At 42.0% G+C, this 71,938-nt stretch overlaps 3 protein-coding genes across 6 annotated transcripts; 2 read left to right on the top strand and 1 right to left on the bottom strand.

Annotated features, from left to right (window-relative positions):
- The first annotated feature begins 3,898 nt into the window (after nucleotides 1-3,898).
- samsn1a (SAM domain, SH3 domain and nuclear localisation signals 1a) lies at nucleotides 3,899-12,342 on the top strand. Of its 2 annotated transcripts, XM_029255241.1 has the most exons (9): nucleotides 3,899-4,051; nucleotides 6,356-6,436; nucleotides 6,995-7,132; nucleotides 8,402-8,516; nucleotides 8,827-8,978; nucleotides 9,186-9,392; nucleotides 9,619-9,769; nucleotides 10,853-11,060; nucleotides 11,225-12,342. In XM_029255241.1, exons 1-8 carry the CDS (start codon nucleotides 3,995-3,997, stop codon nucleotides 11,029-11,031), a joined length of 1,080 nt encoding a protein of 359 aa, XP_029111074.1. In that variant the 5' UTR covers nucleotides 3,899-3,994; the 3' UTR covers nucleotides 11,032-11,060; nucleotides 11,225-12,342. The 2 variants fall into 2 exon arrangements, with proteins under 2 accessions (XP_029111074.1, XP_029111073.1); XM_029255240.1 differs by having other exon boundaries at nucleotides 10,853-12,342.
- A 2,597-nt stretch (nucleotides 12,343-14,939) lies between these two features.
- hspa13 (heat shock protein 70 family, member 13) lies at nucleotides 14,940-18,999 on the top strand. The gene is made up of 5 exons (XM_018748320.2): nucleotides 14,940-15,091; nucleotides 15,314-15,654; nucleotides 16,251-16,464; nucleotides 16,543-16,710; nucleotides 17,022-18,999. Exons 1-5 carry the CDS (start codon nucleotides 15,067-15,069, stop codon nucleotides 17,585-17,587), a joined length of 1,314 nt encoding a protein of 437 aa, XP_018603836.1. The 5' UTR covers nucleotides 14,940-15,066; the 3' UTR covers nucleotides 17,588-18,999.
- A 1,104-nt stretch (nucleotides 19,000-20,103) lies between these two features.
- On the bottom strand, nucleotides 20,104-64,758 carry gdpd5b (glycerophosphodiester phosphodiesterase domain containing 5b). Of its 3 annotated transcripts, none has more exons than XM_018748901.2 (17): nucleotides 64,454-64,758; nucleotides 46,247-46,421; nucleotides 35,739-35,842; nucleotides 34,785-34,878; nucleotides 34,447-34,506; nucleotides 34,067-34,165; nucleotides 33,743-33,836; nucleotides 32,514-32,659; nucleotides 29,803-29,885; nucleotides 28,903-29,053; nucleotides 28,330-28,551; nucleotides 27,823-27,980; nucleotides 27,366-27,513; nucleotides 26,342-26,424; nucleotides 24,521-24,535; nucleotides 22,728-22,840; nucleotides 20,104-21,804 (listed from the first exon to the last, which is right to left on the bottom strand). In XM_018748901.2, exons 2-17 carry the CDS (start codon nucleotides 46,361-46,363, stop codon nucleotides 21,713-21,715), a joined length of 1,779 nt encoding a protein of 592 aa, XP_018604417.1. In that variant the 5' UTR covers nucleotides 46,364-46,421; nucleotides 64,454-64,758; the 3' UTR covers nucleotides 20,104-21,712. The 3 variants fall into 3 exon arrangements, 2 of the variants coding, with proteins under 2 accessions (XP_018604417.1, XP_018604418.1); XR_001965999.2 differs by lacking the exon at nucleotides 24,521-24,535 and adding an exon at nucleotides 22,315-22,556 and having other exon boundaries at nucleotides 21,730-21,804; XM_018748902.2 differs by lacking the exon at nucleotides 24,521-24,535.
- Between the last annotated feature and the right edge of the window lie 7,180 nt (nucleotides 64,759-71,938).

The following is a 71,938-nucleotide window of genomic DNA, read 5'->3' as shown; positions in this document are numbered from 1 at the left end:
CTGAAAATATATGGGGTCGTGTGGAACAACAAATACGTTGGTAGAAAAGATCTTAGCAAAATAATAATTTGAATACATTATAATATTTGTGCGGGTATTTAAATATTTTGCTTACTCTGGTGACAAAATCCAAAGATTACAAATCCATTCATGAACTCCCCTTGGTTTAGGTGACACTCCTGCCTGCAAGTCGCCGGGCGAACATGCGGCGGTGTCTTGCATCAGCTTAGCAAAGAGATCAGAGAAGCAGCCGTGTCGGCCCCTTCCCTCTCAGCCACAGGAGACTACCGTCCTGGCTGTGGACCTGCGGTGGAGCAGTGGGGCACCCCGCTGCCAGCAACGCTGGAGCAGCCCGCCCTGGGGAACCGCCAACCACGCTTGCCGTCGGCCGTTAACCGAGTACCGGGTGTACACCTGCGACCTCACCTTCCCGCGCAACAGGGACTGGGAATGTCGGGATCAACCTGCCCCGCGCATCATAAGATCCATCACTGACCTCGACCTGTGTGACTCCGGAGTGAGTGGAAGGGGGCGGGGGGGGGTTTAAAACCTGTTACCTATCGCTAGCCCATATCTTTGCGGTTTTTGGCCAAATACTTTGTAACGATCTCCTGGTGACTGGAACTGTTTCCATCGTTTTTTCCATCAGTTGTGCCCAACTTTGTTTGCACAAAGTTAGGTTTATATCAGGGAATTTGCAGTTGTGACCAAAAATATTGGCACTCATGCACTTTTCCCAAATTGCTTAAATTTTTTTTTCAATTTTTCATTTTTTTTTAAAGAAAAATTGACCAACATTGACCACATTTATTTCACTGTTAATACCAGAGAACCTCTGTTTATTATTTGGAACTTAAATAGCCCTTTAAATAAAAAGAAATGGCATTTACAAAATTATTGACACCCCAGACCCCAGTATTGGGTCGTAAAGCCTTTTGTCAAAATTACTGCAATCAGGTGCTTCCTAAAGCCATTGACGAGATTTTGTGCACTCCTTTACTGGCAGTTTGGCTCACACTTCTTGTGCAAACCGCTCCGGTCCCTCTCAGATTTGAAGGGTATCTTTTTCCAACTGCCATTTGGATGTCTTACACAGGTTTTCAATTGCATTTAGGTCTAGACTCATTGCTTGCCACTTCAGAGTAGTCCAGAATTTCGTCTTCAATCATTCCTGCTTTTTGTAGAGCGTTTCTAATGTGGGGTAATTGTTTTGCTGGAAGACCCATGACCTTTCATGGGCACATGGCTTTCTGACACTGGGAGTGAAATTGCACTCCAAAATGCGATGGTATTCTTCTAATTTTATGATATCATGCTCATGTTCACAACACTCAGTGTGAGTCAGCAAAGTAACCCCAAATCTGAATCTCCTCCATGCTTCCCTGTGGGGAAGGTGTTTTTTTCCCCATTGTGAGTTAGGAGACCAAGGACGATGCCACTGCTGAGAGAGACTTAATGAATTCCGACTGCAATTTGAGCGCAATTAGCCAAAACACACCTGAGCGTGCCAAAATCTTTCTCTGAGAATGTCTCATGGACAGATGAGGCCAAATTAGAGCTTTTTTTCATAAAGGACACCATCTCTACATCTAGAGAAAACAGAAGCCTTCAAGGAAGTGAAATCAAGAATTCAGTTTCAATTTACACACACACACACATTTTCAGAACCGCTTGTTCCATACGGGGTCACGGGGAACCGGAGCCAACCCGGTAACACAGGGCGTAAGGCCGGAGGGGGAGGGGACACACCCAGGACGGGACGCCAGTCCGTCGCAAGGCACCCCAAGCGGGACTCGAACCCTAGACCCACCGGAGAGCACGACTGTGGTCCAACCCACTGCGCCACTGCACCCCCCTAGTTTCAATTTATATCTGAGAAAATTATTTGCAAGAAGGATTCTTGTATTTTTGGCCACAGCTGTAACTGTTTGCAAGGGAAATCAATTTGACTTTGTGTAATTACAATCTGTGCTGAATTCGACGGGATTCAAGTAAAGCGCCTTGAAGCGCCTTGGAGCTTAAATCAATAATCTTCCGGGTACAAGTTCATGTCTTTAAATTCTGCTACCTGTAAGATGCAGAGATTTCAGTTCTACCGTAGTAAAAGAATTATGTCACTTATTGACTTTTTTCATTAAACTGACAATTTTCTCTAAAGCAACTTACAATGTCAAACTACCTACAACTATTGACCCCCTTTACACAACTGAACAATTTAGGGTATGTACTATGCTCAACAGCACTACACCTGTAGGTGGGATCCAAACATGTGGGTTCAAAGACAACAGTTCTAACCCCTACATCACCACTACCCTATGGTACATTATGGTATATGGCATAATGTACAAAGTGAAAAGAGATATGAAAGGAAGCAACAAAGAGGTAAAAAAAGAATATGTGGAAGTTTTTTTTTTTTTAGGTTCTGCATCATCTTAAGAAATTCATTACATGAAGACTGATTTTTATCTTGCATCACTGCACACCTCACAGACTTGCAAGTGTTCAGTTCCGTCTCTGTGATGAGCGATTGACACAATCCCAGCTCTCTGAATAGACAAGGAATTATTTTATAAATAAATCCCTTCCAGGAGGTCTCAGGAGACAATGCCCAGTTTTACCTGGATCTGGTCAAGGACCACTGGACATGATTTAAGATGGTTTAAATGTGCCCAAATCCTTCAATATGTAGAGATGCATTTTGAGCCAGAACTAAAACTCTAAAATTGTAGAAAAAATTAACACCTTTAATATGTCATTACAAATCTTCGGCCTATAATGTGCGATAAAAAATCAGAATTACTATAAAACAAAACTGAAATCTGTATTCTGCACAGTTGAGACAGTGTCGCAGTGGGTAGTGCTGCTATCTCTCAGGATCTGGCATTTTTAGGTGAAGGTCTGGATTTGGCCCAGTCTGTGTGCGGTTTGCACGTTCTCCTCCTCTCGTGTTTACGCAGGCCTCCAACATATACTCCAGTTTCCTCCAACATTCCAAAGACATATGCTTGAGCCCACTATGGAGCAGGAAGAAATATACTCATTAGATTTATCTGAGATGCCAAGAATTCAACCTATAGCAGCATGTAAAAACATCCCTACTGTTACAACAAATATAAAAAACCTGGAAGAGTTAGTTCTGTACTGTACTGTAGTATCATACTATAGTATATACATCATTTGTATATACTAATAATGTGTACACATGAGAACAATACATACGAACTGTACTACACATTATTAGTATACACAAATGATGAGCTACTGACAGTTAAGGCAGTGAATCTATACCGACAGTATCCGTGTTTGTAATTCCATTTAAAAAGTGGAATCAGATGGCGACTTGAAATAAGGGGTAACTTGCAACACCGAGTTTCATCAGTTCTTCCTGCATGTGGCGTTCATGGCTCAGGACTTCCTGAAACTGATCTCTGCTTTTGAAAGATGAGGGGAGAAAGCAGAGAGAGTTCCACTTAGCCCAGTACTGTACCTGAGCGGCAAGGCTCGTCCCAGTTTTCTTCACTGAAACATTTCACAACGAACGAGATGTGAAAGTCGCCAACTTTTTCCAGTAAATTGCGCGTACGAGACATCGTGGTGAGGGCATTAATGAAAAGGAAACACGACGATGGCATGTCAGTACACTTGGCTCACCTCTTTGACTCTTTTGACTCTTTGAGTACTTGGTGTACGGTTTTGGGCCGGTGCTGAAACAAAGCCCCCCGTGGGTAGGATTGCATAGGCGTCCAGGTCGACAGCGTGCAGTAGCCAAGTGGCAAACCACATGTTGACTTCAGCAATTATACCGTGTTTTCCCCCCCTCTGAATCTGACAGCTCAGAGATAGATCGAGAACTTTGCTCACATCCTGTCCGTTCTGAGGAAGTTGCAAAAAAGTGTCTCTCGGCGAATCCACCGCAGTTCAGCACTCGACGGTGGGTGAGCTGTGTCGGATACCACGCGGGGCTCGGTTTCCTTTCGTGACGCTGGACTGAAAGATGCTTCAAAGGAAACCTTCGAATGTTTCAGACAAACCAAAAATCAACAAGCCCAAGGTAGGAAAGGTCAAGGATTACTCATGCGCCCTTTGTCTAAGCGTCTAAGCTTGACATTTTAGTAACGCTGTCCTTTTAATTACTGCTTATAAGTGCTGCTGTAAAAATCATTTACTCTGAGAGAATTACATTACAAAAAAAAAAAGTTGTGCTTAATTGTAGTATTTCAGTGCACATGGCAACACAAATCAGTTAAGTTTTGTCAAAGCCTTCCTCGGAAGTGCTGTCTTATTACGTTTTCGAGTAATTTTTTTGCACTTTTACTGCCAAGGAGACACCACTTTTGTATCAAAGTCTACAGCGCACTGATCACTAAAATGTAAACTTTTTTAATGTGAGTAAGCTTCATTACATTTCTATGTTCAGTGCATCGGAAACCTTACAGGGATTCTTAATCAGAACAGCCATCGTCACAAACAGGAGCAGAAAGCCAACAGACCATAGCGCACACACACACAGTCTGAAACTGCTCGTCCCAAGTGGGGTCGTGGCGAACCGGAGCCTAACCCAGCAACACAGGGCACAAGGCTGGAGGGGGAGGGGACACACCCAGAACGGCACGGCAGTCCGTTGCAGGGCACCCCAAGCGGGACTTGAACCCCAGACCCACCAAAGAGCAGGACCCAGCCAAACCTGCTGTGCCATCACATCCCTAACCAGAGTACAGTATGATCCTAATAAAATAACACACTGTACACAAAAAAATCAAAGAAATTAAGAATGCCTACAGGACAGCTGGTAGTGTAGTGATTCGTACTACTGCATTTAGATCTAAAGGTTGCAGGTTTGATCCCCACCTCTGGCTGTAGTACCTTTGAGCAAGGTACTTACCTTAAATTGCTCTAGTAATTACCCAGCTGTATAAAAAGGTCAATAACACTGTAAGCTGCTTTGGAGAAAAGTGTCAGATAAATGAAATGACTAGTGAGAGAAGCACTGTACATACTAAGGAACTATTATTGCACATAGTATTTTGACATTTAAGGTGTGCACAATAAGGAACAGTGATTGCACACGCACAGTGTTTTTAAGAGGTGGTCATTGTGGGTGTAGAGATATTCAGGGTTTCTTTGTTCAGCTGGTCTGCATGTCTTTGGCAATCTGTGCCGGGGAAAAAGCAATTCATAAGCCTGCTGCTTTGGGTCATGATGCTCTCAGGGCTGCGACACCGATGGTTGTATTTGGGAGTTTGCCAGACGAACAGACTGTGGCCAGGATGGTGCAGGTTCTACTGGTGGAAGTTCTCTTTCAGTAATGCGTTTGGCTGTTCTAACCGCTCTCTGGAGGGCGTCTTTGTCCTTTTGGGTGCCATTGACAAACCATACCATGATGCCTCCAGTCAGAACGCTGTCAATGCCACCCTGGTAGAAACTGGTCAGCTCTTTTTTTGTGGATGCCACTTGTTCACGCAGATGGGATCACCATATACTGAACTACAACAGAAATTCACTGCCGGACAGTTGGCATGAGGAAGTGAGCCGAGAGACTGTGACAGATGTATCTGCACACATGTGTCAAGTTCAACGGGGTCATGTCAGATTAATCAATAAAAAAGAACTGCGTCATTGCTTTCTGTAAGCTCAGCCATAGTATCTAAGCATGATTATGGGGATTATTGCATTATATAATTATTTTGGTGTACGTGTTTGGTTGGAGTCAACAGGTTTACTTTGGATTAAAGCTCTTTTATGTTTATGACTATTTTTAAACATTCATTCACAATAGCAGAAAGTGTCTGACAGCATTGCGCAGTTGATGCATTTAGCAGTTGTTTATATGGTCACAGTACTGGTGTGCCTTTGGGAAAGGTGTATTACCTGGAAAGGTGTATTACCTGAGTCAAATGAGTAACTGTATATGAGTAAAGCATACAGATGTACATAAGTTACCTAAGTCAGCAGAGGGTAGGTTTTTTTTTTTTTTTTTGCTACTGCTTCCTTTTGAAATATCGTTGAGATTAAATTACTATGACTGATTGTCAATTTAGCAATATAGGAGAAATACATAGTGGGACTATTGACCATTTCATCAAAGGATTGCTGATAACTGGAAACAATATCTCCTGAATATGAAATCTTAAAAGAGACCTGCAAGGATTTAAGAAGAATAGTGTTTCGCTGAGCGGCGAAGGTCCAGAAAACGCCAATCGCAGGCTTTAATAGAAATTTTCACAAAGAGATGTCAGAATGTGAAGTAACGTTGAGTACATGTGTAAGCCTTACGCAATAGCCACATTTACGCAAAACACAGGCATTCCGCTGTCACGCCAGTGAGGCTGTGCTCACCTCTGGCCTTTTTTCACAGCGCTCCACGAGCTTTGGAAAATTCGATGTCTTCAGACACCAGTCATCGCCGAGCAAGCCTGAGGAAAACGGCGACATGGTGGTATGCTCATCATTTATCCCTCTTCAGCAGTGACCTGCTTTCCTCTTTACACGTGAAGCAATTAATTTGCAAGAACACAAGAGGCTCTCAGGAAACAGTAGGAAAGGGTAACGCGCTGCACTGCACATGATCGCCCAACTATGGCATTTTACAAAATTAGAAATGATGCTTCCTTTTGAAATATCGTTGAGATTAAATTACTATGATTGATCGTCAATGTAGCAATTACTATGATTGTCAACGTAACAAAAGATAACAGGATGCAAAGCTAACGGACTTGTGAAATCTTGCTCATTCGTAGACGAAACGATCTTTTTGAATGTTTGCACAAAACGTTGGCGATCGAGGCCATGCGGCAGAAAAAGTGACGCAATTCCAGAGAGAAATGTCTCTCAAGCATATCCATGGGCTTCATAACAGCACCCCGGACACAGCAGTTCTAAAAATAACTTAAGCTGTGAGGATGGTGAAGAAAATTTTGTTGCTGCAACATTTCATTATAATGTTTATTTTTGTAACGTACTTATCTTTTGTTTTTGCTTGTATGCGCTTCTGTAGCATGCTGATGAAGAATCGGGGCCTGAGAGTTATGAACACATAAAATCAGGAAGTCTTGGAATGAAAATGAGGGCTATCTCAATGACCATGCGCAAGAAGATGGGCAAGAAGTATGCCAAGGCCACCTATGATGAGATGGTGAGGGGGAGATAAAAGGTTGCGGGTTCTAACTTGAAGCTCGACTTCTCAAAATTCAGGATGTCAACATCCAGTCTTTCATCAGACCCATGACTAACACAAATAAAGCAAAAAAAGGAAAAAAAAAAAAAAAAAACATTACAGAACAGAAATTTCATATCAACGTCTGTCTGGATGCAATAATCAATCAATCAAAGGTTTATTTGTCAAATGCACAACAATTCGGCGTACAGCACTGGTTGCTGGCAATGAAATGTCTATTTCCGGAAGCTCATAGGAGGGTGATAAAAAAACATAAGAACATACATTAAGATTACAAATAAGTTAAAAACATTTGCAAAAAACAACTTCAATCTGAAACTGAAACTTCACTGCTCAGTCCTTTAAATCTTGTTGCACGTTATTCAAAGGCTGTCAGAGGGGGGAAACTAGATACTAACAACTCAGATTTGTTTTTTTTTTACAAGCTATTTTGATACACAGAGGCTCCTCAAGTTAGAAACGGAAAAGGGACTGGAAATGTGTTCGTAACTCAAATTGTTTGTAAGCTACACTGATCACTAAGCCAGAGTCAATGAAAGCTACATAATACAAGCATCCCTCCATTTATTCACGGATTAGGGTCCGAAAAATCCTTAGATACAGCTGTAAATGAAAAAAAATAGTCTATAACACTTCCAACCATCTATTCATCCATCCATCTGGTCAGCAAACCATTGTCAGGTGCAATCATGGAGTATTACCGATTACTGCTCAACGTAACTCACCACTTTCTGGTTTCCTTATCATTAAATAATGAAGAAAAGAATAACACCACAGATGTACTACAAATATTTGGTGTCTCGCTGTGCATAAATTTAAACAGAATTACAGTACAGTTCTTACATCACCAGAGTCCAAAATGAGTTTTCTTGTTACGTTCTCTTTCTCTCTGTGTAAAAATGTTTATATCTACGAAAAGTTTAACTCAAAAGTTTGCAGCATAAGGAGCCAGCGCAAGTTCTCGCTGACATACAACAGCGCTTTATCAAATCTGAAAGCCTGCTGAGAACTGTTAACCACAGATGTGGGTTGGTTATGAGCTCAGTACTAGTTATAGTTATGAACCACAAGAAAGCTCTACGGTATTTATCCTTTACAGCCGGGATGTTGGCCAAGTGTATGACACACGAAATAAATTTAGGAGCAGCTATGCGCAGTGACTGGAACAGAAACAGCATTTTGCTGCATCTTTCTGGAACTTTGATTTGATCCAGCCTTTCTGTCCAGGGTGATACGACCGAGCAAGACCACGAGGGAGAGGTAGATAGCAGTCATCACACAGAGAAAGACCATCTGAAGACAAACTCTGTGGAGAGTCTCTGCAGCGGTCAGAGTTCTTCCAGTGAGTAAAACACATTGGGATCAAGTACTATTACTCCTGTCTGCATTTAGCTGATGCCTTTGTTCAAGGTGACTGCAAACAACTTATTCACATACACACACACACACACACATACACACTACGAGCAGTTTGGAGAGACAAATTCACCTGGAAAACATGTGTTTGGGCTGTGGGAGGAAACCAGAGCACCTGGAGGAAGCCAAGCAAACATGAGGACACCATGCAAATTCCTGACAGACTGAACCACGTATAGTGGACACATGATGAGAAAACCCTGGTCAGACCTCTGTGTGTATTTGTTCGAGCTTAGGTGGTGTTACCAGCAGCTCTGATGGTTCCAGTAACAGAGACAGCCTGAGGCTGGAAGATGACATTCCCTACACGGGTCAGTTCTGCGGAAGAGCCAGAGTCCACACAGATTTTGTCCCAAGCCCGTACGACACGGACTCCCTTAAGCTCAAGGTATGCAGACCATTTTGGCCCCAGCTGCCTGCATTTCCTTCAAATCTTAGTCAAAATTAAGGTGTGTGTTCTTGTCGTCGTAGGCAAAGTGTGAAAATCAGCGAGAAATTATTCATAACGATAGAAGTCTTTGGGTCTCCTAACATAAGTAAGATAGGAGTCACTTTACAACAGTGTGAAATCTGAAGTTTTACTCCATTTTAACAGGTGGGTGATGTAATCGACATCATCAGCAAACCCCCGATGGGAATATGGACAGGGATGCTGCACAACAGAGTGGGCAACTTCAAGTTCATCTACGTGGACCTTCTCGAGGAGAAAGGTGCCCAGCCACCGAAGATCAGGCCCCATCGGCGGAGCAAGAGGCCTCGACCCAAGACTCTACAGGAGCTGTTGGAACGCCTCAACTTAGAGGTGAGCATACAGCACCCTTGTGCTTATAGGCCCGCTGATCACACTAACTGCCAGCCAAATGAGTGAAATTGAACATTTTCCCTACATGACAGGGCCAGTCAACAACACCCCGTACATCCTCCTATGCTGACGCAACGTCCTTGAACATCAGCCACCCACGTTCTTCTATGTGATGTTAATTATAGTAAATAAAACCACAGATTATTTCCTGCCTTGAAACATGCAGGAGTACGCTTCTACACTGCTCCTCAACGGCTACCAGACGGTGGATGATCTCAAGGACTTGCAGGAGAAGCACCTGATAGAGCTGAACATGACGGACCCGGATCACCGGCAGCGGCTTCTGGCCGCCACAGAAAACCTGCAGGACACAGAGAGTGAGTAGGGTGGCGTCTTCTTCAACTCAAACGCACTGAGCTCTTGTGCTTGGCAACCGATATCATCGGAAACCACAGACATGAGGGAACAGTCACTTCCTTCAGATCTCAGCAAAGCCAGAGTCACCCAGCAGCAGAAAAACAGAGCCCCCCCCCCCCCCCCCCATAGTGAGCAGCAAGTCTTCAGATTTTATCCCCTATATAACATTACCAGAAATCATTCACAGAACAACCATGCTGAACTTGTTTAAACTGTGAACTTAAGTTGGTTACCGTCTGCTAAGCATCCTTAGCTGTTAAAGAAAACGTAAATTTGTGCACCTGTTGAAGGTTTTACCAAGATTAAAAGGGAAGAAGTATCACCGTGTGCTGCGGGTGGAAGTTAGTTTATTTCTGTGCAATGAGACTTTGTTTACATTCATGTCTGAAGCATTAATAACGCAACATTTAGAGAGTGTTGCCATTACCTGTGTATGAAGGCCAGCAGGTAGCACAGTGGTTAGAGCTGCTGCCTTCCACTGAAAGTGCCCAGATTTGAACCCCACCTCCTGCTGTCATAAGGTAAACTGCAAGGGTAGAAGTACCCTGCTGCACAAATGCATAAAAATCAATTAAAGCACCTTTCAAGGAAGCATCAGCTAAGTAAATGTTTATTATTAACTTTTTGAGTAGCTGACTATCTTATCCAAAGCAATTTACAGTATTTCACCCTTTTATAAAGTGGTATTTTTACTGGCGCAATTTAAGGTAGGTGCTGGGCTCAAGGTTGTTACCCCGGTAAAAGAAGCGTGGTGTGAACCTGCAGTTTTCGGAATCAGAGTTCATGTCACCTTGGTGAATAAGGTGTGTGGGATGATAATGCTACATAGAGTTCAGTGGAAGTCGCTTTGGAGAAAAGCATCTGCTAAATAAATAAATGCAAATTTTATGGTCTTAACCACTACATCACCTGACCCTCCTGCTCAGGAGCTCAGTTTAACCGTGTCATTACCTGCTTTACCGTAGCCTAAGTATATATAGTTTATACTTAATATAATATAGTTTACATACTTTATGCACTTAATTGCCTTGATCTTGCTGCAGACAACGAGCACGTGGAGAACGACGGTGCCCAAGACCCCCTATCTGGGAGCCTGAAGGTGGAGCCTATCGAATACCCGCGTGATTCTGGCTGCTACTTATCGTCAGAGAGCTCAGACAACGGCAAAGAGGATGCAGAGAGCCAACAGGAGCCCTCTCAGAAACCTGCCGTTGAAACTTAAACTGTGGGATTGTACAGAACTCATCTTCTGTAAATAAGTACAATTTTCTTAAGACCTCGTGTTCGCATCCGTTTCCCATGTGCAGCCCACTTGTCTTAAGTACTTATCTTAATTTGTTTGATATGATATATCTGTAAATTATGCTTCACATGTCTTTTATCATTTACTTTCTTTTTCTCTCGTTTGTCTTTAGGGTCATTCAGTGTCAGATTCTGGGTCATTCATTTGTTGAGTGAGAAGGCAGTGGCACCATCCTTCACACACCTGCACCAGAGTGTACACAGTGATGTCAGAACGGTGTTTTTTTTACAGATATTGAAGGGTTGCGAAGAAAAAAATCTATTTAGGCAAAGTACGATTTTACATTGAAAATTCCTGTTTAGTGTGTTGAAGAGGCCAATTTGCCTTTTTTCAAGTAGACCTGCAAAACAGCGCCATCTACTGGATGAATCAGACTTTGCAATAAAAGAAACATCTGTAAAAAAGAAAAAATTATTATTATTATTATTAGTTATTCCTCAATCTGCAGAGGATAGTTATTACATTGATAACATTGTTAAAATTGTGGGGTTCAGAGACTTTATCAATGCCTTTTGGTTGGTTTTATGGAACATCCTTTATTATTTATTATTAGTATACCAGCTCTGGTCCAAATCAGATGTAAAGTTTTACCAACATCAGGACTTATGACTTTTGTTCTAACACCATTGCTGACATCATTATGCACCATCTGCTGCAGCTGTGGCTCCTAGTATGTTGTAAAGGGTGCTGTAAAGTCCAAGTGACATAACATGTAAACATCTTGCTGTCCTATGATTGACTTCCTTATATTTCCAATAGCAGCAACCTGTGAACCTCTGATCGGCCAGTGGTCAGATGTAATACACCTCTAGAATTGTGTGCCATACAGGCATGTCGTGCTGCAATGTTTGTTCTAGTGTTGTGTATTCATATATATTGTTCAAGCACGTTTCTTATGTTATTCCAATTTTTTCGGAAACCTGTAAATATGTAATGTAATTTAAACAATACTACAGCTCATCATGAAGCAGTAGCAACTTCTTGCCAAAAACAGAATACAAGGGAAAGAATACTAAGAGGTCAACTGATTCTTTTCAACTGATAAATGGGTAGTGCAGAATAAATGGTGTATTTTTCTTTTACATATACTTTTCCTGTGCTAAAATGTGTTTGTGCTGTAGGGCTCCAATTGGAGGTTTTTTGTGACATTGTCATTGTAAAAGCAAACAATATGACTATGCTCAATTGTGTTCATCTTAGATCAGTGTTTCCATTAAAACTGTATGTATTTTTTCCCAATAAAAAACATAAATTTTAATACATCATTAGTAATGCTTTGTATAATTTGCTGAAAAATTTTCAATTTGTCTATCTAGGCACAACAACAAATTTCAGTGCAACCGTGTTTTCATTCTTCCAGGTAGTTTAAAAGCACCATCACTCAGGAAACATCTGCTAAGTTATATGGATAAATTACAGAAGCACAATGAAATTCAGATTACCTTTGCTGGAAGTTGAGATTCAGTGGTAATTTGTTTTGTTTTTGAAAATAAGTGGTACTGAGTTTACTGTGAGATGCTGAGATAACACTTCCCGATGATGATTTGTGGGTTTTAACAGGGATTTTTCTAATATTTTCATGCAATATTTCTATAGATATTATTACATATCACTGGATTTGTTATGTCCAAGCCAAAATTTTCTTCAAAATATTATTTTATACAGTCTGATTTCAGAATTTTTTTTTTTTTTTACTGACCAGACAGTTGTTTTCTGTAATCTGTATTTTGCCTCCTACAGAGCAATCTACAGACACAGGTTACAGAGTTTACTGTGTATGGCACTGTCAGGCCACCTTAAGCAGGTTGTAAGTATGACTTTAAACTGTACATTTATGATTGTTATGTCAGATACTTCTATGAAACCAGAAAATACAAACAGCTCATTTTAAAGTAAAATTTAAAAAAAAAAAAGATCCTATGGAAAATGAAGGCCTAGGCCCATGAATTTCTGCACCTTTACTGGAACCTTCAGTGCACTTTCTTCAGCTGCTCTGGGCAACAGGAAGAAGAATGGTTAAGAAAACCGTCTTTCGCACATAAAGAACAATGTTCTATAAAGCATACTGCCTTCTTTTCTAAACGCATCCTTTAGTTCAGAGGAGGTCTGGGACACAAAGAGCCAGGTCCTGGTGGCTTTCTCATGGAATTCTATAACAATTACAGCCTATACCGATGTCAGTAATTGACAACATACTTTAAAAGGGCCATATCCCTCACTCTCGGCAAAGGGCTTCAATTAGTCTAATTTTCCCACGACAAAGATCCATTAGAATGCTTTTCCTTTCGACCCATCACTTTGTTGAATTTGGATTTTAAAATAGTAGCCTTTGTTAATTGTAACATACTTGGTAAAGGAATATATTTTAATGTTGAAATATGTTTTTATGTATAGTTTAACATTATTGAAATATATTATATTGTATAGGGGGACATGGTGGCACAGCAGATTTGGCCTGTTCCTACTGTGTGGTGGATCTGGGGTTCAAGCTCCGCTTGGGATGCCTTGCAACGAACTGGTGCCTTGTCTAGGATGTATTGCCTCCCACTTTGGGCTTGAACCCTGTGTTGCCAGTAGGCTCCAACTCACCGTGACCCACTTGGAACAAGCAGCTGTAGATGTTATAATATATAACAAATATATTTGTTGTGGTCTGTAAATATGTGGATCACTCAAGTTGCCAAATTTCTTCCACTTGGAAAAATTACATTCGATTCAAATGACAACAACGCTAAGGAACTTTGGAATGTCTGGACACCCTTCCGAAATTTTCTAGAAAATACTACGTGACCATACCTGCGATACAGCGTAACCCTTTTGATCCTGAGCCCTAGCGCTATGTGCGTGGACATATTTGTACCTGTATGATCTGTGACCCTATGCTCTTTATAAAACTTACTTTTAAAAAAAAAAAGGATCCTATCACCCAGGTCCAACCCGAGATGCTCCAGATTAACCACCATCTCAACATGTGTACCAAAAAAGGAATGACGTCACATATCAAGGGTTGAGTCCCTTCCGACACCACATTCTGAAGGTGGCTCACACCTCGGATTCAAAACTTATTTTTTTGTTATATGGCGGGTTGTCAAGTGGGACTCAAACCCACATACTTAGGAAACCATAGTCTGCGCAGTTTAGCCGAGAAAATTAAGAAAAAAAGCAAGCACAAGAGCTGCTCATCGTGTCATCACTTCAGGGTTGTTACACATTGGCCTTAACTCTCAAGTATCTCCCGCAACACCAGAGTAGAGAAGAGTATGTTATCATAACGGGATATCCTAGTCCTACTACGTAATTTATTCCGCAGAACTGTACAAGTCACGCTGTAGTAATATGGGTTCAAGGAGGATGTTGTTACATCTGGCAGAACGAAACACTTGGATTCTTTGCAATTTTCTTTCGGACGAAACTCCGAAAAAAGCTACACAACTTTCGTTTCGCAATTCGGCAAATTGGCTGCACAGGAAGTGACTGTGCTGAAGAAACATATCTCATGTTCATTAGAAAAGTTCAAAGTGAACAGCCAACAACAAGTCAGTAACAATATCAAAACTACGGGTTGCTTTTCGCAAAAAGTAAATTTTTCGTCTTTGTGACAAACGCAGTAACGAAACTATGCAAACACGCAAAACGTCAGACAACAGCAAACGACCCCGGCGGCTTCGTACCGTTTCCTGGTTCAAGAATTGCACGTCTGGAATCAAGGGATTATGGGAAATCGTGTTTCAAAGAGAGGGTTCTTCCGCCATGTCTACAAAAAAGAAAACGAAAAAGAACTACATAGCCCACATGCACCCAGGAGCACTGGAAAGTTGACGTGTAGCTTACATTTCTAGCATCGCTGTATGTTACCGGTAACTGTTCTTTAAGCGCCACCTGTGTGAGCGGCTTCGGCGGGATCAGTACGGATTGGATCACATCGCATGTTTCGGAGGTTCACGGCTGTTCGTGATGGCAGGAGAAATGTCCATACTGGGTAAGAGATGAGTTAAATATGTTTTTATACGAATTCAGCAGCTGAGCATGCCATGATGGCATGGGTCTAGACTAGTTTTCGATCATCATGAGAATCAGAATCAGTCAATGCCATGATCCGATTGGTTGTGGGTTCTGGACTAAAAATGTCATTTTTTTTTTTAATAACTCCAGACCGAGACATGATGTGTTTCTGAATTTCGTGTTCTTGGACTCCCTCCAGGCTCCACTATACTGGCCCTCTTCCTGGCCGGTTACCTGGGACAGCAGTACCTGCCGCCCCCCAAGCCCCGCGTGGTGGGTCTCGACCTGGGGACCACCTTCTGCTCCGTGGCGGTTTTCCACCCGGGAATCGGGGAGGTGGAGGTGATCGGGGACGAGCAGGGCAGGAAGAGCATCCCCAGCGTGGTGTCGTTCACCTCCAAGGGCATCCACGTGGGCTACGAGGGGCAGGATCTGTCCCACAGCAACCCCCTGAGCACCATCTATGATGCCAAGAGGTTCATCGGCAAGGTTTTCGACCCCGAGGTCCTGGAGCAAGAAGCGGCCCGTTACCAGTTCAAGGTGACGCGGAAATTGTGGTTTTGATTCTGCTGATTTCACTTTCACACTGAAAGAGCAGGTGGTCTGTTAGTCGAGGACAAACAAAGTCTTGTCGTCGGAAGGTTGTTGGTTCCGGCCCCACTTCAGCTCCAGCTGTAGTGCTTTCGGGCAAGTCCTCTGATATGAATACCCAGGGTCAATGCTATGAAGTCGGTTTGGATAAAAGCATCAGTTAAGCAACAGATTAAATGCAACATGTAGTGTAGTGGATAGAACTTCTGCTTTCACATCCAAGGGTGATAGGTTTGAATCCCTCAATCTGTTATTCTCCTGCACAAGGTACTCGCCCTAAATTGCTCCAGTAGCTGTATAGATGGCTAAATCAGTGTAAGTAGCTAAATGCTGCAAGTTGCTTCGGAGAAGAGTGTCAGCTAAATGTGTCGTAATGATCACGATGCCTCCCATGAATCCTTGTTTCGTAATTAAGGTGCAAAGATCATGTGAAACGACAAATACCTGGAAATGTTTTGATGCCGTGTTAACTTTATTGTGCACCTAACAGCCCCATTCTTTGGCCCTCCTTTACATAAACGCTTTGCGCATGTGACGTTTCCCAGGTTCTGTCCAACAACGGCAGCGCAGAGTTTTTGGTCGCCACCAATCACACGTTCACCGTGAGCCCCGAGTTCATCGGTTCCCGCCTGCTGCTCAAAATGAAGGAGATGGCGGAGCGGCACCTGGGTGTGCCCATCGAGAAGGCCGTTATCTCCGTGCCCGCAGAATTTGACGAGCGCCAGAGGAGCTACACCATCAGGGCGGCCAACTTGGCTGGTCAGTGTGACCGGCCGCTTTGCTCATCTGGTCAGCGTTTGCAGAGGTGAGCGACTTACCTTCCTTTCGGTCCCTCAGGGCTGCACATCCTGCGTGTGATCAACGAGCCGACCGCCGCTGCCATGGCCTACGGGCTGCACAAGGTGGATGTGTCCAACGTGCTGGTGGTGGACCTGGGTGGCGGCACTCTGGACGTGTCCCTGCTGAACAAGCAGGGGGGCATGTTTCTCACCAGGGCCATGGCAGGTAGGTGCCCGAGTCTCCAGATTTCCATTTAAGTGAGCGCTACATTTGCGCGTAGAATCGCAGAAACGTTTTTGAACAGCGGGTGGCGCAATAGTTAGAACTGCAGGTTCTGGATTTGGAGGTCGCGGGTTCAAATCCCACCTCCTGCTGCTCTACCCTTAATCAAGGAACTTACCCTGAATTGCTCCAGTAAAAATTACCCAGCTGTATACATGGGGAAATCACCGTAGGCAGCTTGATAAAAGTAACATAGAAAAATGCATGCGCCATATGACTGAATGTAAGAGTTACACCTTATTCCTGTTTCCCAGGGAACAGTAAGCTGGGTGGACAGGATTTCAGCCAGAGGCTGCTGCAGCACGTCATAGAGCGGATCCGCCAGCAGTACGGGGTACCGCCCACCCACAAGGAGGACGTCCACTTGCTGAGACAAACCGTAGAGGCGGCCAAGCTCAACCTCACCACCCAGCGCAGTGTCATCCTGAGGACCCCCCTGCACCTGGAGACAGGGGACGCCCTGCATCCAGCCAGGCCAGTAGTGTTCGAGGCCCTCCTCACCAGGGAGCTTTTCGAGGAGCTGAACCACGACCTCTTCCAGAAGATCCTCGTTCCCGTGGAGACCGTGTTGGCAGAAGGCGGGCTCAGCCGGGAGGAAGTGGATGAGATCGTCCTGGTGGGGGGCTCCACGCGCATCCCGCGCATCCGACAGATCATCAGCGACTACTTTGGCAAGGACCCCAACACCTCCGTAGACCCAGACCTGGCGGTGGTGACGGGCGTGGCCATCCAGGCAGGCATCATGGGAGGTTCCTGGCCTCTGCAGGTCAGTGCCATTGAGATACCAAACAGGCACCTCCGCAAAACGAACTTCAGCTGAGGGCTCGGCGTGGGGTGCCCGGGGCTCGTGCCCATCCCCTCATGGTGCCAAGCCATGTGGCTGAACTGTATGCGAGTGTCCATGTCCTCGCTCATCTCATCAACGTCACGAAACTGGGATGAAGACAAGCAGAAGACTTCACAGCTATGATGGTTATTAAAACATTTAAACTAAAATCTGATATACTGTTTCCCACTTACAACAAATTCCACGTCTTTTAGTGAATAACAGCACAACACTGGTATGGGGACACAGTGGAATTGTGCATATATTTATATTTGCATGTATGTGTAAAATGCTTGGTGCACTCTAAGTTCTAAGACTGACTGCTGAGCTGCATGTGCCTTTTTCTTGGAATCACAGCAGCACCACACAGGGTGCAGTGTTAGTACTTACTGACTGTACCAAGTATACATGGATCAGTGTGAGTGGCCAAGTCACTGCATGTACTGTTGAAGTCATCAGCAGTTTATTAACTGTGTGGACAGTTAAGGTGCAGTCCTGCTCTGATCTGAACAGTGGAACATGCAGCATCAGCCATCAGTCACCAGGACTGTGACCAGCATATCCGTGAAGAGCTATTTATTTATTTCTAAGCGAGAGCGTGTGTACAATGTGCCAGTGTTTGTTTGTTTTTTTTTTCCCCTTCCACTCCTTTTCTGTATATTTTTTAAATTAAGGATGTGCTTGTGCCTTTTCAGAAAGCTGCTGTTGTAAAGCTCCTGCTGTGCTGTTTAGACCTTCGGGACATACAGCTAATGATGGTGCCATTTGTTTTTTTTTTTTTCTTCTTAAAATGGCAAAGTGATTTGCAACAACTGGCACCTACAGTGTTCATAAACACTGGAAGTGGGACCATACCAGCAAAGCATAGCAAAAACTGTGAAACACTGGATTTTTCATTCCTGCTGGAAATTACATCCCCAAAAGGACCAAAGTAGATTGCTTTCAAGGACTGTGTTGTGCTGTTTTATATGAGACTATGAAGGACAGTGTGTTGCTGACATCTTGTCAGCTCATGTACCTTGTGAGTAGTATGTCCCAAATGCAGATTCAAAGCTCACAAAGTATTTCTCCGTAGGCGTTTAGGAGCAGTTTTACGTTCCATGTGGTTAAATCTTTTTCATGCATGAATGGTGTGACAATAGAAATGATATATATTCCAAGTTCTCTGTAATTTTGATGGAATTGATCCATCTAAGGCATACAATGCAATTAAAATGTTAAACAATTATTTACCATGTGTTTACCTTTAAGTTCTGTCACTTTCTTTGCTCTTAGCCTTTCCCACTCAGTCACTATAAGGTCATATCTTTCAGTTCTAATTGCTTTCATATCTTATTACTTGTGTGTAAATTTAAGTTGCATACATTGTTTAAAAGACCCAAGATATTCTGATACAGAAAATTAAAGTCTGCTTACCACATGGCTGTTTTTTCCAGTTTGTTATTCCCTAGTTGAGCATTTTTTTTTTCCTTAAATTTAACAAACATTTCCTACCATATGTGTACCTTGTACATTATCTGATCACACAAATATGGTATTTTTCATGTGTGTGTACCACAGTTGCTGTTAATCTTCTTACTGGAATTGACTTGATTTCCAACATGCTTGTGGTGGGAAGTGCAGTGTTCCTCAAGCACAGTGGCCACACAACCACAGAGAAACAGCTGCACTCTCAAAACTGAGAACAGTTTATTGCACACATGAAACATGAAACAAACCAAAAACCACAGAAGTCAATGAGAAGATTTAAACGTTTAAAAATTATCTGAGGAAGCAGAGTTCACCTTGCCAGAGAACTGAACATACAATATTCTGGTGCATTATACTGCTGTTATCAACTAAAACTAACTGGCTGTGTTTGTTTTTAAGATACTATTCAACAGCCATTTCATTTTCCACTTTACTGCTCAAGTACATATGCAGCAAAAAATAACCTGTAAGCATTAACATCTTTCCTCTGAATCTAAACTTCTTTGAGCATGATCTGTGTCTCACAACATGCAAGAATCTTTTTTTTGCACTTTTATTTGGGCAAAAGAAAGGTGAAAAAAAATTGACAGAACTACACACAGTTATATTAAAACAAATCCAGATGAGGCCAGTATGGAGTACCATGTTGCAAATACTACTGTGTATTTTCTGTAATTGTCCTGTTTCTAAAGACATATGTATTTATAATTACTTTTAGTTCCTAACAAGAAGAGAATACAAATATAAAAAGTCACCTTAAAAATATCATGGTAATTATAAATTGTAAGGATCTGTGTCAAATACAATAAAAACAAAACATTTTATATTTCTTTAATGAGAAAAGAAAAATCAGTAGTTAAGATTAAAAACCTAAATGTGTTAGGATCACATAGAACAAAATTTATTGAATTCACATACATACAAAGAACACTGGTATTATACTTCCTCTCTTTGTGGGTCAAAGATACATATATAAATTTTACCTTTATTACAATTGCATAACAAAACAAAGAAAAAAAAAAAACAATACAGCATTTGAATCAATTTAGATAAGATGTTTCCGGCACATCTATAGTATTAAATAGTAAAAATTATATAACCATTTATTTTCAGGCTTCCAGTTCTCAAGAGATTCAACAGCTTGTCAGGAGATTTGGTTATACAGTGTACGAGTAAGCAATGGGATTGTCAGTCACTAAAAAACTAGCCTTTTTTAGATAGTGGTCTGTTAAATAAATATGGGATTTATTCCCTCTCCCTGGAACAGTGACCACTGTTAAATTATCAGATGAGTTACAATATAGCAACTGCAGGGTTGCAAGGTGCAGCTTTCCATTCTGAAAGTCACTTGAGAGGGATAATGCCCATGTCTGGATGAATTAAAAAAAAAAAAAAAAAAAAAAAAGAGGAGAAAATAAAATAGCTTTGGTGCCAAAATTATGTTTAATGATGAACTCCTGGGCTGTATCAATACCCAAAGGAGAGCAAATGAAGCCTATTTGTTGTAATCAATACTTCCCTCGCCTTGCAGTTCCAGCTCATTCATATATCCTCAGCAAATTCTCAATGACAAAACGGCATCACCATTATTCATGTGAAAATGTCAATAGAAGTCTGACTGCAGAGGACATCGTGAGAGAAACGAATACACCTTCATCAACACTTAACACAATGGTACTGTATGCAGGTAGACTGATTCTGGTAGAATACTAAGCCCATCACATTGTCTATAGGATATACAACAGAACAATGAAAACTGAACAGCACACTAAGGTCGAGATCCTGCACAATTTTGTCAGTTACATATATCAGTACACATCATCACAAAGCACACACGGTCACCACTTCCAGGTCGACGCAGGCGCTTTTTCAAGAACAGCGATACATGAGGAGGGTCTGCCTAGCTGGCCATGTTTCCACATTTACCATGCACCACCATTTATAAGGTCAAAAACGAAAAACCTAAATGCATGTTCTCACACACTAACGCTACGCAACCCTCACTTTGAGGAATGGCATAAACTCCGATTACAATATCAATATTATGTTCCTATTTATAAGCATGCTGAATTCAGGGGCGGGGAAACAAGGTAGAACGGCACAAGTCCATTTCAGACTAAAATAATCCAAGGATATGAACAAATAATGCACCTACGCCTGTCTTTTAAAGGCAAAGTAGCAAAAGAAATAAGTATCAATAGAAAAAGAACTATACAAATCCATCATCTGGATACCTGGCCTCACTAAAGGTGAAACATTTTAGTCTTCTGCAAACACTGTTAGTAGAAAGGCAACTTGGCCACAGACTTGGAAAAAATATATATTTTTTTTTTTTTTTTTTAAAAAGTGCATGTTGCAACACTATACGCAATCCTACCAGAAAACAAGCAAAAAATAAAACTGCAAAAGAAAAACAATCAAAAGGAGTCATATTTACAGCATGTATTCACTTTTTATTGGGCTTGGGCAGACTCTGTACTGCAACAGTCTTTCTATCAGTAGCTTAGAAGACGAGGAAAACCCCATTGATCAATATTATTTCCTCCATTCAACTGAGCAGATCCAAAAAAAGGCCGGTTCCTTGCAGTGTTTCTTCACTTTTTCTTACTGTGCTCCTTTCTTTTCTTACATTTTCCTCTGTACAGCAGCTTAGTGCGCCACGCCCTCGTTGGTGTATCCGTCGTACCCGTTCCCCGTGTATACGGACAGCTCCTCAGCACTGCCCACACCGTTGCTCACCTCTACAGAGTCCGGGGAGGGGGGTGGGGGTCGGGGTGGGGTTGGGTGCAGCGTCACAGGACCAAAGCAAATTAACATAACAGAACATAGCAAGCAGTCCAAAGCATCGGTCAGGGACAAGCAGTTATATAGATGAGGAAAAAGTTCCACAGCATAACATACACACACACAAAAATTACATTAATCTTTTGCAAAATGCAAGCTATTGTTTATCCAGTCATGGTAAGAACCTTCTCATCTTGTTACTCATCTATATAGAACACCCCAAACACAGATCTATATACAACACATCAGAAAAATAGAGTGAGACAAACCACTTCTCCAGTATGAGCTCTTTCTTTGCAATATGTCTCTACCACTGAGCAAAAAAGAAATCATACTGGTGCTATAAAAAGTACACTGAGGGCAGATAAACACAGAGTGAAAAGGCTTAACTGAAAAGAATGGCATCTCCAAGGCTTTGGAGACCATTTTTTGCCCACAGAGGCCTTTGGCAGGTTTTTTTTACTCACCTCTTGCTGGCAGCCATTAGTGGTGGACAAACCAAAAGTGTGAGTTCTCTATGAGGTGCCATGCAAGTCTCCAGGAGATTTTGGGAGGGGAAGCAGTGGGGTGATGGGCTATGTGGGGGAGGGGTGAGGGGCAGCAGGCAGTTAGAGGCTGGGGGGATGAGTCGGATTGGAGGGGCACTGGGCAGCAGTGAGGAGACAAGGAGCAGGGCTGTCCCACCGTGGAGGCTGCCACTGCTGGGGACCTTCAGGAGATGCACAGACACTCAGGAGGCGTGCATGGGAAGTGGCATGATGCACATACACACACAGGCAAACAAGAAGAAACAAACTCTTTGAAGACACACAAATGTGATGAAAAGCAGGAGATACGTTTGGCAAGGATCAGTCCTCGGACCACTTCCCCGCTGATTTACCTGAGAAGATGAGCTTCTCCTTCATGATGTTGACGTCCCGGCTGGACCGTCGGACAGCAGCGCTCAGCATGATCTGCTCTGGGTTGTAGCTGCGCATCCCGCTCAGACGCCATCTAAAAGGCCAAAAGTAGGTAGAGTGAGGACCCTTGACAACACCTACCTTAGCGGTAATAAAGCTACCCCTACTCTCCTATCAGCCACACTGTGCCATTAACAACCACATCCTTCCTTACTAAGGCTAACATGATGATCCGTAAGGTGCAATAATTAATAACTACATTACAGCAACAATAAATGTTACTGTGTTGAAACACCTTTCTAGGTCACCAACTTGAGGGATACATTTTCATTAAATCATTCTATTCATACATTTATCATCATGTGATTACAGCTCTTTGTAAAAAGATTATGGCAACTGTTAGGACTGGTGACTTATGTTGTGTAAAATACTAGAAAGCACCTTTGGAACAAATTTGTTAGGGGGCACAGAAAGAAAAAAAAACAGATAGTAATCGACGTACAAAAACACAGACTCCTGTCCCAGAAAAACATTATTTTGAAGTCCCAAGATTTGGGAGCGCATCAGCTGGGCTCACTCCTGCAGGGCAGCTGTATTTCTTATTCAATTAGTCATTGTGTCTGTCTCAGCAACTATGTTTCATTTACGAAAAATTTTTATTTTCAGAATACCTTGAGGTTCCATTCAAATTATGTTATTTATAATGGCAAGAAAAAAAAAAAAAAAAAAAAAAAAAAAAAAAAAACTTGAGCGTTGTGGTGCTACAGAAAAGAAAATGCAAAAATCAGATTAATATAACTATAATATTTCTATTATTGTTCTATATGTGTAAAATTTATCATGAACAAAATGTGAAACTGGTGGAAAAAAATGTAACAAGGCCCTACTATTCAATGTAGCATTCATGCATGTTAATTGTTTATTCATTGTTATGGTTTATATAATACAGTTTATGGAGGTTTGCAATTTAGGATGAAACTGACTTGACAAGGTTATAGTAACAGAGCCCCGTCACAAGTTGAGGAGTACCTGCATACAGGAACGTCCATAACACCGCTGGAACCATGTGAGGTTCTGTTTCCCAAATTAAAAAAGCAGCAGACTTTTTAAACACTAGAGGTTTGTTTATTAGTGCAGACCATAGAACACAGTGGCGCTGTTTCAGTGTACCTCTTCCCTACTCTCCATTGAAGAAACATCTTGAGCTGCAGGGATCCAGCACTGTGAACCACAGCCATATTTGGTGTTGGTGCCCTCTGGGCTTAATTCAGTTCCACCCTGCTTCCTGCCCATTTGCATTGTATGCGAGTGGAGAGGAGGTATACCCTTCTGCTTAAGAAATACTGTTTTGTTTATGGCTAGCTGCTGATGCCATGTCATCAGTGGTCTAAATTTCCTGATGAGTGATGTGAAGAAAGCCTCTCTGCAAGGAAAGGAGCCAGCTAAGCCAAGAAGAAGGAAGCCTCAGCAAAACAGTTAAACATCTACAGTGTGTCGATAAAACAGCAAAGAGAAATAAAGGAGTGGGATCAACTGCCCCTAAGGACGTAAATAATACAGGATGCTGGAATGATTGATTAAACAAATAAATGAATAGGTGGACAGATGGATTTGAAAGTCATAGACAGACACTGTGTGACATAATGGGGTTTTATGACTGACAAAAAAGACAAGACAAAAAGACAACAGAAGAGGAAGGAGCATGAGACTGGGACCTTGTGGGAGGGGCTAAATGGAAAAGCAGCAGGGGCCTGAAGAGGTGTGTCCCGGTTACCTGATCATGTGATAGCTGAGAGATGCCAGAATGCAGCAGAGAGGAGGGGCATGCGCGTCAGGCAGAGCGGAAAGGAAGAGCAGAGGGACACGAGGAAGAGCAGCAGGAGAACGAGAGAGAATCCAGAGGTCAGTTCAGAAGCCAGAAGCAGCTTGGCGACCCTTGGCTCAGTGCTGCACCCCAGAGGTCAGGAGGAGGGATGGACCCCTGGACCCCGTGACCTCGGGCCCTCATCAGACCACCAAAGCATAAATAGCAAGGTACTGCGGACATCAGTGGAAAATGGGGGACAGTAGTTTTCCCAACACTGCTGTGTGTCATTGCATTGGGACGTTTGTAATAATTGAGTCTCATTGACCGTGAAGCACACAGATACAATAAAAGGGGAGGGGCTTCCACAGTTCAGCCTGTAGGAACAAGGCATTATGGTCACATGGGTCCAGGGCAGATGAATCAGCTGACCACACAGCATCTGGATCTGCTGATACTTTGTACAGAGGAGATATGAAGCATGGCTGTAGCAGAAGATGCCAGCTTGTCTGATACAGATTTCAACACCATTAGTATGACTCATCACAAATCTGCTTTGTGCAGCTCCTCCACAGATGGGGTTCTGGGGGAATGTGGCAGGTGGAGCTCTGGGGAAGGCTCTGTGGTCACTGCGGACATGGCCACTACTGGTGTTTATGTCTTTAGCCCTCTCATCCTCCCAAACAAGACAGACATTATAAGGTGGAATATGTCCAGGAGCCTATATCACGATTTCCACATGGCACAAATTTACTTACTTCAACAAGTTTACCAATCTCCACAGAAAACTTCAGTTTGGATATTTTCATTTCTCACACTTCAAAATGAGGAAAATCTCTCTTCCCTCACCCTTTTACACATCTGTCTTGCTGGAAATTTATGCTCATATTTAAATATTTGAACCCCTGCCAGCTAAAGTATCGTCAGAAAGACTTTTCTTTTTGAAAATTTAAAAGGCTTCAGGTCCATGTTGATTTATCAAACTCTTCAGGTCTATTCCAGCAAAAGCGATTCACATTTAAGGGCCCCGGTGCATGTATTGGCCCAGACTGTCACACAGGTTCGATGTTTTATCCTGCATTGGCTGTGAGAACTGCAAGCAATTGGTTCAACGAAAGGAAAACAGGATCTGCATTTAAGAGGTCAGAACGTATGGCGTGTTACACTTGTGTTGAGAGGGCTTGGCATGGGGACACGGCTGGACACCGGCCAAGGGAGAGATGTACAGGACTGTGTTTCAGTGGGGGTGAGATAGTGATGCTAATGAAGGGCAACAGCAACGTGGGGGGCTTACGCAGCCACAGCGGTAGGACTAAGTCATTCCCCTTCCCACCACACGCAGGCAAAGTTCAGGTACTTAAGATAGGGTATTACTAGGGGGGTAGGAGTGGTTTGATCACAGTGCGCTTAATGCAAGCATTAGTGGATCTAGTTCAGTAATACTGATGTCATATTCCTTGTTCAGACACTATGGTTGTAATCACAGCGTAAACAACATCCCAGAGAGCAAGACAATTTACCATGACACCACCATATTTTACAATCTTTTCACATTATATTGGAAAAAGCTGGAAAAACACCGATAAGTCATAAGATGTGTAGTAACACAGCACTGACCATTTTCTTTTAAATTAATCTGGACACCATTGCACACCTTATACCTTATGAATGTGAACGCGCACTTGGGCACTTGAAAGGACACTAGAGCAGATTTTCGATAGATTTAATATCTATCTAGCAAACATCTATCTATGGACAATAAGCACAAACAGTTCAAAGAAAAGTACTTACTTTTGGAATACAAAAATTCCTACTACTGTAACGATGGAGATGAGATCTGTCGTGATCCATATTAGGCAGTATTCATCTGGGGTCTGAAAGAGCAAAAGGGAGCTGCTGTTACTATGACAACCCCCAGATGGCAGTGTAACTACTTCAATTTAAAATACTACAGTACACAAATAGCTAGTTTACATTTGCATTTATTTAGTTAGCAGATGCTTTTCTCCAAAGCAACTTCCAATGAACACTATGTAGTGTTATCAGCCCACACACCTTCACCAAGATGACCTGCATTGCTAGATACACTACTTACAATAGGTCACTCATCCGTACATCAGTGGAACACACTCTCTTTGTCACTCACATGTTTGTTCCACTTATGAATGAACCTGAACAGAATGTCTTTGGAATGTGGGAGGAAACCAGAACACCTAGAGGAAACCCACACAGACACAGGGAGAACATGCAAACTTCACACAGACTGAGCAGGGATCGAACCCAAGTCCTCTCACATCACCCAGGTGCTGTGAGAGAGCAGCACTACTAGTCTAGCACTAGTCTGACTACTAGTTAAAGTCACACAGTGAAGGAACCCAATTTTACCCATTCACCACAATATACAGTAATCAATTTCACATGAAGCTCACCCAAAATTTAAATTTTAGAACATGGAAGCAAATTCCCACAGTTTAGTGTGGTACACACAACAGTATTATCAAAAATATTCATGACTTTTCATTTATATTTAGACATTTAAATTTAGAAAGTATTCACTGAAGCAAATTTTTAGCAAAACAAATGGTATTACATTTCTTAGGGGATGAAGGACCTGGAGACAGATACACAAAGCTATTGTTTAGAAAAAAAAAACCACAAAGATTAGAGTTAATCATTTGCATTTGCCAAGAAGCTGCAGGAAGAGGAAAAAGCAAGTGAAGGACACAATGAAAGGGGTAGAGGTAAATTCACGCTGAGTCTCTTTCCACTGTATGCTGACAGTGCCAGGGGTGCGGAGCAAGATGAAGGGTCTTACCATGAGCCAGACGGGGTAAGGCACTTTTCTGAGGATGTGAGGGGCGTCGGAGGAGACGGAAGGAACCCCGCTGCACCACAGCACAGAGAAGAGCCACGGCTCATTCACAGAGCGCAAGGTGAGGTTCATGTTGTTTGCAGAGAGCTCCCTGATGGGCACGGACACACACACACACACACACACACACACACACACACCTTCTTAAGTCACATCAACACAAAGCATATTCTTTAATGTTATGCATTTTTCATATTCTCTCCTTCCCCTTTGTACTCCTGTTCTGTTACCAGGGCTATAATAAAGCAAGGCTGTCACTGTGCTTAGGGACTAGAAGCAAACAACATCATTTATAACCAAAGTCAATTTCAAACTTATTCTGATGAAAAATCTGAGATCCACTCTAAACACCTTATTTTTCAGGAATGAGGAACCATCACGGCACCATCATGGAACGTACCGGATGTCCTGAGGGCTGGCCTGGTTATAACGCAGCTGCAGTCTCACAATGCCCCTCTTATGCAGAACTTCTTTGGGCAGCTTCTCCGTGGAAGTCTGCTGGAACCCTGGAGCCACCCGGCGGACCAGCTCACGGTCCCAATCTGGGGACCACATTACCTACAAGAGCGAGCATGGGACAGGGCACAAGGCCTGGTGATGAGTAAGCTGGTCTTGGCTTTGCTGAAGTTACAGATCAGTGCCAGACTGAGAAAGAGGAACTCCTTTCACAGTGAATGTGATGAGAAAACGCAAAGGGGAAGGAAAACTGGCAAAGGGACCAGCAGAAGCACATGCCTGAATGCCCGTGTTGATTTACCCATGAACTGGATCAGGTTTTTCTGATTTGTATCATACAAGCCATGTGGTCTTCTGCTGGGGCTGGAATGCATTCTACTACTGAGAACAAGCAGATCTGCTGCATTGACGGGATCGTTGTTAAACTTTTGTCCAGTGGGGGCCACCTCACCAGCTCTTGTGGGATCCCAGAAAGCAGCACCGTTTCCAGGGTGTCATTTAGCCAGCTCTTGTGCCGGGGGTGTCCAGGTGGGGGACGGCGAAGGTCAAAGGCCACCGAGCGGTTGAAGCGAGCTGCCAACCGTAGCATCTCCTCTAGACTGCACACCGTCTGATTCCCTGTCCGGGACAGCTCTTTTCGGGACAGGGAATGCACTGTCCAGAAGGGGTCATCCTGGACAGGGAGGCATGAGGGGAGATTGCAGGAGGGAAGAAGCAAACAGGAAAGCAGACACCACAGCTACAGTACACACAGAGGGACCAGTTGGCAGGACAATTTCTACTGGAGGCAAAATTTGCAGATTTTAATCTTACATATACATTTAGTTTGCTGACACTTTCCCTCAACGTGACTCAATTATTTACACAGTTGGATTTATATTTATTTTTTTACTGTATCACTTCAGGGGAACATCAGGATTTTAACCTGGGTCCTTCAAGTTCAAGGCAGCAATTCTAACCACCACTCCATCTGCTGTGTGCTCAGATGCTTTTTTTTCCCAGGAGGGAGAAGACATTAGCCAACCTTGAGGAACCACTGTCCCGCGTTGAGGGAACGCAGATCAGTCCAATTGAACAGAGAGGCTTCGTCAAACTGCCGGTCAGGAAAAATTCGGTCAACATTGGTGGTTCTTTGCAGGGTGTGGTCACGCATCAGGAAGGGCACTCCATCCAGGCTGCCGGACAACAGGAGGAGGAGCGGTGGTACAGCTCAGTCCTGTACCCAACACGGCCTTCAAACTTCAACTCGTCCATTTCTGATGCTCTTTCCGTTTCCCCTTAGAGGCTCTCCACTAACTGACCTTTAACCTTTAGCAATGATAGAGTGATAAAATTTCTTGTGTGCCATTCAGAGCACAGAGAGACAACCTGCTCTTTAAATCACTGCATAGCCTGGCTGTGAAAATAACCAAGCAAGCAACTGCACAAGACTTGCAATCACAGGCAATTCAACCCCAAAAATCAGAGGCTTCAGCTGAGAGCATCTCTGAAAGTGTTCCACAGGCCTCAGCCAGGACACATTTGTCATCCCATTTAATTATTCAGCAGAGCTCTGGGTTCGGCACCATGGCTCCACCTGTCATCGATAGTCTAATGTGTTGACATCATTAATCCTGGTAGGAGGAGCTGAGAGAGGGGGAGATGGAATCTCACTGGCAGGTCCCCCCCCCCCCCCACACACACACACACACACACACACACACACACACAAAAAATGAATATTGAAGTGTAACTGGAACCTGTGGTAGGATGAGAAAACTGCTTGGCAGATGTTTCTTGTTTGTGAAACTGGCTATGGACTGTGTAACCACATGTAAACACTTAAGATCCCCACTGTTAAACCCCAAGGGTGAGCTTCTCAGCAAATCATGTGCTGGTTTGTGGTCTTTCAACTGGACTGCCTGCTTTACACTGGTCTGGCTACCTGACAGTGACGTCCGTCTCCAACCCGCTGACCTTCAGCTGTATGGCCTTGTGGAAGGACAGGATGGTGTTTTCTGGGGCGAGCTGAAGGAGGGGTGGACAGAGCCATCATTAGAGCATTTCTACAGGCAGCATTACACCAAATTTATTCACTGTTCTGCATTAAAATGGCAACATTAATTCAAATGAAATGATACTTAGATTAACAGATCAGTGCTTTTGGGCTCTCCAAAAGTGGTTTCCTTTCGCTTACAATTCTACACAGAGAGTGCATGCTTTGCATTTCATTTATGAGGAACGCAGGAAGATATGTTAACTGTCAAAATGATCAGAGAACACAGTCTGTTTGCCTCCCCTCTGGCACACCATTCAGGCCTGTGCATTTCCACTACCTGGTAAGACTGCAGTATCATTACTATATTTACAATAAACACTGTACAGGTGGTCCCCGATTTACGATGGTTCGACTTAAAATTTTTTTGACTTTACAATGGTGAGCTGGCAATAGACATTCAGTAAAACTCATACTTCGAATATTGAATTAAATTTTTTTTTCTCCCGGACAAGCGATATGCAGAGCGATACTCTCTCGCGATGCTGGGCAGCAGCAGTGATCCACATCGCCCAGTCTGTCACGTTGACGTGTGTATTAGGTGTATTAAATGCATTTTCGACTTAGAATTTTTTCGACTTATGATGGGTTTCGTGCAGGGGCGTAGCTACGTGGTGGCCATGGGTGGCCAGTGCCACCCCTAACTGAAGCTTGGCCACCCCTGTTGTACAAAGCACTCTGACCACACTGACAGGTGACTTTTTTCGCCGCTAACTTGTACAACATACATAGTGTTCCGTGTGGCGCTATAGGCTGAAGAGCTGCGAACCGCCTGCACAGCACAAACCTCTCTGTGTAGAAGGGAGGAGTAGGAGCGGGAAAATTCGATTTCGGTACCATTACTCCAACGCAAGTGAGCAACGCAAGGGGTACGGTGTTCAGGAGAGTAAAATCAGTGTTTACCTACATTTCATTTTGGCAAAGTTTGTTAAAGTTGAGGTACTGCGATGTTCCCTCATGAGAAACAAATGTTAGCTTACAATATCGCAACTAATGTTAGCTAAAGTTACTGCAACTGCTAATTAGCTAATTTTTAAAAATAATCATGTTACTGCACATAAACGTTACCACATCATACACTTACAAAAAACAGTGAGACTCATAATGTAAGTAGCTATTCAAATTAATAATAATAAAAGTGTTTCTTGATAGCTGTTTTTGTCTGGACTAGTAGAGAGAGCATGAAAAGGAAAGCAGGGGAAGCTAGGAAGATACTTTTTTTTTTTTTTTTTCTTTTTTACAAAGAGGACTAGTAGCAGTAAAACTGAAAATGACAAAGAAGCAGGGAAATGAATGCTACAGAGAGGAAAGAAGCAGGGGAAGTGAATGCTGCTAAGAGAGACAAGGAGGAAGCCGAGATAGTCAGAGGGAGCTTGTGGAGAAGCTCTACAGACATAACACACATCAGACCAGAACCAGAGATGAGCAAAAACACTCATGCAGTCAGTCGTTGCCCACCAGGTATGTAGATTACATAAGTTGTATCTGCAAACATAAAAAAAATAATTTCCAATACCCAATTTGCATCATTAGCATCTAAAAATACAAATAATGTAGAATAAGGATCGTATCAAATGATATAATGTTTTTACAGACATATTCTAAGTACTGTCACTAATTTGTGTACATTTCTAATAAATTCTGTAGAATTCACAGAATTTCTGTCCATAGAATTTGCTTTTGGTGCAACATGTGACAGTCAGTTGTGATTTTCTTTTTTTGGCCACCCCAATGAAATCACTGGGTCTTACCTGGCCACCCCTGAAAAAAAGTTCTGGCTACACCCCTGGTTTCGTAGAACGTAACCCTGTAAGTCGGTGACCACCTGTATGTAAACTTCTGTCAGATTTGTTGCAGGGAGTTTCTAGTCTTGGCCAATTTATCACTATTGGCTTTTGCTATAATTTTGACTACCAGACAGACAGACACAGCCAGTCAGAAATAAGCTCCCTGCTGAAGACCTGACTGACCAGTATAAAGTGTAATGCTGTAAGTTTACTACATATATTGTATACAGTACCAGTGAAGAGTGTGAATATACCTCGTCCACCTGGGCAATTCATGGATGAGATTAACAATGTGAGAGTGAAAACAAAGCAGCTCACAAGTGTCCTACATCTCTGGGAACTGCCACAGAGGAGCTAGGAACACATGAAAGCTAGTTCCTGATCAAACTTTTTTCAAATGCCTTATGAAAAAAAAAAAAAAAAAGACTACTTTCCAGCAAGTGGAACTCAAACTTTTGACGGGTATAATATATTTATCAATTCTAATATATCACTTGCTTCTTTTTTATTTATAGCAATTATAATTTAATTCATATTACTTTTACTGCTATAAGAGTGCTGCCATAATTCAGCAAATAACTTAAGTTTCTTTATAATTGGTAACAAAAGTCTGTAGAATGCCCTGAATACTATGCTCTGTTCCTATGCTATTTTCAGACTTGGACAGTGAAATCCATCAATATTTAAGCAAAGCTCCAAGCAACAGAAAGAACAGAAATTAGCTGCTCTGAGGGACCCTGACATTACAGTATTTTCTCTCTTTGCAACAGCTTGTGTTCCTTTGTACGGTGGGGATTGGGCCTGCAGACTCACCATTGGTGCTCCCCGATGGCCAATTATGGCTGGTCGTGGCTTCAGACTGCTCCGGTCCATGATGCACGGGGATGTGATGGTGAGGGGCACCAGGTAGAGAGCCAGCAGTGCCCCCACGTACAGCAACAGGAGGACTACCTGTAGCCCTGTGCACCAGAGGGGGAGGGTGGTCAAATCAGGTGGGTCGACAGGCATGTATAGCAACAGTATCAGGGGAGTAGGAAGGTCTAGTTTATGGGTTCACAACCCTGGATCTTTCACATAATCAGGGTTTTTCAATGAGTTTATAACTGAAATGCCAGCTGAGTAGCAAAGTGCCCAGTTAACTACTTAACAACAACAATAAGAATCTGTCCACAAAAGATGGTTGGAAGGTATACTTCTACGAGTGTAAAACAAGGGAATTCACTTTGAACAAAAGTATCTTCAACAACTGAATGCAAGCAGGGAATATCAGGGAATTTAAATTATGCAAGTAAACATGTTAAGTGATGCTGCACTTTTTGTACCTGTCTGCATATAGTAAACCACAGCAGTATAAATATGTTCCCCCTTTATTTATTGCAAAACTACATTTCCATCATCTAGTCTCAAAACATGACTACGAAGATCATGAGCAGGTTTCCTCTGACTGTAAAGCTGCCCGAGAAAAAGAGTCAAAGCTCTCAAGGTCGGCACCAAGGTGAGGCCAGAATGCATCATGCGCCAACTCCAGTTACAGGTGCAAGACGCAAGAGTGTTCACCTCTGTTCTCTGGAATCTCATTGCCATTCAACCCAGAGCCCTCCCGTTTTCCACCCCAACAATGAGCGACTAGTGAATGGACAAAGGTGATGAGCAAACAAAGCAACTGTGGTTAAAAACTGCATCTAGCTGTTCTCTAGCGTCAATTAAGTTCTTTAATGAAAAGATACTAAAGATAGCATTAAGCATCAAGTGTACAGTTTTGTATCTTGCCAGCTAGCACACACATCAAAATCGAGGGAGTGGTACAACTTAAAGCCTTCTAGATATGGAGGACATCTTCCATCTTTCCATGCTTATGTTAAGTGGTCTGAGGGACTTATGCAGCACTAGACAGGTAACAAATCTAATCCATAAAATCCTAAACTGGAGACTGCAAGATGATCTCATGTGACAGGTAAACTGCTGTCCTTGTCAACAAAGTTTGCTTATGGCTCATGTGTCATTGTTCTATTGCCCCAGTGGAGCAACAGTGGCAGACTTACTTGTCTTTTCCACACGAGCGACCTGTCCAGCAACTATCCACGCCAGAGCTGTGAAGGCAGCCACAGCACCAATATGTAAGAATGGACCTGTGGCCTAGGATCAAACAGAGAAATCTATCACATGGTCATTCACAGAAAATTTGTATCACTGACATCACCCTTCACATAGACCCCATGTGTGTAAGAAACAATCTGTTGTGTCACCAGGGTTATCAGCGCACTTTCCATGTGCTGTCCATTTGTCCAAAATTCTCCAGCTGTGAAAATGCAGTAATAAAGGGGCTGTAAAAACTTACTTGAGGATTCATGTTGGTTTGCACTGACCTGGAGAGAGATCAGGATGATGTCCCACTCCTCTGCCCACATCTGATTGACAGAAATCACCCCAGTGATGGTTGTGAGTAGTGCTGCAGTCACACCAATCTGCAGACAAACCCACAAACATCTAACAATGCAGTACATGGAGGCAAGGTCCACACCAGAATATTTCCCAGTCAGGACATCTCCATTTCACCTCCCATCATCCCTTATTCTTGTTTGCCTTGGTGGCAGGGGGCAGACTGTAACAGCTGGCAATCTCATACACTGTCCGCATTCAACATCCCTCAAATGTCCTCTGACCCTTCATTTCCATAGTTAGCCATAGTGCACCTGTACATCCTCGCCAACCACACATTAACTCAGCTGAGTTTTAGCCAAGTTACCTTGTGCAGCCAGTGCAGGTTTAGCTGCTGTCCCACTGCCACATGACAAAGAGCCAGAACCTGGAATGTGAAAAATGGACAGTAAAGAACTTTTGTGACGAAACCGAAACCCTTAGTTACTTGCAACTGCATCAGCTCAATACTGGAGCTGCTATAATATATTGAAAATAAAACAAGTTAACACGGCAAGATGTGCTTCCTCGAGGCCATCAGGGGAAAAACAAGCTGCTGAGGAACTTGGGAAACACAGGTTTTCCAGCTGTTTTGGAAACAGCACTGGTGTCAGACATGGTTGAGGGTCTGTAGCAACTCGTCCAGGATGTTTGATGATGACTCACCATAAGCAATGTAATGTAGGTGAAGCCTGCGGCTGTTGTAGCGAGGATCGGAACGGTCCTGTCACTCCACTCCCCAGACTGGTTATACAAAGACCTTGAGAGGCAGAAAGAGAAAACATAAACACCAATGCTTCTGTGGTTAAAGGTAACGCGACAATACAGCATAAATAGAGAGTCCTTGGAGAAACATCATTCAGACAGCTATTTAACTGAACCCATAATAGTCACTAATGAAGTGCTCTGGATACGGAGCAGTGGTTTGGAAACAGGACTCTCCAGTGGCCCCACACTACTGCCAGATTTCATTATTCTGCGTGACTTAAAAACACTTGGTATCTGCCAAGATAATGAACTATGTCAATTTACTGAGTATGGAATAATTGCAGAGGCATTTAACAGTGATAATTCCAATAACAAATTGAGCCAGCGACAGAAGGTCATGAAGGTGTCAGATGAAAGCACAAAGCCATGAAGAACACCTACACCCTCCCATTAGACTTTGTCTTTAATGTTCATCTTGTTTATTGCATTGGTGTCCTTATCAGTTTTTTTCACTGGCTTTTGTAAACCACTTAAAATCAAACAACATTTTGATCACTGATTCATGAGGAGATGGAAGAAGTGGGAACCAAGAAGGAAGGAAAAACCAGCAAAATTACTTTGAAGAGAGAACAAGAGTGTGTGTGAGGGTGAGAAGGAATGAAGAATGCAATAATGTTATCTAGCAGTCGCTTTGGTTGTGCTGTTGACGGAGCAAAAACCTATGAGCACTGCTGCTGGACATCGCTCAGCCTTGCTGTGCCCTAGAATAAACAGCATCCAATCTAAATACATACATCAATAAACTATCGGTGTCTTCTCTAAACTCATGCTTTCCTGTCACCAAAACTCTTGGCATTTAACATCATTCCATTACCCCATGCCCAGCACACCACTGTGTGGCAGAGTACTTACCAGTTGAACTCATTGTAATCGTTGCGTGCCTCCCACCAGAAATAAAACCAGACCAGGAGCAGAGAGAAGGTTCCGGAAAGGATGAGGAACCACAGGATCTCCCACTGAAAGAAATGTAGACACAGAAACCACTCACATTAGCAGCCTGCTAGGGCAACGGGGTAAAATGGCAGAGCAGAAATGGGGTTGTTGAAGCTAAATTAAGGGGGGTTTATAAGAGACATGAGTCTGTGAAAATACACTGTTTATTTGGAGGTTTCTCTGTCAAATCCTTGGCAAGCTGTCAACATTTGTAAATTAAAAAAAATGGGCCAAATGTCTGGCTTGCACATTGCAAGGCCAGCTGGAGTAATCTGTCCCAGAGTCAGTAAAGACTAATCTGGAGGCGGGGGGAGGGGAAAGACAACACATTGAAGCTTACAGTGAGAAACACAGAAAGACTGGACAGCTGTATGTTTACAGCAGCAAGAACGGATGGCGTTAAAGACATGAACTTCTAGCCTGATTTACCCTTTAGCAAGGTACTGAGTAAAAAATAATGAGTACATAAAACTGTTAAAAAGAACTGAGCTGTATAAATGTGCAAAAGTGTAAGTCACTTTCGATAAAAGCTTCAGCAAAAGTAAGGTAATAATGAAACACTGACATAGCTGTATGCGATAGAGCTCCTCTTCTCCAGGCAAGGCACCTGGTCCAAATGGGCAGTGCCAGTAGACTTAATCCTGGTAATTGCAGCCGACAAGTGTGCTTAAGCGCCCCTAGGCTCCATGCTCTCACTTGCTCTCTTAATGGGAGACCCTATCAAAGGCATTTATGTTCACACCACTCCATGATCCAAGAATGCTGACTGCATCTGTCCGCACCAAGACGCAACTGGACCCCAGGGTTGCAGACTATAAGAAGTGTATAGCCAGTTCAATCCTTAATCAGTTTGTGTGGAGCTTGCACGTTCTCCGAGTCTGCGTGGGTTTCCACCAGGCACTCTGTTTTCTCTCTCAGTCCAATGATGTGTATGTGACACTGTCTCAACACAGCCTGAGTGAATTTCCCCAAGAGGATTAATACGGTATTATTATTATTGGCTTTCTTTGTGACTTTGGAGCTCATGCGAAAGGAAAACAGCTCCGAACATGTTCTGAACACCACCCTCATCTGATGGTTCGATCCTTACTCAGCCTTGGCAGAGCTCTTCCTGTATCTACACTGGTTTCCTCCAGATACTATTTCCTCCCAAAGTCCAAATACATGCATATATGTGTGTTGCTGTCTACAATAGGATGGCACCCCCTCCAGGTATCACACCCAAATGATTTAGAGACCACTGCAGGCCTGCTGCACTGAACAAGCAAACAACATTAATAAATGGATGAATTGCAGCAATTAAACTGTTTTAACACTTAAATTGCTCCAAACAGCTGCTTATGTCAAAGTAAGCATACAGTTAGTTATATATGAAGAATTAGGAATCAGGTACTTTCATACTTGGAGAAGTATGTTGCATGGTGAGGACCTGCAGGAAATTTGTAGTCCAGAAAACACTGCGCGCAGAAGTTCCCTGAAGGTTCAGCCTGAATTAATTAGATTAATAATGTCCCTGCATTATGCATCACAATAATAAAGGCTGACTAGCAGTGTGCTCTAGGAGCTTTCTCAGCCCCGGTTCTGAGACTCATTCTCTACAGCAGTCGTGCTTCCTTTTCATTAAATTACATAAATTTCAAGGGGCGGCCATGAATTTTGATTTAACTGCTGCATGTACACATGAGCACTACCTATACCTAGACACTGTATGTGTTTTTTTTTTTTTTTTTTTTTTTTTTAAACAAGCCATATGTCAAAAAAACTCAATCATTTCAAAATTTTCTATTTAAATTTTAGAAAATAAGTATTTTCTAACTAAATTTCCCTTAGAAGGTAGAAAGAAAAGAGAAAAGATAAAAATGAAGTTCTTCTAACATGAAAGGCAGATAACAGGTCATGGAGTACACTGACGTGGACTGTGGTTTGTCTAGATGTCACCAAGCTAACCACTAAGAAAGGAGAGAAGATTGCTGTCCTCTTTCAGGGAAAAGAATGATTTTTTTTCTTTTAAACCAAATGCCACTAAATTCATGTGCTTAGTGAAAGGAAGACTAGAAGCACAGGTGCCATATATTAAACTAAGCTTCACTGACCATTTATGGGCTATAAATAGAAGGATAAAAAGGATGAGGGTGTAAGTCTCTTAAGGAGTGCTACAAAGATTTGCTGGAAGCTGCCAAAACAAAGGGGAGATGTTGCGTTTGTAAACATACGAGGCCCACAAAAATAAGAATTACTGATGTGTTTGTGCTCTTTGTGCATTGCACCATTGGGCAAATTCCTGGGGATGAAGAATTTGGATGGTTTTACTTTTGACCCTGTAAAGGCTAGCAGCTCTTCCACAGGGTCCTGACTTCAGAGGATTTAGGTCTGCAAGTCTGCAATTGAGGGATTTAATGAAGAACACAAGTATTTTTATTTACTGAACAGATGGACAATGTATGGTCTTGTGGTTGTTGTACTAGTGTCCCCTTTCCAGAAAGGCTCTGTATGGGATAACGCATCCTCTCAGCACCTGAGCTTGCTGTTGGAACACTCGCACCCTGGACAGCTGTTATCTATTCTTTCCCATTCAGGCAGATTACCATCATTCACAAAACCAGTCCTAGTACCGACTTTCAGACCTGCTGGTGTGACTACAGCTACTCAGTGCTCCCAGTCACCATGGCAGTTGAACACAATGGCAGCTTTCATAGAGTGCTTCATGGCGACGGCTGCGATAAGTGGCGACATCGGAGCCATATACCCAACCATACACCAGGGTGGGCTGTGTTTCAACAAAATACCGTTTCATAGCGATGTGGGTTGGTTTGCCTTCACTTCAACAGTATGAGACACGAGCTAGCTTCCGCAGTATTGGAGTCACACAATGCACCTCTGCATCAAGATTAATTAATAAGTGTTTGACAAAGTGTTTCCAAAAGAAAAAAAAAAAAAAAAAAGAAACTGCATTACATCACACTAAATGGGTCACATGAGATTTATGGTACCATATTCATTTCTAAATCTGAAGCAAATCACCCAATAAAATTTTCAACATCTGTACACTACTAAAATATGTCTGTCTTTTTTTTTTTTTTTTTTTTTAAGGCAAACACACTTGGATAAATGTTTTAATAACTGATGCCTGCTATGAGAGGATGACTGCTAATTATTCTGCATTTTCTAGCCAGCTTCATGCAATAGCCTGAAATATAGCCAACAATGAGACACCCGTTTTCACTAAACTCAGCAGTTCTTCGCGGTCGAATCCCTGGCCAACACTCTCTCTGACAGGCCTGTTTTTGTAAAACATTGCAAACCTTTGTGTTCAAATTACTCCGCAAAGACACAACTGAGAGGTGCTAGACTGGTCATGCTGATGGATGACCAAAACCTCATTGTTAGAACTTATGCCAAACCGGTTTGCTTCCTTTGTTTATCAATCTGTATACATTCTCAGCATAGCCCAACAACCAGTGACTGCAGTACTGCAGGTCAATACAGTATTCCTGTGGACTGGAAAGGCCGATATGAACTGTTCCTGCTGAAGATCATCAGCAGACACAAGCCACTACGGACATCACGAAAAGTCACAGTGCATCATAAAATGCTGGAGTGTTATACCATCATACACAGGACCACAGGTTTGCCGCCCGCTCCCTCAGGAGACCCGTTTCTTTTTCAGAGTCCTTTTCTTCCTTAGTTTCTACTCCAGTTTAGCATCTACTCCACACCTCCCACCTCATCACCAGTATCAGCAGAGCTCTCAAGGCTGTCTTTCAAACATTCATGGACCGGACCGTCACCCAACCCTCTGCTTGTCAGATACCCTCATCTGACACAGCCTCATGTGGGAGCATTTGCATTCATGTGCACCCAGCCAAGCATGACAAACCAAGATGTACCGACACCACTAGGTGGATGACTCAAATCTTTAATATTTACAGTGGTCTTTCTATTCATACAACAATAATTAATAGTAAACTAAACCCTAGAAAAAAATCCATCAAAACAGCCCGCAAAATTCTGACACTGCATATTAAATATTAAGCATGTGGGCTCAGTTAAACTGAACGTTTTCTGGCTCCGGCTACAAACCATTCACAGGATTAATGCTGTGCTTGAATCCAAGAAGTTAATTACTGGATTGTTTTTCCACTAACAAGTTTTTTTTTTTTTTTTTTTTTATATCTATTCCTTTTTGTTACACCATTCAAATTACATTCAGCACAACAGACCTCGGTGCATTATTTCTAATGGTTATTTGTACAAACAAGTAAAACATACTTAAACTCGAACATGCAAAAATCTGCAAGTGCCTTGAGCAAATATTTACACCCAGCAATATAACATCCAAAAGATTATTCATTCTTCAACATGCCCTGGGTGGCCCTGAGTGTCTGTGAGCTGTTCCAGGTTCAGTCTAATGGTAGCTGACATGCTAAGTGCGTCCAGCGCAGACAAAACATGAGAGGAACCACTATATTAAATATACTTTGAACTTGCATGAAATTTTGAGAAAATAGGAAAGGTGTGTCATGAGCAGATATGACAGCGGAATTATTTATCAGCATACAAACTGTCAGAGGATGAAGGGTATCCAGGGAGAAGAGATGTGACAGGAGCAGGGGTTGCTGGGGAGATGTCAGAGAAGAGATGCACCTGCGCCCCTCGGGGTACTCCTGTTCTGTAACCTTCCCCTTTCGGGTTAAACCAGCACCTGGCTGTACTGTCACTTCAAGACATCTTAAACACCGTCACAACACTTGGTGAGAATCCCCTGTCTGTCTGCGCAGTAGACCAAGATCAGCGCAGAAGATGAGATAACGGTACTTCTCATCAACAGTGTCAAAGCTGCTAGTGTCAACCATTGTGACAGTAAGAGAACAATAGCAACACTTGCCCCATTTCTTTACTTGCCATGCATTATTTTAAAAACTATCCCAGACTGATAGTCATATATTTTGAGTTTAAGGTATTTGTACAGCCCATGTGGAGATTTAACATACAGTTCAGAGCATGAGGCTACACACTTGTCAGTAGCTGACTAGAATAAACAAAGATTCCAGGAAATTTGCACAGTCTCAGGAAAAAAATTCAGACAACTGAAACATTTGGCACAGAACAAAAACACAGTTGTACACAGCCAGGCTTAAAATGCATGCATGTAGGTAAATACAAAAAGGAAATGGGGGTAACCAGGTATTTACTACATGGGTACTGAAAATAATAATTACAGTAATTCCCTGGAGATTTACAACTGTTTCCACACCATGGTCTATCAGTGTTTATGTTTTTGAACAGCAGCTGAGAAGTGTTGACTTTAATAACAGGCCTGTACGCGATAATTTTGTTCAAATTGCATGCAATTACTCTGTGCAAACACCTGACCATAGCAGTAACATGCATTTGCATCATACCATCAGGCTGCTTGTGAGGTACTGAATTTAAATGAACATATTTACCACTTTAGAAATATATGCCAGAGTGCTGATTCAGAGTAGCTGTTATACAACTGAGCAAAAGGTTTCCGACATAAATCCCTCTGAAACTAATACTGCCTCTGTGAGCCAGGTACTAAACCTGGAACTAGATCAGCAAATATACAGTTTTATAAGTACCATCATCAACCCCTTCCACCCCTCCTGGGGCATAGGCTGCCAATTTAAGTAAACACAATTCCAAATTACATAATTTTCTTCACTTGAAAAACATGTGGTAAACACACATGACCAAAACCACAGTGTAAAACAGAGATACATACAAGATTATACACTTACATTATAAATGTGAATGTAAGATTAGGAATTTTACATGCGCTCTCATTGTTCACAATCCGTTGGCAACAACCGTATATCTGGAGCAGGGGGGCAGTAAGACAGAGCCTTACCCGGCAACACAGTGCACAAGGCCAAGGGGGAAGGGGTTGCAACCAGGATGAGATGCCAGTCCGTCACAAGGCACCTCAAGCACAGCTCGAACCCCAGACCAGCCAAACCTGCTGTATCCCATTATTCAAAAAGGGTAAATTAGATGGTTAAATGTGGTTATTGACATTAACTATTCAGGATCAAACTGTTGTGTGTGATAAGTAGCCCTTCAACATCCAAAAAATTCTAGAATGTCAAAAATAAATGGAAAAACAAGGCCTTTTGTGTGAGATCATGAGATTTTGCTTGTTTGATTTTTCTCAAATCTGCTTCTAAAGACAAACTTTAATGCTCTGAGGGCTTTTTTGAAACCACTTTTTCCTCTGGTAATTTTGCAAAGAATAACAAACTATACATCAATATTTAACAAACTGCATTGTTCTGTGGACAATATCATCCATCCTCACTTCATTCCTTGACCGAGGCAGTTGGCTGTTTAAACCATTCAGAAACTGCAAGGTCCTCGCTTGTCCAAGTGAAAGTGAAATTTTCCCTGGATGCATTGCAAAGTAGAGGCTTAAGCACTGAGAACTGGGACACATTGCTTAATGTCTCTGTATAGAGGCCTAAATAACTGTAAAACAGAACCAAGAAGGGGTAAAATTGTAACTAGTAAAGCTAGTGGCAGCTTTCCAAATCTGGAAAAACTAATGACAATGTCTCAAATATATTTCAGGATATAATATTTCAATGTTCTCATTGCACTAATTAGCCTGCTGGGGTTCTCTTTAATTTAGGCCAGCCTACATGGCGGATTAAATAGCTGAAGAAAGATAGGCCAAATCAAAGCTTTTCAACTGGCGTTCAGGTTCACTTGGCTTTGATTGTAATCGCACTGAACATGGGTGTTGGGAGCCCATTTGGCCCATGCCTTTGGACTGTATTACGTCAGATGATCGGAAAAACATTCAATTATTACTGAGGCAGGATCCGTTTTCTGTGTAGGCATGCATTTAGTGGCTCGCACCGTTGCGAGAGCGAGGCGCATCCACCGGGCTCATAGAGAGGCAGCCATGCAGATCAGCTCATCTCGACAGCATGAGAGAAGACGGCACACCTCTTCCAAAATGCATTTTGCCATGTAAGTTTTACATTAAGAAGAGTACCAGAGCAACTAATCTTCAGACTTACAGAGAAATGGAGAACTGGTAATCATTGGATTCACTTAAGGCCAAAAGCCTCCTCTGAAGCATACAAGTTCCATAGTTCTCTGCAGAAAGTTGTTTGACATTAGTTCTCATTCAAGAGCTGTGGGTTTTGCATACAGCAGATTAAGAGATGAGACCATAATGAATGCGGGATTCTGCAAAGCATTCACCAATGGCTATTCACATTTTCCAAAGAATTGCTCCTATGTTCCTGATAAGATTAACAAGCCTTTCCAAAGGCTTTATACCACACAGAAACACACCCTTAGGTGGACTGTTGGGATTGTACTATAGAGTGTGGACAAATGTTTCCACACATTTTACAAACTAAATATGGGGGACAGCAGGTAGTGTGGTGGATAAAAGTTCAAATCCCATGTCCGGCTATGGTACGTACCCTTGAACAAGGCACTTACCCTTGAAAAATTACACCAGGAAAATTACACAACTGTATAAATGGGTAAATAATTGTAAGTAGCATAGCACTGTAAAATGCTTTGGAAAAAGCATCAGCTAAATTAATAAATGTTAAATTATTGTCTGCTGTATAAAGATAGGATGATACCAGGTCCTTCCTGTCTTTTTGACACTTGTAGGTGTTATGAATACTGGGAAAAAGTGTTAACATCTATCTATAGCTACTATTCACTCTTGCTTTTCTGTATTCTTTTCCAAGAACAATTCAAGACACACAGCTTCCTATTAAATGTTTGGGTCACTTTTACCTGATGGGCTGCTTTAATATTTCTTGTTTTGATGAATGTGGCACTTCATGCACCATGAAGGTGTGACCATCAGTGTTACACAGCAGCTGCACACTTCCACCCACATCTGGTGTCAGGGTGATGGCGGGGATGATGGGGGGTGCTCACAGTGATTCTCCAAATAATGTGGGAATAAAGGATCTATGCACTTACAGTGTAATTTGGTCACCCATACTTTCACTGCGGTGACTGTAAAAAAAATAAATAAAACATTTTACTAAAAAATAAAATCAGGGATATATATTTTTTCCCCATAATGTTGGTTCCTTGTTCTCCATTGCTCATGAAGACAGATTTTATCTAGTTCAGTTCTTCATCAAAACATTGCCCTTCCTAGGTAGAGCCACAACATTATGCGTTTTCTTATCTCTGGAATTCAAACAGGCTGAAACACACCAAATGTCCAAGAGGTAAGTGAAGATTCAGGTTCTTATCTGGCACAATGGCCTGCATAACAGGCAGTGCAGTTGGAGAAGGGCAGATGACCAGAAATTCCTCCCAACAGGTCATGAGGCACAACAAAACCCAGGAACGCAGGCCACAGTGGAGCTAAAAATGCTGACACTTCGAAATCCTGCCAGCTAAAGACTTCCAACAACAGGAACCAAGCTGCTATATCCGATTACCGCCGAGAGATAGGGGGGAGGAAAAAAAAAAAAAAAAAAAAAAAAAAAAAAAAAGAGAAATCCACATAATGTTATCCACAATAAACTGTGTACCACAATGCATGAATACTGTATCGATACGTTCTGGATTTCATTACTATACATTTAGGATGTTCAGGCCTTTACTGACACTGAAGTTATGAAGATAGTACTTAATTACAACTTGATAATACAATTTCATTAAACAGTATGAAAAATGAAAAAACCTTACTAAAATTCACTAAAATTTTCATATTCTGTATTGTTCTAAAAACAGGAATTTGGCACTTTTTTGTTTACATAAAATTAGTGTGACCAATACACTAATAAAAAAAAAAAAAGTGTCTGAAGAAAAAAGCGCAAGAATCAATATCTGCCCTTACATCCCACACTCTGAGTATTGATACCAATATTTGGAAGAAACCAATGTCTGACATATAAAAACTGGCTTTCATAAACTGATTCTCTCAGTTTCACTGAGTTATTACCATCATGGTATGGCATTTATAAAAGCACATTATATTTGCGTAACACATTCATTATTTACATTTCGTACTTCCCTATAACCTGTCCTTTAACCAGCATAATGTTAGTATCCATAGATGGGATATAATTGTGTTTCACAGACCAAGGTGTCCTGACGTTACAGAGATCAAGGTTACGGTGTTGGGAGGTCCACTAGGGAAATGAGAATCAGGAAAAGCCAGCCAGTCCTCAATACCCACGCGAAGATGCACCTTGGCCACACAGCAGAGGACGGAACTAATTAGTCCCTCTTTAATTAATCCGCCGACATAAGCAGCTGCAGTGCTACATAATCCTGCAGCGAGCTGGCCAGGAGAAACCAGAGCTAGTCATTGGTTTTCTCAGGCTTAACCTCCTCTTGTCCTCCATGTTTTATTACATGTAGCATTAGAATAATGTGGATTTAACAAGGTCCTCCAGATCCGCTTTACTGCCAGAAGTGTCAGAAGGTAGTACTGATCATCACAAAACAAACCAAAGAGGGTAACACCTTTAACTACCCACAAACATGTTGAGAAAGGTTAGAGTAAATTTCTGTGATATTTGCAGGCATTATTTACCCTGTGGTATCCTTACAAGCGAACACATATTTAAAATTTTATGTTTCAAAGATCAGCTGAAAACATGTTTTAGAAAGAAAGACAACATTCAATTAATGAAAAATTGGATTTTGTCATTTTCATTTTGAAATATAAATGGTCAAAATATCTGTGTTAACTGGACAAAGCCCATTGAGAATAATTCATTGCAGACCTGGGGAAGATGGGTTTTTATTCATCTTAATAACCAATGCCATGCTTATTAATGCAATTTTTCCAATCACATTCTCAACAAAGGAGAAGGACATCCACAAATAAAAGAATTTAAATGAAAAAAAAAAAAAAAAAAAAAAAAAAAAAAAAAAGGTAAAAATAAGTACCAGAAGGTGCTATTCCCTGAGAACTGAAAGCAGAAGCCTATTTAAAATTCACTCCTTGGTAGATATTAATTCCTCTCCTTTATTGTCTCCATCACCAAGTTTCTGGATTCTCAGTGCAGTATAATGTTTTCCAGCTGAAAAAAAGCATCTGAACTTTAAAAAAAAAAAAAAAAAAAAAAAAAAAAAAAAAAAAAAAAAGTACATGAGAACTATTAAAATGCTGACCGCATAACTTTGTTGACACTAAACGCCACCTCTCTTCAACTCACATGCAAAAAATCTGAAGTATTTCCTTTTTCGTACAAGTGCAGAGTTCTGAGCAATGAGGATGTGAAGAAACTGTTCAAAGTCAAGCTATAAACACGCTACTACTCTGTTTAAATATGTTTTTTCATATGTGTGTGCATGTGTACAAGTGGATCAGCACATTTGTGTTCATTAATCACTGTCCAAATTAACTCCCATACAGTGCACAGATGACATGCTCCATATCTCCCAGGAGCAAAGCAGCTCACCTTGGTGGTGTCGTCATGTGACCGCTGGTATCGTTTCCAGCGGCAACCATAAATCCCGGTCAGACATGACAAGCACAGCTGCCTCTCGTAGACCTGCAAGGGTTGGTGCTTCACCATGCTCCAGCAGTCCCGGCTCCAAACCAGCCCACTAACATCACAGTAAGAGCAGAGGATCCTGCGAAACGCAAAGAGAAGATGGCACATGTTAGAGACACCACCATCCTCAGCGCCTCCCACGGAAATGCAGGCCTCCACTCATGAGATTGGCAGAGTCTGAACTGCAGCAGGTGCATCTCCCTCCTTAGACCAGTGGGAAGTAGTTACAGTAGATGCTACAAATAAATGCTGAAAGAAACAATACAATCACTCAAATTAAAAACGATGGTAATTCATGTTTATGAAAAAGGGATTGGACAAATCAAATTAACACAAAGCACTGATTCTCACCACTTCCTTTGAGGAATGAAAACACCTGCGTCAGCAACATTTACATTACATTTATTCACTTAGCAGACACTTTTCTCCAAAGCAACTTACAACAGATACCATGTAGTGTTATCAGCCCACACACCTTATTCACCAAGGTGACTTACACTGCTAGATACACTACTTACAATGGGTCACTCATCAATACATCAGTGAAACACTCTCTGTCACTCACACTATGGGAAAACCTGAACAGCACGTCTTTGGACTGTGGGAGAAAACAGAGCACCCAGAGGAAACCCACACAGACACGGGGAGAACATGCAAACTCCACACAGACTGAGCAGGTATCAAACCCACGTCCTCTCGCACCACCCAGGTGCTGTGAGACAGCAGCACTACTTGCTCTGCCACCGTGCTGTTGTGATTTAGCATGAAAATGTCAATCTAAACAAATTACTGGTACACCATTCAGATGCCACACGACTGAAAAACGAAGAACACAGTGCTAAGAGGATGTCAGGATCTTTCATTTACCATGTTTTTTCTAAAAAAAATTATATAGAGCATGGGGGGTGTGGTGGTGCAGCAGGCTTGGCCAGGTCCTGCTCTCTGGCGAGTCTGGGGTTCGAGTCCTGCTTGGGATGCCTTGTGACGGAATGGCATCCCGTCCTGGGTGTGTCCTCTCCCCCTCCAGCCTTGTGCCTTATGTTGGGCTCCAGTTCACCATGACCCCACTTGGGACAAGAGGTTTTAGACTATGTGTGTGTGTGTATATTTTTTATTTATTTATTTATTTATTTATTTATTTATTTATTTATTTATTTATTTATTTATTTATTTATTTATATATATATATATATATATATATATATATATATATATATATATATATATATATATTACATACACACACACATATATATACACACACACACACACACACACACACAGTACAGCATGCACTGGTGAGCACTGAAATCTGTTTCATTATTTATGTAATTTTTCATACATTTCCTATCATTCAACATAATTAACATTCTATCCATTCTTGGTCTATATGTAATGCACCACTTTGTCCTAATATTGGTTATTCAAATTCAGTTCTGAAGTAGTGTTTCATCACTTTCATTAAAGAAAATGCCAAGAGGGCAGTGTTTTTCCCCCCCCACTTACTGTATATTTGAACACTGACCAACATTTTATATATGATGTGTATATGTATATATGTGTGTGTGTGCATATATACCCCTTGAGAAAAGTTCAGGGATATATGTAAATATATTTCTCAAAATTTCACTTTTTCCACTCCTGCAAGTTGGAGAGGGAAGCTTTGTGACTCATCCTTCTTTTATCACACAGAAACTAACCTTCTTTTCAGTACCAACCGCTGCTGAAGAGAAGCAAACGTCACTGGTGTTATCAGAATCCATTAGGACCCAAGGTGACACTGAAGGCTTTGAAAGTTAGCCCTGCGAAATGTTAAACTGCAGTTAAGGGGAGGGGGATTTTCACCTGGAAGGACAAGAACATGCAGCTTTCCAGAACCCTCAAACCAGGGGCAGTTTCAACAGGTCTGCCACCAGTCATGGCTGGAATTACCCAGGAACCTAGTCAAAGTGCCTGCGTTCTCTTTTTCTCCACTGATCACCCATAATGCCCTTTGCTTCTTATCAGCATGTCTAGAACACTTTGAGGGTTGGTAGTAGCTCTGGTGCCAATGACATTCTGATAAAAGCAAAGAAAACAGCTAAATGTACAAAGTTAGTCTTGCTGCTGACAGTTGTAGTCAGCAAGGCTTCCAGCTAACTTATTTCAAATGAGTGAAGAAAAATATTTTTCGAAAAATTAGTTTTGTAGGCCAACAGAAAACAAAGGTCACAGTAATAATCATACAGAAATTGAATTTAATCACAGTTTTATGAAACAAAATACCTTTTAAAGAATATATGCACCAACGGACCTGAATAATGGCCCCACTTATGATAATGAGGGCATTTAGACTGCTGAGTTCTGGAAGGAACGGTCCTTGTAAGTGAACAAGTGTGCCTCCCGTCCAGAAATGTTCTGGATGAGTTAATTACCGCCATCAGCCAGCCAGCGGGTTGTTAAAGGGCTGTAGCAAGTGTTTATTTGCATCTTTGAAAGGACTCTGCTTCCTGTAATTAGATTGACACTAGCATGGGGACCACCCCCACCCAGACCTCTGCCTGGGTGCAGTCACCACGGTGCTCGGCGTGAGGGGGCGATTGTGAACAAGAGACAATGGTGGGGGATGCAACCAAATGCACAGCAAGGATTCCAATACACTAAAACACCACCACATCATAACAAGATTTATGCCAATTAGTCCATTTGTTTCAAACAATTCTTCAAGGTCTTTGGTCTAAAACTAATATCTTAAATTGAAAAATTTCATAAATAAGGTTTTAATAATTGTGCCATTGATGAACCCCTGTTATCAAAAGATAATCATCAAGAATGGGTTTTAGTAAACTGAAAAAGGTGTATAAAAAAAGAATGATATATGGGAGTTCTGATTGCATCCCAATTCTGGAAAAGGCTTGAGTGCAGAAAATCAGAAAAATAAGATATAAGATGGAGTGATGCTAAAATGGAATTCCTTTACTAAGAATAAGATGATAAATGTCAGTCAGAGTCTAGGCTCTGTGAAACAGAAATAAGAAACAGCAATTTATAAGCTGACTGACTGACTGACTTTCCTCAAATATTTACAGATTACCAATGGTTACCATGGCAGTGAAGAAGTTCCTTTGCTGATGATAGTGATACCACACAGTTCCACCTTTGCATAATCTATACTATGCATTTTAATTATTGAGAGGGTTGATTTATGCATTAGAATGTATTCATTACATTGTTTTAGGTGCATTTTCAGGGGGTTGCAAGGGCAAGGGCTTTTAAGACTGTTGCTAAAGGAAGGGACCTATATTTCCATGTATTGATCCAATTGTGTTTTAATATTCATAACAACTAAGTCAAAGCCCTAGGGATAACTACTTTTAGTTAGGAAACATCTAAATTCTTCAGTCACTCCATGTGGTTGAAAGATCAGAAACACGTTAAATGTAAAAGCCAATAACTCCACAACTAACCAAACATGTCACCATGGCAATGGGTATGTATTGTGACTGTGGCATGAACTAGAAACGATAAATGGGAATGATGAACGAAATTTGAAGAAAGTCTTAAGCTGGGAGTTTGTAGGGGCAGTTCTTGCACTGGTAAAAAGTATATCTAATCATACATGGGTGAATGACATGTTCCTGTAAGCATTCTTTTAAAGAAGACTGTTGCATAATACCTGGTGAATGAGGTCACAGAACCTTCATCATGTGATAAACATGAATCACCATTTATGGGACATGCTTTATTTACTTTTTGTGGTACAATCAATGCTTGCAAGCAGTCCCAGAAATAGAGACACAGGATTACACACACAAACAGGTAACACTGTGGCAGCATAGCAGTAGTGCACATATAACAAGGAGCACATTCTCTATCAATTGTTGAGAGTGGCCACTCACAGGAAGTGTTTGGATCTCTTGGACATGTGAGGGGAGCAGCTGAAACCTGCTGCCACCACTAATCATGAGCCAGCATGTCAAACGTCATTTCCATGAAACACATGTGCCCATTATAGTGCAGTAAATTTTCCTCTCATAAACTAAACTTATAGCCATTTCACTGAGTTATTATCAGAGGTATCTCCTTTAGGTTGATAAAGAGAGAAAACTCCCTTTGAGTAAAAAATGTATACTGTCTGATGAGTAACACATTGTGATAAGTGATGAACTAGATTGATATGTATCAGCTGTCATTTCACTATATTCACTGCTTTCTCATGATCCCACAGCCACGGATGACTGGACTGTCCAATTTTCCCAGGTTTTCCCACTCTTGGTGCCTTGCAAACCATCACCTCGATCTCCAATGTTACCAAAAAACATTGGTCAGCAGAAAAAGACTAGAGCACAAAACACATACAAAAGAATTACAACATATCCCTCCACAGCTCCATCCCAAAAAAACATCCTTGGCACAAACAGATTAATCCTGCCTTTCCAACCTTTTGTCTTGCCATGTGCGAGAGGAGCAAGGTTCTCTTCTTCTCTGGAGGGCTGTGCACTAACTGCTATTCTGCAGCCTCATTTCCTTTTCTCAAAAGGAGCACAGTAGAGTTGTCTGCTACGGGGGAAACGGTTCAGCATTTTCTTAGTGGCAAAAATCTCCTGTTCACAGCACAAACCGGGTTCAAGTCCCTGGAATGTCACTTTCTTTCTTGGTCAGCTGCCTCCAACTTCACCATCTCTTGAGCTTTGTTGGTTTAAGAGGTACATAAAAACCAAAAGGTGCGGAACACCCAATAGAACTCTTCGAAAAAGAGGTTTCACCACAATTTATAAGCTTTCCCAGCTGTAAAAAGATACACTCTACCCAGCATCTTACTGTGAATAAATAGAGCTCCATCCTCAATGAAGACAGTCTTGGTTAAAATAATTATAGTACATGCAATTTTAATGAGCAACCATCTTCCTTGGGAATATTCCACTTGAAGAAGCTCACAGCTGATGGATTACTACAGCAGCAAAAAGAACCTTTGCCTTTACTCACTGAAGGTTTAATTAACACGCTTTTTTGGCCAGCAGTAATTTTACCCCCAGTTAGACTCCTCTTCCGTCTGTGACTCAGCTCAGATGACATAGACAGCCCCAACTTGTTTCTGATGCTGTAAAGCAAAGTGGAGGATGAGTACTTATTAAACCAGGGAGGGTAATTAATCACTGATTATAGGGAATTGCTGGTAACTTTGGTGGGGGGGGTGGGGGGGTCACACAGTGACACCAACTCCACAGGCTGATTGTTACACAGGTACAGACTCACTGCAGCTAAATTCAAATCCTCAAAATAAAAAGGAAATGTTTAAATCATCAACATTATTCCATCATTCAAGAATCCCAGTTAACTCAGAAATATGACAATTTATTTCAAACTAAAGATTTTAAAAGAAATTAAAAATATTTCCCATTTTTAGTCCAGAAATGTCTGGCAAAAGACACCTTCTTATTTTATTCTTTAAATAAGGGTTTTCTCCAAATTTACTTAGTTACAACCTATTCTAATTTACCCATTTATACAGCTATGTAATTTTTACTAGTCCAATTCAGGGTAAGTACCTTGATCAGGGTTACTACAGCAGGAGAAAGGATTTAAACCAGAATCCTTTGTGTTGACGACAGCAGCTTAAAGGACTACACTACCTCTGCCCCAAATAAGGAGTCAACAGCACTTCGTAGGTCTATACTGACAAGACCGGACAGATAAATACCTGTGAAAAAAGTATTTTCAGCAGATCTCTCGACCATGGTACTGCCACAGTTTGCTCAGTAGCCAAACTCATTAATCATTCATGCCCACCAAATGCTGAGGGACATCACTGTGTGTCCAAGGGGGCCACAGCATGACCGCCCCTGGGTTTCTGTGTCACCTACACACAGCCTCCATTGTTTCACCACTTTTCCACAAAAACATCTCTGAAAGTCATCCTATCAATGTGGTTCAGAAACCATAGCACCACTCGCCACATCCCACTGAGCAAGAGGAAGTGTAAAAAGACAAGCAGTCATGTCAGTGCCACAGAGACCCCTCGATGCTGTGGTCACTGTGTTCACACAAGGGTGAGCCAGAGCCAGCAGCCCCTTGTGTGATACCACTTCTGTACACATTCAGTCTGCTGGGCCCGATTGCATTCGACTATTACACGTTAGCACAACACCTGAATGTGCCCAAGAGCAATCACTGCGCATAACCGTGTGTTGCTCAACAATTGCTAAAGCTGACTGGTCAAGGAGCAGCCAATGATTGGAAAGGAGCGTGTTGGAAGGGGAGGAGTACAAGGTGTTGAAGATCTACGCAAACACAAAGCCTCTCGTGTCCACCAAGGGAAAAAAAAAGCTGTGAAATATCAAACACTATGAAGTCTTTATCTCCATATTCTCTGTTTTGGTATCTGTGCCCAGGCTGGACTGGAACCAAGTGGTATCATGCAAATCTGTAGACACACGACTTTGCCCATTACGATTTTTGAGTGGCGCCTCTGGTCCTGTGGTTTCCATGACAGCGCCGATACAAAATGAACTCGCAGTGAACTCAACCTCACCCGCCCCACAGAAAACTTCAACTGAGAGGTTCTGCATGGGCAACAGCTCCATGTGTGCACTACAGTAGATTCATTATGTCGACACATGTGCCTTGAGCCTCTAACCAGCGGCTATTCAAAATTTTAAAGACAGGACAGAGGAAGAGAGGAAGCCAACGCCTGTCTGGCTCTACCTCCCCACCACCACTACTACTAGGCTAGTAAGAGTCACCTCCCAGCCATCAACACCACCAACCTCTGTTGCCTGATATTCTCTAAAACCATGTCCCTTTGTTTGCTGTAGTAACTTCACTTGGTTCTTTTGGGACATAGACAGCTTTGCAATACCAGACTAAAAATGTAACTGACAGCTTAAGTACACAAAAAAAAAAAAAAAAAAAAAAAAGTAACAGACTGGTTACAGAATCCCAATCTTTAGACACTGCCACTACTAACAGAGTGCCGTCAATGTTGCCTGGCAAATACATCATTATTTTTGACTTTACAAATGTTCATAATGTTAGATAATACAACCCTTGTCCAGCGTGCTACAGCCTGGAGATTATGGATGGCAAAAGGCTCTCCACCAGCATTCAATTTTCGAAAATTCAGAACTACCAAAAAAAAAAAAAAAAAAACAATTTATTTAAAACTCACATACAATTTATTACCACTATTGAAACACACATACCAAAGACAATGCCCTAAACCACACACACACACACACACACACACACACACACACACACACACACACACAGTCTTAAACCGCTTGTCCCAAGCAGGGTTGCAGCGAACCAGAGCCTAACCCAGCAACACAGGGTGCAAAGCAGGAGGGGACACACCCAGGACGGGACACCAGTCTGTGGCAAGGCATCCAAGCAGGACTCGAACCCCAGACCCGCGAGAGAGCAAGACCCGGCCAAGCCTGTTGCACTACCGCGCCACCCCATTTGCCATAAACTAATATAGAAAGGGGAAAGAGAAGAAGAAGAAAAAAAAAAAAAAAAAAAAAAAAAAAGTATTCTGCACTCTATTCATTAAATTCATAAAAATATGGTTAAAACAGACTGCCGTAATCCTACAATGAGGTAATTTGGAGTTAAAATTCTTTCTTCTTAAGAGACATCTTGATTATCTATGACGTAAAACAAGGCAGGAGGTTCTAGGAAAAAAAAAAGTTAGAAACTGCTGATATTAACAGCATTTGCTACGGTTTCAGAATGACAACATCTAGACAACTTGTCCTTCAACACTCTGAGTTGTTCATACACAAAGTGGTTTTACGTAATACAGTGAATAAAGGCCTGAGGCATCAAAACACTGAAGAATGCTTCATCTCAGATTTCTATAAGCCATGGCATTGGGAAATAATTTAAATAAAAAGAATTCAACACCAATATGTGTAGCGATGTGACTGAAAAGAACATTTTCATCATCTTACTGAAAGAGGGTTGTGAAGAGATTACATAATGCATCCAGAAAATACCGACACACACACGTTGCGCATTCCCGTCATCAGGGGCCAAAGTTTAAAATCATCTTCATCGATACCAAGTGAAAAATAATCTTGTTGAAATTACATGCTAAACCAACAAAAAAGTTCCTTAAGATCATTAGTGGCCAGGAGTTATGCAAAGATCTCCAAATATGTTTAACAAAAATACATAGATGCACAGCCTAAAGCCAAAAAGAAATTGCATGTGGGTGTATTTTACATGCAGTGGTATGGTCCATTGAAAAGAATACCTTATGCCCACGCAGTAAGGTAATAAAGAGCAACATAGCTGCAGCATGAAAAATATAATAAATGAAAACAGAAAGTCCAGTTAATCTATTAATTGCCTCCCTAGTAGTCTACACAAGTGATGGCCTGTGGTTCCAAATAACTACAGTGTACAGTCAGGAAAAGAAAGCTGGGGGTTCTGTAAACTGTAGAATATGATGTGCATCTTGTATAGCAAAGAAGCTAATGGTGGGAATGAAGGGCTAACACTGCAATAGAAACATGGACCCTCTCATGTGACGGTGTGGTGGTCAAGGGATGCCGGGAAAGGGAGGAGACCCTGCCCAGCCTCCAGGGAGGAGGCATCATGCCAGAAAAAGCAAATGAGCCCCACATTGAGTATGTTGGGGGGGTTACTCCAGGTCAGCTAGGCCACTTCCCACCTTTCTTCAGCTCGAGCAGACACCAGCAGGTAGCACCCTGGGTCAGCCTGTCCATCAGAGAACTCTGTTCGGACCTCCGCTGCTAGACCCGTGGCAGACCCTCAAAACGGCAAAACCAGTGAAAAACCACAGATGAGAGAGAAAAGGGCCTGAAAAAAGGCCTTTTTAAAACCATGTAATAAGGGGAGACAGCTGTGGAAAAGCTAACAAAACCATCCCCTGTCGAAAGAATGTGACCTTTGCATGGAAACAGCAACGTGGCCAACTGCACAACAGGTACAGTGTGCCTAGCTGCCTAAATTTAGTGCATACACACATACAGCAGGTGTGTGGCAAACAAAAGAAAATAGAATAATTAATTGAAAAAGTATACAGAAGAAACCCTGAAATGGAAAAAGCAAAATCTGTACTGTAAAAAATTTCACTTTGTTTTATTCATAGAGGAACAATTTTAGTTAGACCTCTACTAGCATGCATTGCTGTTACATATAGCTATAACTGCCTTTGATTTATTTTTGCCCTTAGTTTCAGACACATAGAAATAGAAAGAAATATTTCAATTACTTTCTATCGTCCTGCAGGTCTTGGAGCAGCTGAGCTCTACAGGGTAACTGAGTATCTAGGGAGACGGCAAAGGAAAGGCAATTCTCTCAAATGTTGTGCAAATCAAAGCTTATTGCCTCTGTAAAATATTTGCAACTTTACCTCAAGTAGCTGACAGACAGGTAATTTCCTCTCCATGCTTGAAATTCAAAAGCAGAATTTGTATTCAAGCGTAGGCGTGAAGTGTTTGCAACCCCAGCCACTTACTTTCACAAATGGCCAAAAGCACTGAAAGGCATCACGACGAAGACAATCCATCCGTTAACAAGGGGCACAAATTAAGGCAACACTCATCAATATGTTAATTTTGGGTGCATAAACAGTTTAGACACTACACAGGACGGCATGCAAAACTTTGAAAGATGTTGCCCCCTGACATTAAAAGGCCTCCTGAAATCTCATGAAAAGCCAATGGAGCAGCTTCATCCCGCAGTGCAAGCAATATCCAGGACCGTGCTTTGTGTTGGGGGAAAGCGCCTTCAGCGCACAACTGCAAGTTTCAATGCAATGGGCGAATTGGCAATTAGTGCCGACGACTGCAATCTGATTGGCAGCACACAATTATAAAAGACATGCTCACTGCTTCGAGAGAATCTGTGAGCCTCAAACAGACTGTAGAAGACTAGAGAGAAAGGGACTCAGGGTGCTATTTTCACTTGAATAAAAACTATTTTTAAAAACTGGAATAAAAACGACAAATCAGAATGGGGATCGGAAGACTACATGTAGAGTTAAGTGGGTCGGGTATGACAGCAATGCTTTCTCTTCCCATTTTGTCCGCCAGAAAAAAAAAGGGTCAGAGCTCCTGGGAGGATTACTACAGGTCAAGTTGGTGAGCTTTATTCCAAGGAAGGAAATGCTCAAGTCAGCAGGTTGAAGTAGGGGCCTTTCACATTTCTAGAGGTCTGTTCTCTCCAATGGTGACCAGTTTAGAGCATTGTAGGTTTCCTCACTCTCGGGTGGACATATCCCCCAAAACTATATTATGGTTGTCCTGTTTAGACTAACTACTGAGGAAAGGAAGTAGCAATAAATCCACCCATTGGAGTTAACATTATTTTATAATGACATTTTCAATAATCCCGCCGCTAAATCCCCTTCAGCCGCATGCAGAAAAAAACTGTAAATTAAAAAATTCAACAGGCATTTTTTATTCATAACATGATAAATTAAAGGATTTTTAAAATCAGTGCCTTTGACGATTTTCAGGAGCTATTTCAAAGTATATGATATATGAGAAAGGCAACAGGGACCTGGAAAAAAGGAACTGCAAATTATTCCCTGATTATACAGGAATGGATGAGAAGAGTGATGGCAGATTGATGGAGGTAATTTTCACAGAATTACCTGATAATTTAGTTCCAGAAGGAAGTGTCTCAGACAGTCTACCTGTTTCCACAATTAACAATGCTACGTGAAAAGCCCTTCATCCCTTGGTAGTCTGTTAAAGAAGGGTCAGGGGTTCTTGAGTGTGGCTCAGCTAATAAAGGAACTAGTACAGCCCTGTACTTTAGACAATCCATCAGTGAAGACTGGTACTTTATTAATACATATATTTTCTGCCCAGGTGAAAAATATATATGTATTACACAAAAAAAACCCCCACAAAACCCAGTATGTAACTACGAGACAGCTAGTACTGTAGTGGTTAGAGCTTTTGGACCGAAAGGTGACAGATTTGAATCCCACCTGTCACTGTTATACTCTTGAGCAAAGTATTTACCCTAAATTGTCACAGTAAAGTTTCCAGCTATGTAAACAGGAAAATAATTGCAGGTACCTTAACACTAAGTTGCTTTGGAGAAACTATTTGTAAATGAATAAATGTAAATATGCTTATAAATTGCTGAGTAAGCTGAAAGAAACATTAAGAATAGCACCATTTAATGCTGTCTGAACACACACACTGGCTGAAACTGCTTGTCCCGAGCGGGATCACAATGAACTGGAGCCTAACCCGGCAACACGGGGCGCAAGGCAGGAAGGAGAGAAGACACACCCAGGATGGGATGCCAGTCTGTCGCAAGGCACCTCAAGCAGGACTTCAACCCCTGCTGGTTAGCCTGAAGGTTGTTAGTTCAAGTCTCAGGAGTGTTCTTTTTCTAGCAGTGAGGAGGAATTCATTCTGAACTCCTTCAGTATAATATTCAACCAAAATGACCTAAGTCACACAACGGCCTAATAAGCAATTTTCAACAGGGGAGACATTACTGCATGTACAACAATCAGTTGAAAACTAACTCAAAAACCAAGAGGTTCAGAATATTGCTTCAAGGGAAGTACAACACCCCACTGAATCCCTGGCCACAAAGCTCTGTAGTTGCAGCTGATTCCCGGAAACAATTGCTTCTCTTCCCTCATTAGACGTGCTATTAAACTGTCAACAAACAGAAATGAATCACAGGAAAAAATGGAAACCCTTTCTCACATAGGGCTGAAGCACCAGTGGGGATGATCCCCATGCAGGTCTGTAATGATCCCTTATGAGTCGTCTTCCTGGTATTGCACTTTTCACCTAGCATGTTTTTTTATTGGTGTTGTTGACAGCCCATCAGGCTCCACACACAGAAAATCTGTAATTTAAGAGGCCTCAGAAACACAGGAGGTCGAGCGAGTAGATGACGACAGACTACTTTGCATGGATCTGAACCAGAGCCAGGGTGATAATTGAAAGCAATGGGGTGTGCTTTTTTAAAAAGAAAAAAAAGCAGCAGAGACACCAGTCATACACCCACCCACCCAGGCACCTCTATGTACAGGTATGCAAAATACAGAGCATTCAGCACAACTTTCTACAAACCTCCTGGGGAGTTGAGAGAGAAGCTATCTGAGAAACCCATTATTGTACCTTCTAGTGGCATATATCTGATGTGACAGGGAAGAAAAATTCACACACCCCAAGTAAGAGCAGAATTCGATAAACTTACTTAAAATATGGCAAGCATTGTGTGGAGAAGGTTAACTCAAGTTATGTGAGACCAAAGAGCTGCATCTGAAGGACAACTTTTCAAGAGAAGTGCTGAAGATGAGAAACCGCTTGCTTCCCTGCTGAGACCATCATGTGTACACTGCGCTTCTTCAGGAGCTGCATCTGATGAGTAACAGTGCTGCTTCTGAGAGCGAGGGACTCATCATACATCCCATCTCTGTTGCTCAGTGTTGTTGTTCCTTTCAATTATCTGCTGACGGCTGTTGGCTCCAGGGATCCACGAACTCTTATACAAGAAGGTGGGGATTATTACAATTATTCATTTGTTGTTTAGTTAATGCTTTTATCTGAAGGTACTTAGAGGATTTGATCCATTTATGCTGCTGGATATTTAACTAGAGCAGTTCAGATGAAGTGCTTTACTCAAGGACACTACAGATGTTGTGGGCAGTGGTATTTAACCTAGCAAGCCATTTTGTAAATAAGCTACCACTAGAAGGGTGTGTTTTTCAGAGCAGTCCACCTTCATAGAGACTTTCGAGGAGGAAGCATCGTGACTGGCATAGCTGGCCAGGCACTCGGACTGCCGCCAAAACTGTCTACAGTCAGCTGCCAGTCTCGTCGGTCTGCCTAAAACCTCAGTCTGGTGCCTGCTTCCATGGTGGGCGCGTACGGCTCGGTTTCACCGTGGGAGCAGGAGCGGGCCATCTGGAGTGGCAAGGGTTTTTGCTTCTTCCCTACTGTGATTTTTCCTCACAGTCTATCTCTGCCTCAAAACATCCATGCTGCCAATACTTCACAAAAGGTCCGGCCTCAAGCTGTCAACGTTCCATAGAGCACAGAGGAAAAATGTGGTCTGAGGACTCTCCACGTGGAGCTGTTACGATTAGAAGCCAAGAAGTTTCCATCAGAAGCTGGAACATCATGGAAATACAGCATTCTGACATGACAAAATAATCAGAGAATATCAGTAAGAGCCCAACTCTTGTTGAAACAAAGGGACGAAAATATGCCACGTATGAAAAAGCCAGTGCAAATGCATTATATTAGTTGTCTTCTCTGGACAGTCCTCCAGTTACCTGGATATGCTTTTTTCATTCCAAGTAAATGCTTTGTTACAATTAAAACTGTGAGATTAGTGTTGTTCAAGTAAAATTAATGCAATTGTTTTTTTGGCTAATGTCTTGGGCTGCCTGGCATTTTCTATCGACTCAAATGTTCATCTCCAGAGTTGCCAGTGACAGAGTCCCCGCCCTCTTTGAGTGCACAATGTTGACTTGGCAACACCACATTCACTGTTCTTTGATTCTTTTAAGGCAACATGTGCCAGCAATTTCCCTATTATTTTAACAGACCGGAACAGGCTCCCGTGCCATTTAACAAGCACCTCTCTTCAGAGCTTTCATTAACCCATCAGCAACCCAACCCATTCCATCGGGCATGGGAAAGACGAAAGGTGAGTTGCACGCAGAGGGTTCTGTACTGATATAATGCCGAGACACCCAGTCCAGCAGTCGATAGTGTAATAATGATGACTTTGGCTGGGAAGAGAGGGAATTTGCAATTGAAGGAGAGCTGTGCTAACTGCAGAGAAGCCCAGCCTTTTCAACAGCTCCGCATGGTCAGAGCTCATGTTGCCCTCCTCAGTCTCAACTGGGCTCCTTCCTACAATATCTTCATTATTGTTGTGAGTCTGCGAAATATTCCCTTCTGAACAATTTATCACAAAGTGCTGAACAACAATGGCTGAGGGCAGATTGCCTCCCTTCACAGTTTGCTGCTTTGGTATTCCAAAGGTGAACATGTGAAGGTTTCAGTCCACACTCCTGGGGTTTGGGGTTGGGATGAATACAGCTAACAAAGGAATCCAAGATATGCACCGCGGGGGGAGGATTTGTTATGCCAGAAGCAAAGGCATTTTAAAGGCCCGTACCCAGCTCCTAACAGCCAAAGCCCCGTGAGTATCACGTCACACCAGGTGCCATCTGGTCAGATGGACAGTAAGGTCAGGGCCCCCATCTGTGTCTGCTGTCACCAAACTGAGGTCTGTCTCACACTGTGGGCTGCCCTAAGCTGACCTATTCCCAGCCAGTTTTCTCTCCACAGTCTTGGGAGGGGTTTTCTGCAGTTTTGTAACTAGCAGCCGGTTCATTTCATTAGCACCATGGGGGGTCGAAAGATAAAAACCGTGCCACCAAGAGAGAAGTTACTTACACAAAGCTGTGATCCCTGCTGCAAAGCAAACACATTTTAACCCCTTGAAGCCCATCCTCCTCCTAATCCTCTACACATCAACTGCTATGCAGAGTATGTAGATTTTTATGGTGTGTCATTGATGAGGCTCTGTAGTTTTGGAACTATGGACTCTACAAGGTACTGCCGTACTGCGTGACCAAAGTGCATTGAAGCAAGATTACTTCATATTCTGAGCCCTTCTGAATATGATGCAACAATGGCTCAGAGATGCGAGTTCTCTCGCTTCAGTACCTTCAGAGAACACTGAATAGAGGGTGATTCAGAAGCAAGTCACTAATGGTCAGCCTGGTTTTTAACTCCACTCAAAGCCTAAAGGTTGCAACTCCCAAGATAGCCTGAGACCTCAGACTGTTGCAACATTCAGCAAGGTACATATTATTATATTCGGTAAAACACACACAGAGTCTGAAACCACTTGTTCCGAGCAGGGTCGCGGCAAACCTGAGCCTAACCTGGCAACACAGGGCACAAGGTTGGAAGGAGGGGGGATACACCCAGGACGGGACACCAGTCCGTCGCAAGACACCCTAAGCAGGACTCGAACCCCAAACTTGCCACACCACCGCGCCCCCTCTTCGGCAAAACGCACACACACACACACACACACACACACACACACACACACACAGAACCGCTTGTCCCATACGGGGTCACGGGGGAACCAGAGCCTACCCGGCAACACAGGGCGTAAGGCTGGAGGGGGAGGGGACACACCCAGGACGGGACGCCAGTCCGTCGCAAGGCACCCCAAGTGGGACTCAAACCCCAGACCCAGCAGAGAGCAGGACTGTGGTCCAACCCACTGCGCCACCGCGCCCCCTCTCTTCGGCAAAACATCCCACTTAATGCAAATTGACATTTTCAGATTATCGAAGTTGATGAGGAGGAGAGCATCAACGAGGCAAATGAATGATGTAACAGCAATGTAAGATAAGGCTAAGGCTTCCACTTCATTATGCTTTGGGGTAGATAACTTTCATTTTGGATTTTTTTTTTCTTTCCACTTTAATAACCCTCAGTTTACCCACTGACGCAAGCTACTTTGGTCCTTGTCTGTTGGTAATAAATGAGGAGGCTGAGTCTGGCTCGTCCTGACTTCCTCATAATTTATCAAATGAAAAACTCACCTTAAACACTGCAGGGGTTTTGACTCTTGTGGGATTAAAATAATACCAGGCTTCTCACACGCCGTCACTCAAACAGTTTAATTAGGGTACTCTTATACTAAAACATTTATCTTACATGAAAGGAGCTACAATGGTTGCTGTAGTGACTGCTCTTACAGTGGCTCCCTGAAAGGATTCTTTGACTAGTGTCATTTTTAAAAGGATCTTCTGGTGTCTTTTATGGAGGTGAACTGTTTTTACGGAAGTTTATGCCTCTCAAAGCAAATATGGAAAGAGTCAATGGGCATCATTTCAGTGCAGCGCGCATGCAGGTCTGTGTGAAATCCACCCTGTTATGAACATGATATCTGAGCAATGCTCTTTAACACAGCAATGAAAACAGATCCCATTTGCCATGTTACTGTTAACCTCTTCAGGAAAGAAGAAAAAAAAAAAACAACTAATTCAATGATCAGATTCTAGGAGAGCTTCTGGACCATCACAACCCTTCCTTAGGATAAGCACTTATCAGTCGGGGGGGTTCGTGTCCAGCCCCCTTGATTTTGGCACGAGGGATTTAACATCTTTCCCTGTGTATTATTGCATCACAGTTCATAACATATTCTGACACCAGTACAACAGATTATGTACCTCGGGGCAAGCTTGACAATATACAAGGACTGAGATGGTTAAGGTTATTTGTCTGACATAACTGTGTCACAGACTATATCTATCAAACATGACTGCATCCTGAGATTTAAAAAAAAAAAAAAAAAAAAAAAAAAAAAAAAAACCTATGACTCAATTCAATTCCTTGCCCCACCCATTTTTTGCAGTGATTGACAGCTGGATGTCAGCAGATTGATCAACACAAAGCAGTCTGAAGTGTCCATATGAATTATTAATGTGCGTCCATTTACAGAAGAACCATGTCACACTTACAACCAAGAGTGGACCCATACTCCTGAGAAGGTACAAAAAACTCCAGCATATGAAGAGAAATCCATCACTGAAAAAAACATTATGGCTCATTTTCCTCCCCACTTATTTCACACAGCAGAGGAAATTAGCAGGTAATTTCTCTTGTATTTGTTCAGATCTGTGCTTAATTTCCTGTCCATCCCTCCAAACTGACCATTCAACGACTTAGGATCCGCACAGTTTCTCCCCAGTGGTACTGGAGAGTAGTCTGAGGAGGCAATAAGATGGAACAGAACAAGTACAAAGGCAGCAGCAGCAGCAGACCAAAAAGGAGAGGCTGCATCTGACTTCCTTAACATATGAAATGTCCAGACTAAGAGCAAGCATACACCCACAATGAGCTCAAATGAGGGACAATAAGGGGATGGTTTACAATGTCCTTCACCTGCTGTGTGGTGTCAATACCTTTACAGCATTGCTGTTTGGATCAGACAAAAGGAATTACAGACCACCAAGACATGGGTACTCTAATGAAATACATTAGCTCTCCATCTAGTTACAGGTGATCATTAAGGCTACCAGACACATTATGGACGAAACACTGCTAGTAATCAATATTCCAAACCTATTGATAGCCAAGTGCCTTGTGTCCTCATCAGGAAAATGGTAAGAATGGAAAATTTTAAATAATCTATACTGTATGACTATGTTATACATCATTAACATGTTTTATGTGTGGTTAGATTTGATTGATTTTTTTTTTTTTAAATTTACCTAGATTAAAGTATATTTTAATTAATTTTACTTAAAAAATGTTAACTGAGTATGATATTGCTTATGCACAGAACACCGAATTGACTGCAACAGATAATTTTACAGTTTGTGTTCCCCCCCCCCCCTTGGTGCATTGTTGGGTGGGAGTACATGGAAACACTATTTCCTTAATCAAACTTAATGCTGCAATTCCAAAACACACTGGGCCAGATAAAGTGCTGTAATTGTGCTCTGTGCAATCACCATCTTTCCATAAATAGTCACCAAGACATGGGCGTTTCAGCGCAGGAGAGCTACATTATTCATTTATAAACCCCGACTCGAGTGGAGGAGGAAGAGTAGACGGAGAAAGAGAGGGGAGAAAAAAAAAAAAAAAAAAAAAAAAAAAAAAAAAGAGAGAGAGGAGAGAAGGTCCTCATAGAGGAATACATGAGATCAGTGTGTTTTACTGTACAGTGAATAGAGGTTAGTCAGTCAATCTCCTGCCTCCAGCAGTTTCCCAAAATTATTCATGATTCTTTCTCCCTAATGGTACAGTAATATTGCGTCTTACAGTAATAATTACCTGAGGCAGAAATTACCTGAGATTTATTGTACAGCTTTTTTAAAAGCAGCCACAAGAGTACAGCTGTGTGATCCAACCGTCTCTGGACTTGAGGCAAAAAAAAAACTGCAATTTCCGTGTGATCACCGACCGTGATGTATAATCATCTTTGCTGAAGTGCAACAAAACAAAGGAACAAATTCAGACACGAATATTTCTGTGTCGATTAAGAATTAAATTCATCTGAATTCCCGGAACAACTATGTTAAACGATGAAAATGACAAGTTGAGGCGACGCGCAAGCAGAAGAAATGCCTACCTTTTCCAGTTCTGTCAGACTCGTCCCTGCTCCGCTGTCAGACTGGGGTCCCCCGCTGTCTCGTGCCCCGTGTCTCGTGTCCTGCCCGGATCATGAACACTTCACGCGCACACAAAGACTCAGCATGCGCGTGAGCTGGCCAATAATTACAAATAAAACTAAAGGGAAAAAAAGCGGTGTTCTTTCTTTCGACGTTTCTACGAGCGCTCGTCTTTATGCCGGGGCCGGGTTTAACCGTCCTACGCCCTTCCAGTGAAAATTGCCGGGGCTCCGCGCTCCGCACAGAGGTTAAAGAGACGCTTCCCCACCCTCCATCCTCCGTCCTCCAGCCCCCGTCCTACTACAGGCGGACTCGTGCGGTGGGCGGAGCCGCGGGGCGGAGAAGAGACACAGCGCCCCTAGCGGCGGAGCGGTGGAGCGCAGCCCGGCGGCCAAACTGCGCGATCGCTCAGCTCTCCTTTCAAAGCACCTTGTCATTCCAACTGCTGTTTATTGTTGTAGCTATAAATAAATACTGGATTCCAACTGACTAGCAGAAAAAGAGTAAACTCATCAGCTCAAGATGAACCATTTTCAAAAGCATATTAAAACATGCGCAAAGGAAAAGACTATTTGTCTTAGGCTAATAAGTATGATCAGGTGAATTTGTTGAAAAATGAATATGAGACAAAATAAGTACTTTATGTCTCTTGTTGAACAAGTAGCTTAAGCAAGTTGAAAGATATATTTATGAAAACCTTTAATAATGTGTTACTAGGTACTACCTGCTGGTGTACGTTTCGTGTCTGGGGTGGTTGCTCATTTCTGTTGGTGTACACAACGCTATGTCTGTTTTTATCTGAAAATTGTAAATACTGCCAGGTGGTTGGTTCTGTTTTGACAACAGCGTGTGAAGTATTCAGATGGCAGAAAAGTGAACAAGAGAAAGGTCACATTTATCACCAGCCCAAGGCAGGAAGTCCAGCATTAACCAGAAAACATGGAAATAATGTGTGTTTTCCAAAAACAAGTAAAATACAGCATCCATGTCAGAAAGACTGGGGCGTCAACAGGCTTGCTTGGCCAGGAAGGTATCATGGTCTGAAATGTCAAGTCAGAGTCATCGATTTTACGATACACTTCTATTTTTTTTTCTACTTTAACACACACACACACACACACACACACACACACACACACACACAGTCTGGAACCACTTGTCCTTCCACTTTAATAGTTCCAGCATAAAATACCTTGCTGTTTTTTCAGGCGGTGATTTAATAGTGCCTGAAATTAATGTTCCTCCAGCAATACAAGCATAAACACAGAATTGCAGCATTACATGAAGCCCAAAATAAAAATGATTATCACCTTCTAAAAACACTACACATTTAGCTTTCAGAAACACTTGAAAAATCTGTAAACAAACCGTTTCACTTCAAGCATTAAAATAAACCAGCAGTAGTTCATTATGCGCTGACGTGCAGAAAAATGGAACTTCACATTAAGGTGCAATTATTTATGTCATTCAGTTACTGGAGGCAAGAATAAGATGCAGACCTTGTGTTTCCTGTGGCAAAAGGGCTTTGACAGGGATGAAGGGCTGATGGCACCTTTGACATCTTAATGGCTTTGTGAGCAACTCCTTGTTTGTCAGGCCTCAATAAAGGAGCTGATATGTGCTGCCAGTCATCCTAGAACATGAGCTATAATTTTTAAAATCTCATTGAAGCCTCCCTGTGCTCTGGCAACCATCCATTACAGAAACAGACTGTCCAGCATTTTTTTTTTTAATTTCTGTTTTGTTTTTGTGTCATTTAGAGGTAGCATGCTGGAGCTGTTACCATCTACTTGGATGACCCGGGTTCAAATATAACTTCCTCTTGCAGTAGTAGCGATCAAGGTACTTGTTCTGAATTGATATTAAAAAGTCATGCAACTCTATAAAAGGGATAAATTATTTGAAAGTAACTAATAACAATCTATCACTTAATTCCTCTGGAGAAAATCAGTCACATGAACAGTAACATTTACAAGGCATGAATGAAAACCAAAGCACTAACAAGCCTTGCTGAAGCAGAGACTACAGCAGCATCACAAAATTGAGTTGAGACCATTTTTGCCCAAAAATTGTCAGCTGTGCTCCACAGCTGATTAGTCTTTAAAACCAATTGCATTAAACCCCATCAGATTAATGCTTAATAGGCTCTATTGGAAGGTTTTCTGTCTTCTTCTTAAAATTGGTTTTACAGACAAGATTCTTCAGTCCACATTTCCATTTTATACCCTGGAGCTTGAAAGTAAATGCTGATTCATACTATAACTCTTTCACTGTTCTCTTCATGGGAAAACAATAGCGCACCAAGGTGCTGGGGTTATAACCTGCTAATGAAGAAATTAATTAAGTTCACATTTGCATCCTTTCCTCCCTGTTGACATTTTAAAAAAAATATGTTCTTAATTTTGGATGCACTCATCTTGAGTTGAAGGAGAAAAAAAAAAAAATCTGAGAAAGCATCTACCAGTGCAAATGTTTTTCTTATTTAACAGCTGCAATAATTTGCTTTATTACTAAAAATGTGTATTGATCTCAGAACAGTTTAGCCAGCATTGCTGGAGGTATCAGAAAACAACTTGCAGGTACCTCTAATTAACACTGAGCATAAAGGTTTTCGGAACTCTAAATTATAAGGCAAAGGCCAGTTCTGTGTTGTCCTTTAAGGTTAAGGGAGTGAGTTTTTGGCAATGATGGAAATTCTGCATGCAAGTGAACTGATGACTCAGTTATCTCTCTGTCACACACAAACACACACACCCATGGCTGACAGAACAGCAGAAAAAAAAATCTGATTAAGAGCATTGCTTTGTAACCTAAACATTGCTCCTTGCGCTCACAGATGTCACGTACATGGACACGACATACAACAGAGGCTCCATGAAGCAGGGTGTTTCTGAGCAGTGTATAGGAACCCCATGGTATACCATAAAGCTGCTTAGGTTTGGGGTCCAGAACTTTAATTATGCTTACTTACCTTATGTAGCTGATACTTCTCTCCAAAGCAATTTACAGTGTTGAGTTGCTTAGCAATTTACCCATTTAAAACAGCTGGGTAATTTTTACTGTATCATTTCAGGGGAAGTATGTTGAGCAAGGCTATTTCAGCAGGAGTAAGGACTCAAACCTGGGTCCTTCATGTGGAAAGCAGCCGCTTTTGCTGCTGCAGCACCTGCTGAACTTAATCTTTTGCATATTTCTACTCTAGTCAGTTCTATATCAGCATGGTGGTGACACTAAAAATAGATGTGAGGAAAATCATTAATTTCCTTCAGCTTCTTTGCTTCCTATGTGTCCACCTACTATGGTTCTGTAATGTTTTTTTTTTTTTTTTTTTAAAAAAAAACAATGATTGTCCATCTTTATGAACTAATTATAAATTACTTTTAACATATTTTCCAGATAGGATCTATGAAGATTTTCCTTAAACATTATTGCAAATCAGTACTAATGGATGCTATATGATGATCCGGTGAACAACCACATTGTTAAATGATTTAATGAAAGAGCCACATGTTTTTACTGGTATATACAGGCTTTTAAACATTCTAATTATAACAGGCTAAGCCATCTAAGACAAATTAACTGTTGTAAATTGTTATAGCTCTACAACTGCTCTGATTCAGGGGTGTGTATCTTTGATAAGGACTGACGAGATTTTTATATGCAAGCAAATAGACTCAACTATTCATTTAGAATATATAGGATCAAAATGAGCATCTGGACTGTTCCAGCTGGGCCTACTCAACGGAATGAGCAATTTACAATAGCAGTGCTTCAGTGCCTGTGAAATTAACTTCCCATTTCATCTGGGCTTGCTCTGAAATGTAAGCAAAAGCAAGGTGGTAAAGGGAATTGGGAAGAAATGAGTCACTGACAGCCTGAAATCCTGCAAGTCTTAGTTCTATGATAGACGAATGTCAATAGCTTGCACAGATGAGGAGTAGCATGTCTGCTTCTAGTTTCTGTGACTGGGTATCAGAGACCAAGTGGGCACCTATATACCTAGCAGTCAGATGGGTTATTTAAAAATACCAGTGAATTTGCTGGGCTTAAACAGTTTGCCATCAGTTTCTAAGAGGTGTTCTTATATGATTACAAAACTCAGAAATGCATCAAATTGAGGAAGGATTAGTCTTTTAGAAATGTGTAAGAACAGGTAATTGTTAATATTTTCTGCTACTGCTGCAAAACACACGGCGCACAGGTGTGTGGGTGTAAAAAGACAAATGTGAGCGCCGTTGCAGGGGTGAATTGAAATCACAAGAATAGTAAAGATAAATAATGCATCTGAATGGGCTCATCTCCATTTCAAACAGAACCTCTCACTTGCTGCTGTGTGAGGAGGAGGAGAATGGAAAAACACTGTGTCTAGAGACCTTCCTCTGACATTTAGCTGCGAGTGGGATTAGTGGGACCCCCTGTTTACCAAAGGCAGAAATTAGTCAACAGCTACAGCTGGCCTCTTAATTCTGAACTTCTACAGAAATGTCAAGCAGAGGGAATGTGAGAAAGAGCAAACACATCAGCAATGCTGCGGAAGATTTTGTTCCGAGACCGTTCGTTATGGGACGCATTCTGGACTGGTGTGCTGGCTGCGGGGGGTCAGGGGGATAGGTGGTCAGACTGTCAAACTAGACTAGTTAACGTCCAGGAAAGGGTCTTGGTGGGAGCAACAGAAAGAGCAGTGTTGTGGCACCAGGCCTTCAGCTCACTGCCACCATCAATGATCTCGCCAACAGAAGACCACCTCTCTTGTGGCACAGCGAGTAGCGCTGCTGTCTCAGAGCACCTGGGTGGTACGAGAGGATGTGGGTTTGATTCCCCCCTCAGTCTGTGTGGAGTTTGCATGTTCTCCCTGTGTGTTTCTTCCAGGTGCTCTGGTTTCCTCCCACAGTCCAAAGACATGCTGTTCAGGTTTACCCAGAGAGTGTGTGTGTGTTCCACTGATGTATGGACGACTGACCCATTGTAAGTAGTGTATCTAACAGTGTAAGTCACCGTGGTGAATAAGGTGTGTGGGCTGGTAACACTACATAGAGTTCATTGGAAGTCGATTTGGAGAAAAGTGTCTGTTATAATGCTTTCGATAAGCTTCCAAAGCAGACAAAGGATTTGCTCTCTGACTTTCTGCTGAACATCAGCTTTCACTTTGCATTTGGTGCCACCTGGTGGTCACATGGAGAAAGTGCATCACCTGTCAGGCAACATGGTGCAGTTAAAGTAAAAAATAAAATCATTATTCCCTGGTTACAGTAATACCACGCGATCCCTTTTAAATGCATTAAGCAGCAGCAGGTGGTGTAGTGGTTAGAGCCCCTGCCTTTAAACTTATAGGACCCTGGTTCAGATCTCCCCTTCCTGCTGTAGCACCCTTAGGAAGGTATCTGAATTGCTTATGCAAAATGAGTAAATCACTGTTAGAAGCTTAATATTGTAAGTTTCTATGGAGAAAAGCATGACCTAAATGAATAATTATAAATGCAGATATCATATTTATAGCTTTCGCCTTGCAAGATGATTAATTCTAGGATTAATCATTGCTGCTGAACCTTTGATGAAGGTATTTACATTTATTTAGCTGATGCTTCTCTCCAAAGCAACTTACAATGTTAATCTACCTACAGTTACTTTGCCATTTGTACACCTGGGTAATTTTTATTTTCTGTAGCAATTTAGGGTTAATACCTTGCCCAAGGGTACTACAGCCAGCGGTGAAAGTCCAACCTACAACCTTTGGGTCTGAAGGCAGTAGCTCTAACCACTACGCTACCAACTGTCCCTATTTACTCTGAATTGCTTCAGCAGAAAATACCCAGCTGCGAAAATAATTGTACAGCTGATTTTCTAACTGTTCACTTTCCTTTAAGGGTGGTGGAGAGGTGTCTTTTAAACAAAGTAATGCCATATTTGGTGTGTTACCTGGTATTAAGTGGACTTACTGGATTCTTCTCCTGTTTACACTCATATTGACTCATTTTCCTTACTATGTTTCATTCCTGTATTTAGGAACATGGTCAAGCATGGTTGTGCTGAGTTCATGAGTCACCGCAAACCTGTATGTGTTGAAGTCGAGAACTCAGTTGCTCTTTTCTGTCTTTTTGCTCCTAAACAGATAGTTGCATTTAACTGCCCTTTTATTGAGACTAATCCAGCTTTTTTTTCCCATAGGAACAGATGATCATCAAAGACATATTAAAGCTCCCATACATGAGACATTGCTGTTATATTTGTTTAAAAAAGTATGGTAATTCCTAAACAGTCCGGCTTTTAGTGTGTGAACTTTCAATCTTTTTGATGAACTTTTGAAAACCGTAGTACTTCCTATTAAAGTATAGCAAGTTTTTTTTTTTTTTCCTCCAGAGTTTAAATGTTACTGCTTCGCCGTGTACTTGGACGGGGGCACCGCATTAGGAAAAGAGTGCAAAGGAACAATTCCCGCAAGATGTGAGGAAGAAAATGAAAGTGTGAAGAATTATGTTTTACTGAAAAGGAGCTTATCAGAAACACAGATGCACAGATTCCTGCATTTGCAGAGCTGACCTCAATTAAAACTAGTGAGCCTGCAGGTGCCCTCAATTACAGCGCTAGCGCCAGGCTGAGGCTTTGGTGATCGCGCTGCAGGCCTGCTCTCCTTTTCCACCAGGGGGCGCTGCCAGCAGTTTCCTCACTCATGGAATGTAAGGATGCGGTGGCGCAGCGGGTTTGGCGGGGTCCCGCTCTCCGGCAAGTCAGGGGTTCGAGTCCTGCTTGGGGTGCCTTGTGATGGACTGGCGTCCCGTCCTGGGTGTGTCCCCTCCCTCTCCAGCCTTACACACTGTGTTGCCCAATTAGGCTCTGGTTCATCATGGCTCCCGTTCATTATGACTCCGCTCGGGACAAGCGGCTTCAGCCAGTGCGTGCGTTTGTGTTTGTGGAATGTAAGGGAGGTGGAGAGGTGGGGAAGTGGGGGGGTTGAGACCACACAAGGGCCCTTCCCAAGGAAGCACTGCTCATGCTGCTGCTTTGTAAGACCCCTCCAGATGCTTCCTGAGCCACTGCAGTTTGTCAGGTTTAATTTAATGTGAAAAGCAGGTTGTTGGAGGCATACACACCCTAAAAAGCAAACCAACGCGTGTACAACCTTAGCTAGCATACCTCTCTAAAATATATAGTCATTATAAAAAAAATTTCTTTAAGTGCATTTTTTCCCAGCAAAAAAGGATCTTTTTGTGTGTCCAGACTGCAAATATTTGTAAGCAGCCTTTTGTGACAACTCAAGAGACAAATGTTATTGCGTAGAAAAAATGTTTTTCTCATCATCATCATTCACTACATTATAGTTTGTCATTCACGTCTTAAGCACAGAATCACAAATGAAAAATGATTATCTTGCATGTAATTGCTTCTTGACGTAAGCACTGAAACTGCAAGACTGTTCATAAGCTTTTCTCATAATGGCAGTGACTTTA

Source organism: Scleropages formosus, chromosome 10 (genome assembly GCF_900964775.1).
Source record: "Scleropages formosus chromosome 10, fSclFor1.1, whole genome shotgun sequence".
Lineage (NCBI taxonomy): Eukaryota > Metazoa > Chordata > Actinopteri > Osteoglossiformes > Osteoglossidae > Scleropages > Scleropages formosus.
This window is presented reverse-complemented; position numbering and strand designations above follow the sequence as displayed.

Bases quoted from the DNA above. Each gene is read 5' to 3' on its own strand.
- samsn1a (XM_029255241.1), top strand. From the start codon at position 3,995: ATGCTTCAAAGGAAACCTTCGAATGTTTCAGACAAACCAAAAATCAAC. The intron at 6,437-6,994 runs GTATGCTCATCA...GCGCTTCTGTAG, and splicing joins AGGAAAACGGCGACATGGTG to CATGCTGATGAAGAATCGGG. The intron at 9,393-9,618 runs GTGAGCATACAG...TGAAACATGCAG, and splicing joins TGGAACGCCTCAACTTAGAG to GAGTACGCTTCTACACTGCT.
- hspa13 (XM_018748320.2), top strand. From the start codon at position 15,067: ATGGCAGGAGAAATGTCCATACTGG. The intron at 16,465-16,542 runs GTCAGTGTGACC...TCGGTCCCTCAG, and splicing joins CAGGGCGGCCAACTTGGCTG to GGCTGCACATCCTGCGTGTG. The intron at 16,711-17,021 runs GTAGGTGCCCGA...CCTGTTTCCCAG, and splicing joins TCTCACCAGGGCCATGGCAG to GGAACAGTAAGCTGGGTGGA.
- gdpd5b (XM_018748901.2), bottom strand. From the start codon at position 46,363: ATGGTGAAGCACCAACCCTTGCAGGTCTACGAGAGGCAGCTGTGCTTG. The intron at 35,843-46,246 runs GTGAGCTGCTTT...CATTTCTTTCAG, and splicing joins CACATGACGACACCACCAAG to TGGGAGATCCTGTGGTTCCT. The intron at 21,805-22,727 runs GTAAATCAGCGG...CGGACTCTGTAG, and splicing joins GGAGAAGCTCATCTTCTCAG to AGGTGAGCAACGGTGTGGGC.